This window comes from Pinus tabuliformis, chromosome 3_2 (assembly GCF_031772625.1).
Source record: "Pinus tabuliformis cultivar Carrire ecotype Pingquan chromosome 3_2, CPIR1, whole genome shotgun sequence".
Taxonomy (NCBI): Eukaryota; Viridiplantae; Streptophyta; class Pinopsida; order Pinales; family Pinaceae; genus Pinus; species Pinus tabuliformis.
This window is the reverse complement of record NC_142302.1, coordinates 336,259,527-336,331,615: the sequence shown is the minus strand read 5'-3', so window position 1 is coordinate 336,331,615 and position 72,089 is coordinate 336,259,527. Positions and strand designations below refer to the sequence as shown.

Genomic DNA, 72,089 nt, shown 5'->3' with positions numbered 1-72,089 from the left:
TCTTCACATATCCGAAAATCCGTAATTCTTGAAATCATTCGAATCCCGCTCAACATACCCCGGTGATGGAGTTGTGCAATCATAGCCAGGCACAGTTACTGTCACAAGTGACTGTTCGCCTTCACCTCATCAAAAAGCTCTAGCACCTCAGAGTGATGTGGGAGAACATGCACACGTATCTGTTGAACTATCACATCCTCCCACCCCACCTGCTCTTGATATCTGCGCAGATTTGGCTTGTAAGCCTGTTGGTTTTCACATGGATTTGTTCCCTCAACCTCTGTCCCTGTGTTCTGTTGATCCTTCGGATTGTATTGTCATGTGTTCTTCCATTCCGAACTCCTCACCTGCTATGAATGAGGATCAAGTTGTCGACGAAGTTGGTACTATGCAGCCAACCTACGCCATCATTCATGATGAGTGTTTGTGGGAATCTAAAGAAGAACCTATGGTGAAGGATGACTCCCTTCTAGCCGTGCCTCACCCACTCTATCCTGACATCCCTTGTGATTCTGCCACTGTTGATTTCCCATATGAAAACTCATTTCTGGATGTTTCTACTTCTGATCATTCACAGGACACATCGAATGTCAGTCTGTCATTACATTGCGGAGAGGACACATATTCCTCTGAAAATCCATCCAATCTGTCATCTGTCATTTATGAAAACACAGAGGGTGAACATCCTTGCTTCTCATCTACCCCTCTGCACGATTCGTCAAACAATGAGGATGCCGACAAACATCCTAAATTTTCTGATCTTGGTTGTCGTGATCTCTCTACTTCTTCATCTCATCACGATGTTGATTCATTCGTTGTTAATCTGTCTAAGGCACTGGTCTACGATGATCTATCTCTCGACAAACTCGAAACCCCCCAAAATGTCGAGGCACTTCAGCTCGGGTTGATGGTTATGTCAAGTCCTCATTGTCCTGAGGTTGCTTTCAATTTTGATCAGCAACTTGTTGAAACATGCAAGGTTCCTCATCACTCTTTGCTTTGCATTGAAGATCAACCAAACACCCAGATTTCGCTTCCTCCACTCGAACTAAATGATCCCATCGCTTATATATTGGAGGAATCTTACACAACAAACACACTTGCACAACGTAAGTGGTCCACCTTTCTCACGTTTTCTTGCAAGTCACAGTCAAGAGAATGCATACACTCAACATCTGTACGTAGTGTATCACTACAACATGGCAAGTCCACAGAGTGCATGACATGCTTTTCACTCATTTTTGTTATGTGGATGCTTGTAAGCTTGGAGTGTGTACGTCTTCATCGTTATATCTTTCATGCTTGTTAGTTTGCGCAACTACGATGATTGCAACCATACCTTCACCAACATGGGTCGACCAATGCACTAGTGGCTGCATTGGAAGTATCACTTCATGTGAGATGAACCATGCACTGTTAGCTTAGTAGTAGGATTAATATTTGCTTTGAGTTGTTTTCTTGCATGCATGTTTGCTTCTTTCTTTGTGTGTTTGCTTGCTTGCTTGTTTATTTTCTTACTCACTTTGCATACGCATTTGCTTTATGCTTCTTGCTTTGCTTTTTGGTTTGTTTACTTGTTTATGTTGGGTTGTGTTATATTCTTTCGATGACTAGCCACCTTAGTTAACCAGGGGGTTGGGGGGGGCAGAGCCTCCCCCCTTCGTTACGTTGATTGTGCAGCAGGGGGGTCACAGGGGGGGCGACAACCCCCTCTATCTAGGGGGTTTGAGGGGGGCAGGTAGCCCCCCTTTACGGGGTTCGGGGCAGTGCCTCGGGATTTTTTTTTTGGGACCCTATATTAGGTGGGTGGACCTACCTATGGTTTTTGCACATAGTTTTGGGCGTGATGTTTTTCAGTCCATGGTATTGGATGCTTCGGCATGTACAAATATGTATTGTAACATTGAAAGGAATATAATGAAAAATCAAGCTGGTAGTCCCGATTTTTGGATCCAGGGGAAAATCTTTGTGTATATGTGTTTTATGTGTTATGCTCTCACTATTGTTTATTTTTTGTGTTTTAGAATTCGTATGCAGGTAATTTATGTACGGGGTTAAAACCTACATTTGGTATCAGAGCTGTTTTGGCTCCCAAGGGGATAACTTTGTTGCTGAGGGGTTTCACTCGGGCCTGTGGTAGACCCTGTTCAATGGGAGATCTGCAGGATCGATTCCGGTGCTGAAAGAAGATGGCGGACAGTGGAAAGATAGAGATTGATAAATTTAATGGTCAGAGTTTTGAGTTGTGGAAACTCAAGATGGAGGATCTGTTGGTGGATAAAGATCAGTGGATCGCAATAGATCCGAGTACTAAACCAACGAGAGTGTCCGATGAAGAATGGAAGAAGTTGGATCGGAAGGAAAAGAGCACAATGCGATTGTGTGTCTCAGATTCAGTATTGTTGAATGTATCAGGGGAAGCTACAACTAAGGCTTTGTGGGACAAGTTAGGGACTTTGTACCAATCTAAGTCTCTGGTGAATAAACTGTTCCTATGGAAAAAGTTGTGTAACTTGAGGATGAAAGACGGAGACTTGGTGACAGAGCATCTAAACGAATTTAATACTATGGTAAGTCGGTTATTATATCTTGATATTAAAATTTCAGATGAAGATAAGTGCATCAGTTTGTTGTGTTCTCTACCAGATTCATGAGATAGTCTGGTTATTGCAATAGGTAGCAATGCAACTGCCTTGCAGTTTGATGAAATAGTCTCATCCTTGATGAGAGAGGAGATGAGACGTAAAAATATGGAGAGCCAGAATGGTGATGCCTTGTCTGTATGAGGACGGTCCCCGAATAGAAACAAAAATAAGTCATCAAGTGGGAGATCTAAATCTAGAGGGAGATCTAAATCTCCAGGAAAACCTGTAAAGGTGGTGTGCTGGAAATGCGAAAAGGAAGGGCACTACAAAAGGGATTGTAAATCTAAAGCTCCTGACAAAGGAAAGAGATCTGATGACACTCCTTCTACAGAAGCGAAACCCACCTCAGATGAAGGTGGGGATGTGTACTTGGCTTCTTCAAGTACACATGTAGATCATGAGACGTGTTTGATTGACTCAGGTGCATCCTTTCACTTCACTCCCCATAGAGAGTGGTTCTGCGAGTATGAGAAATATGATGGTGGTGATGTCTTCTTGGGGGATGACAAGAAGGCTAGAATTTTTGGTCGCGGAAAAGTCAAGCTGAAGTTGTAAGGTGGAAGGGTTAAAACACTTTCGGGTGTTCTTCATATTCCTGCATTAGCCAGAAATTTGATTTTTGTAAGCAAGTTGGATGATGCAAGTGTAAAAACATTGTTTGAGAAAGATACTTGCAAGATGGTTCGGGGAGCACTGGTATTGATGCGGGGAGTTTGGATTGGAACTCTGTACAAGCTGCAAGGTAGAAGTGTTATTGATGGGTGCAATAGTTCTGTGGTTCCTGAAAGGGAGCAGAAAATCCAGTGGTCTCTGGAGAAAATACCATGCTATGGCATCAAATGCTTGGACATATTGGAGAGAAGGGCCTTTAAATATTTCATGGTAAAGGTATGTTAGAAAGTATGACTAATAGCTCTCTGGATTTTGATTTCTATGAAAATTGTGTCTATGGGAAGCAGAATCGGATGAGTTTCCCCTCTGGTGGTAAGAGGGCGAATAGATATTAGAGCTTGTGCACAGTGATGTGTTTGGACCTATCAAGGTTCCATCACTGGGTAAGTCTGTGTACTATGTATCATTTATAGATGACTTCTCAAGGAATACATGGATATATTTCCTCAAGAAGAAATTTGAAATTTTTGACAGGTTTAAAGAATTTAAGACTCTGGTGGAAAACCAAACAGAGAAAAAGATAAAGGTGCTGAGGATAAACAACGATGGAGAGTTTTGTAGCAAGGAATTTGAAAAATTATGTAAGAAGTGTGGTATATCATGACAAAAGACTACTCCATACACACTTGAGCAAAATGGAGTTGAATAAAAAATGAACAAGACGTTTATGGAAAATTCAAGAAGCATGCTCAGTGGTGCCGGGTTAGGACAAGAATTCTGGGTAGAGGCAGTAGAGACAACATGTTACCTGGTCAACAAATCACCTTCATCAACGTTGGAGGATAAGACTCCACAAGAGGTATGGACTGGTAAGAAACCCTCTCTTTCACATCTAAGGGTATTTGGATGTGATGCATATGTACATGTTCCAAAGGAGAAAAGAACAAAGTTGGATAGTAAATCTGAAAAGTGCATCTTTATTGGGTATAAGGATGGTTTAAAGGGTTATAAGCTTTGGAACCCAGTAACAAGGAAGGTTGTGTACATCTGAGATGTGGTGTTCAGAGAGGTGAAAAATATTATTAAACATGAAGTCCCATCAAAGGAACCTGAGAATATAGAGTTTGAGCTAAAGGAGGAAGAATCAGACTCTACAGCAGAAGAGGAATCAGAAGATGAAGAGCTACAAACTTCAGTTGTGAGAAGATCGGTTCGAGAAAGAAAGCAACCATAAAGGTATAGCCCATTTGCTTTATGTTCAAATTTTTATTTATCTATTACTGATGACGATCCCAAAACTGTGAAGGAAGCAGTAGATTCAGAGGATGGAAAACTCTAGAAAGAGGCCATGGTTGATGAAATGGCATCTTTGCAAAAAAAATGAGGCTTGGGATCTGGTGGAGTTGTTGGCTAGAAGGAAACCCATTGGCAGCAAATGGGTGTTCAAGAAGAAGACAAATGCAAAAGTAAAGGTGGAGAAATACAAAGCTCAGTTGGTAGCAAAAGGTTATTTCCAGGTGTCGGGAATTGGATTTGGTGATATTTTTTCTCCTGTTGCAAAGGTAGCTTCTATTAGATTACTTTTATCCATTGTTGTTGCTTTTGATTTTGAGGTAGAATAAATGGATGTGAAGACATCATTTATTCACGGGGATCTGGAAGAGGAGATCTACATGAAGCAACCTGAAGGCTTTGTGATGAAGGGTAAGAAAGAATTGATATGCAAGTTAAAGGAGTCTTTGTATGGGATAAAACAGTCACCAAGGATGTGGTATCATAAATTTGATACATTTATATGGGGCCTTGGCTTCACCAGAAGCAAAGCATATCACTGTGTGTATTTTAAATTAATTGGTGACCGTGTTATTTATTTGCTCTTGTATGTGGACGATATGTTGCTGGTTGGAAATGACAAAGAAATCATCTAGGATTTGAAGACCCAATTGTCCTCCAAATTCGACATGAAACATCTTGGTGCTGCAAACTATATTTTGGGCATGGAAATTAAAAGAGATCATGCAAAGAGAAAGCTTTGGTTAAACAAAAGGAAGTATGTCGAGACAATACTACAGAGGTTTAATATGCAGGATAGTAAACCGCTGAAGGTTCCTATTCCTGTAGGTGTAAAATTATCTATTGAACAATGTCCCAAGACACAAAAAGAGGAAGAAGACATGTCACGTGTTCCATATGCAAGTGCAGTCGGTAACCTAATGTATGTGATGGTTTGTACTAGACCAAACATTGCACATGCAGTGGGAGTATTGAGCAAGTTTATGTCAAAACTAGGGAAGGAGCATTGGAAAGCAGTGAAGCAGTTTTTTAGGTATTTGTGTGGCATTAATGATTATGGTTTGTGCTACCAAGGAAGACCAGGATTGGACAAAGTTTTGGATATCCGTGGCTTTGTTGATGCAGATTGGGCTAGAGATATACATCAGAGAAGATCTACAAGTGGGTATGTGTTTAACCTATTTAGAGGTGCAGTCAGTTGGATGAGTAAGAAACAATCTATACTAGCACTATCAACTACAGAGGCAGAATACAGGGAAACCACTCATGCAAGCAAGGAAGTTGTTTGGTTGCAGAGATTGTGTTCAAGTATGGGGTTAGTATAGGGAGTTATAATGATAGACTGTGACAGCCAAAGTGCAATTTTCTTGGCAAATAACCCTGCTTGTCATTCAAAGACAAAGCACATTGATGTTCAGTATCACTTTGTGAGGGATATGATAGAAGACAAAAAGGCGTTGCTTGTAAAGGTGGACACTTTGAAGAATACTGTAGATGCATTGAAAAAATATGTGAGCTTTGAGAAATTCTCTTGGTGTAGAGAAACAATGGGCATTGCAGGGCTGGATAAATGACTAAGCTCTCCTATGGCCCCCTGTGGAAAGAAAACAAGTGGGAGAATGTTGGGTTGTGTTATATTCTTTCCACGACTAGCCGCCCTAGTTAACCGGGGGGTTAGAGGGGGGGCGGAAACCCCCCCTGTTCAGGGGTGTTAAGGGGGGTAAGTAGCCCCCCTCTACAGGGTTCGAGGCAACGCCTCAAGAAATTTTTTTTGGGACCCTATATTAGGTGGGTGGACGTACCTACGATTTTGTGCATGGTTTTTGCACATAGTGTTGGGTGTGGTGGTTTTCGTTCCATGGTATTGGATGCTTTGGCATGTATAAATATGTATTGTAACATTGAAAGGAATATAATGAAAAATCAAGCTAGCAGTCCTGGTTTTGGGATCCAGGGGAAAATCTCTGTGTATATGTGTTTTATGTGTTATGCTCTCGCTATTGTTTATTTCCTTTGTTTTAGAATTCGTATGTAGGTAATTTATGAACGGGATTAAAACCTATAGTTTATGTCCGTAGGTTAGTTTCACATGGATTGTGTGCGACTCTTAAAACAAGCTAGGTGAAGTACATGAGGACTTGTACAACTATCAATACTTGGTTATATGTCATCCTGCCTCTTATGTAAGAACTTGTTGCCTTCAATCCATGATACATCTATGGAAAATACATACATAGTGCAAGAGAAGCTTAACCCACACACGTATCTGTTATAAACATATTTGGGCACTGCAACCCCAATCACATATGTCGATAAACCAAGGGCTCTTAAACCCCTAAAAGTGTTGTTCCACACCCTAAAAGATCAAGGTCAACTGATTACATCATTTCCCAGAAGTTATCCTTGAAAAACCACTCAGAACTAGTCAAAACTAGACCATACAGACTGCTCAGTGCTAAGGGTGCGATGCATACTGACTGTTACACTGGCCAGGTGCGATACATACTGAAAAAACCTTCTAAAGGGTGTGATGGGCGAGAGTAGACAAATGGCAAAGACAGTTTGCTAAGTGGAAACCCAGAGAATCTTCTAGAAACTTCTCATATGACACTTGCCTCTCTGAATTCGCCCAGGGATGAGTAAGAGATCATGAAATCTCCAAGTGGAACCAAGAACTATCAGTGAAATGACACTAATAAAAAACCCAGAAGCTGACTCACCCCTTTGCAAATATCTATAAATGGATCCCTCATCCTAGAGATCTAGGGGTTGGAATTTTGTAATTTGTAAGGAAGTGTTGTTGGTTTCTCTTTGAGCCATTGCATTGTTGGGTGATCTTGCTTTTCATGAGGTGAAGAGGGCTTTCATGCTGGGAGGATGATGCTGGATCGGACAGCTGGGTTGTAATCCTCTCTTCTACTTCTACTATCAATAAAGTTATTTGAGTTTTCCTCCATATACTTGTGTACTTCTAAATCTTGTAATGGTGAAAGCAATTGTATGGTTAATGTACTTCTGATTCTGCATTGTTTATGGTATTATAGATCTCTATGCTTTGATGGTTTTCTGTTGCTTTGTCTCTACAGGTGTTCTTTAAAGCAGGACAAGTGAGAAAGGAGTGGAAAGCTCTATCAAAGGAGAGAGGAAACAAGCAAGGAGCCAAGCAAAAGATTGAGGTTGGTGCTCTCTGTTTCTCTCTTATCTATCATCCATAAAGGAAAACACAAGTTACTTTGAATTGTTTGTTTCTAAGATAGCTACCCGTCTTAGTGGGACTAGCAGATCAAATAGACACTAGTTTTCCCATAAACAAAATGGCGACTCCGCTGGGGAGTGAATAGTTTGTTTGTTTGTTTCTATTGTTTGCTTTATAAACTACAGATGAAGCATGAAGTTAAGCTAGCTAGCCTTCGAACTGCACTTGCTATGCAAGTGCAAAGTAGATCAACGTTGCTTCAGTCAATCTCCGGGTTGGTTTATGAACTGAACATCTAACTTGCAAACATCCTAAGTTCCCTGGTGGTAGCTCAATAACCTCATAAGATCATACCCCTATACTTTGTTGTTACTGTCCATCATAAGCTCAGCCTAAATCATTGAACTTAGCTGCAAATTGTGAGTGAAAACCAAGCTTAGTTTCGTTCCCTGGTCCATCGCACTGTCTCTAACTGGCAATCTAGATGCATTGCACCTCCCATGTGTGCAGGTGAGATGCATCCCTGTTTCCCTTCAGGACAGGTGCGATGATTGAATGAGACTGTTTCCCTCTCTGGAATTTGGTTTTTCCTTCATTGTTTTTAGCTCTATTTAGTAGTTTTGCTGGATATGATCAGTATATCATTGTTGAAGCCTTCTTCCTTTACATTATTCAGCCTCCATTGATAAGGAATTGTGAATGTTTTTTTAATGTATTTTTCATCATTTACAGTCCTCCTTTGCAAATAGTAGCTTAATTGAACTGTCGTCTTTTGATTCAAAAGTGTTGTAAATGTCATTATGAGTCAAAAAGAAAAGTGTCATAAAGTCTTCCTCTTCTAGATAGTCGATTGTACTTTTTCCATTGTATTTGATTTGAATTGTCAATATTTAAAGTGTTGTTTTGAAGAAAAGTAGTTCAGATCTGTACTTAGTTTTCTTGTTGGCATTCTCACATTAAGGAAATGGAAAAACAAATACATGCATGTGCATTTGCATTTAGAATGCATGTGGAAATTGATTTAGGAAAAGTGCATTTAGTGTGTGCTCTCTGCTCTCTGTTGAAAGAATCGTACTCTTCTTTCCTTAGTAGCTAGGGCTTTCATTGCTAAAAGAAAACAAACGACTGTTTATCATTTTATATTGCATATTTAGGAATTTTACATCTACAGCATGCGGTGAACCTTGAAAGGCAAACTTCTTAAAAAAGATCAACTATAAAATAAACCTCAATGAACATAAAAACGCTTTGGAACCTAACGCACAACATCTAGAAGTCTAGGCTAGAGACGTATTCCGGCGTCGTAAAGCCTGGTAACTATCATTTTCATCGAAGGTTGGGTGATTCCTCCTCTTTGATACGACAAGTGCCAGTACAAACTTGTGCTCCCCGTACTGTCGAGTATATATTGGGAGACCACAATAGGCTGATATCCTTTATCCTTAGGAAGCTGTGTCTGCCGCCCTATTGATAGCAATGCACTGAGCACAACATTCGGGAAGATTGACTAGCGTACGTAAAGTCCTTGGTAATTTCTCTTCAATTTACCACCAAGGTGTATATTGCAGTTTTGCGACTGGTTTGGTAATCCCTTTGTCTAGATTTCCAGAGTAGTCGCTTTCGTTCCTTTTCGACTCCTTAAAAAAAAGGTCCATCTGAGCACTTTTCACTTCAAGCTCATTAAAAATTGAAGGCGACTAAAGTCACCTTTAGCTTTTTCTTGACTCTTAAAAATCGAAAAAGAAAGTTGTGTCAAAGCATCATAAAATTTATTTAATTCGGAATAACATCCCTGTTCCCTCGTTGATCTTAGGTTGAGGTAATGGAATCCACCAATCAAGGACTTCCCCTTGGGGGGAATCCTAGTCCTCTCTCTTCTAGGAGAGATATTGGTGCTCCATACATGGCTACATTGTCCCTCCCAGGAATCACAATTGGCCTGCCGGTATGGCTATTCTCAACCTCTGTCGTTCAAAACACCGTAATTCCTCAAAAATCGAGTCAGCAACCAAATGATACTGGAGTTGCTCCCTCACCTTCTACTTCGTTTGTTTCTCCCTCTCCTTCTTCCTCTTCGCTTGGTGAAGCTAGTGATACTAAAAACCAAGTGATTGAGAAGAAGAAGAAAGGGAAGGAGAAGAAGAAGAAGAAGCCAGTCAAGCAAGGGGGCAACCATGCATCGTCCAGTGAAAATCTGCACACTGCACCTTCCAAACCCAAATCTCCATGCATAATTTGCAAAGGAAACCACTTTCATCGAGATTGTCCTTGCATTTTGCGGGTCTTAAGAGACTGGTCTCCCCACTTGCACCAACCAGTGTCATCAACCTTTGTCAATCATGTTGAGAACTCACCATCGACTAGTGGAAGTGAAATCAATGAACAAAAAGGAAGATGTAGATTTCCTTGTAGGTTGTGTGAAGGCAATCATGCCCTCCACCATTGTCCTTTTCTGGACGAAGCTAAAAGTGTCTTGGATAATCATCCTACTTCACCGCAGCGACTTCTGCCTGGATACAAGAAACTCTTGCCAAGTCCATCGCTAGTTGAAAATCCAACTTACACTCCTCAGTTGTCAGTCAAAATGCCTATCATTGAAGATAAACTCTCCGAGTCCATAATGGACCAAAGTCAACAGGTCAAGACGGCAGTCGACCCAGTCTTGCCTTCAGAAGGTCCACCTTCGAATGATACAGTCTCCAAAGAGAATGAGAACAACACCATTCAAATTCTTTTTGTTAACACAGAGTCTGATGAACATGGGGGAAATCTGCTCGTTCCTTTACCACAGGAGGGAAGTTCCCCATTTCAAGAGATTCGTCCAACCGTTTATTTGGTCCCCCCTCCAAGCAATCTAGCCATTTCCTTTGATTGGAATCTACTAGCGGGACCCCGCCTTCCATCTAATGTACCATTCAGAATCATAGTACAAGTTTATAGAATGATCATGTCTGGCACTATCATAGATGAAGGGGCTTCCGTGAGTATCCTTTCCTCAACTGCTTGGAAAGCGCTTGGTTCACTATCGCTTTTGCCTGAGAATCGAAATTTGTCAGGATTCAACAAAGGAACCAGTCGACCGTTAGGGATCCTTCCAAATTTGCCTATAAATTTGAGAAGGAAAACCATTCATTTGAATGTGATGGTAGTCCAAGGGCCACTAGATTACAATCTACTCCTTGGGCGCGACTATGTTTACAGCATGGGAGCTATTGTTTCCTCACTCTTTCAGGTGATGTGTTTCCCGTATGAAGGAAGAATGGTACAGCTTGTCAACCAACTTTCATTTCCCGGTTCGAGCATAGTTACGAGTCAAACGCCATCCCTAAATGGTCTCTTTGCTCAAGGAATGTCTCTTCAACCTCTAGTTCATCCACCAAATCACCGCAAGTAATTCAGTGAATGTAACGAAGCTTAGGGGGCATGCACCCTGGTCTGCTTCGGCAGGCGAACCCAGATGAAAAAACAGGTTTCCTTGTAGGTTATATGATTAGTCTGAAACACCATTTCCATGTAGAATATCGGATCAGTCTGAAACAAGGTCTCCTCGCAAATTATGTGATTGGAAGCTCACACCATTCACCTTTGTCTATTTTGATGGACAAAGCGAAGGAAGTGTTTTGTGTGCTCCACAGACGAAATAATCCCGCTTAAATGCAGGAAATTACAAAAGGTAATTGGAAATTCTCGTTTTCTCAACACCTGGGGGCATGCAAATCTTTTTACGCAAGTGAAAAGCGACCAGCGTAACTCTAACCTCATAGTTTTTTAGCCTAACTTTAGTTCAACTGCTTAGGTTAGGTGAATGGTCTGATCCACCATTCATTTTTGTCGGCGGCCTCGGCAAAGCAAAGGAATTGTTTTTTCTAAACTATCCTACCTAACCTCAGTAGTTCATTAACTCTTAGTTCTATAGTTGGTTGTTTCTAGCTTACATACAAAAGGCAATGAGCAAAGTTTCGCATGGGGCAAGCTCACTAAAAAATGAACCTACTAATAAGAGACATCTTTAAAGACGACTAGCAGGAGCAGTGTGACCACAGGGTTCAAGCTCGTTAAAAAATAAACCCACCACTAAGCATAGTTTCTAAATATTCAAGCTCATTAAAAGATGAATCCACCCTGGGTAAATAACCATTGTGATCGCATTGCTATCAACCTTTTGAGCCTTGGTCGTGTTCTTACTGTCACCTCCACTCTTTTAGCCAATCATACACCTCCACTTGATTGTTTACCCTTTTGAGGAAGAACTGCAACGAGTGATTCTATTAGCCACCCTCATTACACTACCATGTTTGAGAAGTTCCAAACTTAGTTGGAACCAATTGCTACCCGAATACATCACTCGTTCCTAAAAAACGAGTCTCTTTTAAGCTCTTTTTAGAATCATAAAATATGAAAATATTGCCGAGCTACTGGCCTTTCCAGCTCGTTAAAGTAAAGGGAAGCACCATCCCTCCTCTATATTTTAATATTTTTGGAATTGAGGGATCATTACACAAAAAGATCGAGCGCTTGTCTGTTTCGGCTCGCTAAAACTATTGAAAAGTCATCCCTTTCGTATTATTTTATACTTTTTCGGACTTAAGGGATTATGCCACGAAAAAGGACTACTGGTGTTTCCTTTTCATCTCTTTTCAAACTCTCTAAACATGAAAAGGATCGAGTTATCTTTGTCGTTAAACTCGTTAAAACAATAGCGAAAAACTTGTCCATCCAGACAAGAGTGAGTTTCACTGTCGCTAGGATCGCTAAAACATAGCGACAGGTTTGCCTAAAAGGCAAATTATAGAACAAGCATATGTTATCCTCCTCAAGCTTGACAAAAATAAAGAGGTACTGGTCAGCAATGACTGGGGAAAAAGGGAAGAAAACTTGAAGAACTTCATTGGTAGCAGGTCGTTGTTGAACATGACACTTTCACTCCATCACCATGATTGAGTCGGGTTGGGTTATTCCATTCACCATCACCATTGGTCCTCCATACCATCCATGGGGTTAACGCTACCAATCCATCTTAGTGTCGCCGATATGTTCAAGAGAAGTCATTTAGAGAATTCACCAACTCAACTAACGCCTCATCCACTGCAATGCCTTCACTCTCCATTTTTCATGACCACCATTCCTGAACCTTGTATCATTAGATCGTTTTCACCTCCAAAAAATCATTTGCTTTGTTTCATGTCGTAGATGTGGGATTCATTAAGGCCCTCCTACGACGGGTCACTTCTTGTTGACATCAGCTCATTATCCAAGAAGCTAACTTAGGAACAACCCTTTCAGTACTTTGAAGCTTGCATGCCTCAATGGCAAGTTTCTCACTTCCAGTGACAGGTTTACATCAATGGCCTTCGACCGAAAGATTTTGTGTGGTGTTTGACATCAGATCCTATATTCACAGCACGTGAATTGTATTGTAGTACCTTGAGGGTCATTATCATTATCGATGATTCCTCTCGCGCTTGTTAACAACTTACATCATTGGCTGGTAATCAGGCAATGTCTTTCCATGTTCGACTTCAGAACATCTTTTCACATGGATCGATTTGTACATCGGGCGAAGATTGAACGAGTTTGAAGACCCCGGATCTAGTTTCATCCATCTGGGCTGCGATATATTCAGGAAAATAAAGTCATCAAATGTACACCATAGCTACACAGATGATCATCCGAGCTAAGGGATGATGGCTCTACAAGAATCACCAGTCTGCAACACAGACAGTTGTCTGTCCTATGTACATGAAAATGAATTTATAAAGCTGAGCATGGGAATGCCTGCCTCAGCTAGATCATGAAAATAATGTGAAGATAATGTATTGTATTGTATTTTATACAGGTCACCTTCCAGTTCAAAAAACCTCGGATGCTCATGATAAAGCATTTCACCCGACATTAGAAGATTTACGACCTCATGCTTTAGGGGGCAACTGTTATAGACATATTTGGGCACTGCAACCCCAATCACATATGTCGATAAACCAAGGGCTCTTAAACCCCTAAAAGTGTTGTTCCACACCCTAAAAGATCGAGGTCAACTGATTACATCATTTCCCAGATGTTCTCCTTGAAAAACCACTCAAAACTGGTCAAAACTGGACCATACAGACTACTCAGTGCTAAGGGTGTGATGCATACTGATTGTTACACTGGCCAGGTGTGATGCATACTGAAAGAGCCTTCTGTAGGGTGCGATGGGCGAGAGTAGACAAATGGCTGAGATAGTTTGCTAAGTGGAAACCCAGAGAATCTTCTAGAAACTTCTCATATGACACTTGCATCTTTGAATTCTCCCAGAGATGAGTAAGAGATCATGAAATCTCCAAGTGGATCCAAGAACTATCAGTGAAATGAAACTAATAAAAAACCCAGAAGCTGACTCACCCCTTTGCAAATATCTATAAATGGATCCCTCATCCTAGAGATCCAGGGGCTGGAATTTTGTAATTTGTAAGGAAGTGTTGTTGGTTTCTCTTTGAGACATTGCATTGTTGGGTGATCTTGCTTTTCATGAGGTGAAGAGGACTTTCATGCTGGGAGGATGATGCTGGATCAGACAGCTGGGTTGTAATCCTCTCTTCTACTTCTACTATCAATAAAGTTATTTGAGTTTTCCTCCATATACTTGTGTACTTGTAAATCTTGTAATGGTGAATGCAATTGTATAGTTAATGTACTTCTGATTCTGCATTGTTTATGGTATTATAGATCTCCATGCTTTGATGGTTTTCTATTGCTTTGTCTCTATAGGTGTTCTTTAGAGCGGGACAAGTGAGAAAGGAATGGAAAGCTCTACCAAAGGAGAGAGGAAACAAGCAAGGAGCCAAGCAAAAGATTGAGGTTGGTGCTCTCTGCTTCTCTCTTATCTATCTTCCATAAACGAAAACACAAGTTACTTTGAATTGTTTGTTTCTAAGATAGCTACCCGTCTTAGTGGGATTAGCAGATCAAATAGACACTAGTTTGCCCGTAAACAGTATCGGCTACAATCACTTGACGAGAGGGTTGACAACCTTCCTGTCAATGGCCAAGATCTCAAGAATTATTTACAGTAGGTCGAATCGTGCTTGTGCCATGTACATAGTCTGCTTGCTGCTAGTTGTTTTCATTCTGGTTTGTTCTGCTTACTATTTTTGTTTACGTTTGTTTTGTTTGCTTGATACCTTACTATTTTTATTTTCGGAAATAATTGCTGCCAACTACTGTGTTCTGGATTTTGAATAGTGTATGTGGTTGAGATTTGAAGAAACTTGTGACACTGCAACACTTGGCCAGTCTTGTGTCCGTCTTCTCTGTGCTTAGTTATAACCTTCGGCCGATGAAGTCTTGATGGAAAATACAAGCCATCTGCGAGGGAAGTTTTGGTCTAACCATGAACCTACGTCCACACTGGGAAGCCCCATGTGTGCACTCATCCTTTTTCTCTGTGTTCAAGCTCATCCAACTAGTAGAAATGGAGAAGGGGAAAATCTAAATGAGCAAACCTATGTCAGAGGCCTTACATGTTTCTCTAAAGGAACAATATCTTCTGGTCTCAATAAGTCGGGATCCCTCTTTTGCCCCAAAAATAAATAAGTGCCTATACACAATCCTCTTGAAAAATACAAAGGCGAAAGAAGAGAAAGGATTCCTGCGTAGAGAGGTGAAGCATGCAACTCCACTTGGATACTGACTAGGCTCGCTGGAAATGGAGCAATGTGTGTGTTCCTTCGTGACTCTGCTAGGGTACTGTCCATGCTTGCTGGCAGTGGAGCAACACTGGAGATGAAAAATTATACTCTGAAAATCTTCAACTCGCAAGCTAAACTACCCTTCCCAAATTCGAAACATCGTGATCAAGTTGAACTTTTGATTGTGTTTGACTGAGTTGGCAAAAGGTGAACCATGTATGTCCATGAGGTAAGTGGGGAAGCCGGAGTAACTCGCACAACAATTCAATACTTCCCGAGAGACCAAGGCCGTGTGCTATCAATGAACCAAAACAGAGAAGTTGGAGTTCCCCCAATGTGGTGCCAAGTGTTGTGGCGGCTACAAGCACCCGCCAAAATTTTGGCCTGCACCCAATTTCAGAGCCTCCCTTGAGAGTTTCACTTGATGGCTGCACACACTCAGGTTCACTCCATGAGCTCGTGTGAGTCTTCGCACCCACCTTGCTTGATCATTTCACCCAAGTTTTTGCATGTTGATGTCAAAGTCATGCTTGCGACCATGTTCTAGTTATACTCAAAGTCTTCGCTTCATGTGTACTTGTTGTGTTCGCTATGAAAACATTTGTCGCACTCACACACAGAGTCACATTCACTGTTGCGCAAGCATCGTCACGGTCGACCAATGATCAATCACAAGTGTCACTTACATTGTCGGTCAGCCATGTTGAGCATGTCTGTCTGGATGGTTTGAGTTGTCTCGTCATCAAGTCGTGTAAGTGTGTGTTTGCAAGATCACGTATGAATCTTTCGCTCGTTCACACACTTAGTCACTTTGTTGAAGTTTTGATGACCAGATTCCCCTTTGATAGCCTTACCATCACCGCGCCATTGACTCGATTGATTGTCACCTAGAACAACACAGAAGCACCAAACAAGCCATTTCAAGTTGCATTGTCCACTAGCAAATCAATCAATCTTCATGCTGGTCAACTGGAGAGTTTGACTCGACAGCCAACCCGAGACTGACTCCCCTGAAAAATTGTGCAGAGGGTGTAGACCATGCCCGCTTTGCTGACTGAGAAAATTGCGTAGATAGGCTAGACAGAAACCTAGTGCCCGTCCCTGTCTCCCTAAAAAAATTGTTTAGTTTTTCAAGCCAACCCTCCTGACACTCGACCAATTGCTCACCCAGAAAATTGCGCAGTTTTCATGAGAAAGTCCTGTGTTATCCAGCAGTCTACTCAGCTTAGAAACTGCGTAAAGGTGGCCAACAGGGAAACCTCCTAGCATCAACGCAGTTTTTCCCACCAGCATCTCCCGACAGTCGACTAACAGTTCCCTCCAAGAATTGTGCAGTTTTTGCTGCCAACTTTAGCAGCTGACTATCAGATCCCTCCAGGAATTGCGCAGTTTTTGCTACCACGCTCCCGGCAACTGATTGTTAGTTTCAGGAATTGCACACTTTTTGCTACCAGTGACTCAGCAGCTGACTACCAATTCCCCTAAGGAATTGCATAGTTTTTGCTGCCAATCTCTCACTTCCCGCTCATTCCAGAAATTGCACAGATTTTTCCTGCCCATCCTTTTCACAGCCCAGACTGTTCCTCTAAAAAATTGCGCCATTTTGTCCTCCAGTTGAGCTAGACCCCACGGACAATCACCATCGATCTAGATTTCCCATATTCATCACCTAGTGACTCTTGCACAATTTTCATTAGTAGTGCCCGGAGCCTCCATCCCACTCGCAACCTTGTCACCTCTCCCAGTCACCTGCATCCAAAATGATCATGCATCATGGTAGACTAGGAGGTTTATGGATTTGGTGTCGTCTCATCATGAGTGACTGCAGACATAGGTACACAAACAAACATGGCACAACGACAGATGGGATGAACAAAGGGAGCACATGCAGAAGGACAGGTTCACCAATGGACGAATAGACGATGCATGCAAAGAGATGTGCTCGCGAATGGATGATCATGCAAAGATGTGCTCGCGGATGAGCAAACATGAAAGATGTGTTCACGAACGGACAAATGGACGAACATGCACCTTTCGCGAACAGACAAACTTGTCAAGCTTAACAACATACAAGCAAGGAGCAATGTGTGAATGCAACATCAAGCAAATCAATGACCATCGAAGACTCTACGCATTTTGTCATGTAGAGGTGAAGCTGTGACACACCATGAGGACATCCATCACCCAGCAGCACTGTAGCGTGACATGCACACCAACAACAGCACGGATGTACCAGCACTGTCATGTTGAGTCATGTCGTCCACATCTCTACTGTGGGCCATACTGTCAATCAATGTAATGTAACATGGAAGTCCAAGAGACCCACTTGTTGTACAAAGTGTCATGTAAAGTCAAAAAGTCGTGAAAGTCAAATAGTCATGAGGGTAGTCAAACAGCCACAAGGGTCAGTTTCACCCTTCGCTATAAATACCCCCTCATTTGTATACGCAAGGAACTTTTTCACCTCAGCTCCTCACACATAGCCTTGAGAGTCTGTAATATTTTCTTTGAGGAGTAAGTAGTGGATCCAGCGCCCCACTCACGGGGTAGTGATGTATGGTGTAACGATGTGTCTTGGAACTTTCGCTTAATTCAGAAGCTTGCTATCAGGCCAACACATTTTCACACATGTATTGCAATTGTTGTAAGACTAATCTTAAACACTTGTAATGCATGTTGCTTTAACTATGTTTAACACTTGAATTAATTCACTTGTTGTAATACATATATGTTAATGAAAATGTGTTGTATATGTTGTTAACGATGTCTTGCCCGTGTTGAATACTCTCCCGGACATTAGATGGACCTTTCACAGAAAACTTGCTATAACAACCATTGCACTTGCGCAGACTAATCCGTTGAGTGTTATACGTGTTATCTTACCTTGTGTGTTGTGGCTGCCGCATTTGTGGATTGTTCCGCCGGAAGCTGTGCATGTCATGTTCTGTTGTGTGCTCCTATCAGAGTTGGGACTACTCCCAACTGACTTGGGACTCACTGGCACACTCTCCCTCTACAGTGAAAGAACCATTGACACAAATGACACTTACAATCACCAGGCACATGAACCTCACTTCTCAAAAGACAAAGCATACCACTCTCATGTGTTGACAAGTAAGAGTTGAGGCAAATATTTAAGATAACGACATCTGGGCCATCGTACCAGATGGGACTCCCACACCAAACGTAGTGAGGTCTAGTTGGGACTTCATAACGGGGTGATCCCCTGAATGTTGGCGGGTCCAGCACCGTCAACAAGAGGATAAAAATCATTCCTTATAATTACTCAAACTAGGCCTAATTGAAAACTATGTAAATCTATTTAACCATGGAAATATTAAACATTAAGAGGGGCCAACGCCATTGAGGTATGGATTTTCATCTAATTTATTAATTTGATGGTGTAAAAACATTAAAGTTTGTATCTCAATTTTTCTTTATCTTTCTCTATATTTGATACATCCAAAGTTCAAAAAATTATTCATTGATAATAAGTTATATAATGCCAATTTTCAAACATTTGGTGTGAGACTCTTCTTAACCTAATATGATTTTTATTTCATGTCCTCCCTTCAAGCTAATTAAGTGGCCATGCATCCTCATATCATGTTACTAGTATAGATTCATTTTCATCATGGATCTAGTAAGCCTTAGGAAGAATCAAATCTCTTGAAGTGTAAATTTCTTTTATGATGCAAATCTTGCAAAAGGTTTGCATGCGCACATTTGTTATTTAAATTGTATTTTTAAATGCATAAATGGATTCAACTCCTTGAAAATCCCCTTGGAAATTTGGAGTGTGTAGATTAAACAGTTTAAATTTGTAATTTACTTTTTGAATTACTTTATTTTATTTTGTTTGTCAATTTGTATGCGATCCTCTAGGCTTGACCTCTGGCTTGAGGAACCTCGACCTAGGGGCATCTAATCCGTCAAAGTCACTAGGGGATCACACCCAACCTAGGCCACACTAGCCTTAAGATGACTGGATTTTTTAGCATGTCTCCTCCTCCTAGCACAGGGAATAACCACCCCCCATGAGGTTTGATCCTCGGCCGCCTTGCTGACGAGGCCCATCTTCAACTGGTTGTGCTAGTGAGACTTAATTACTTAATTTAATTATTTAAACTTGCAATTTACTTTTTGAGTTACTTTATATAATTTCTTAAACGATGGGAAAACCTAACATAACTTAGTTGTCAAACCAGTAGTAGGGACAACAATTAATGGTTGTTATCTCTCAATGTAGGCTGACTCATCACTGTTATTCAAAGTAAAACCATGCCACCTAGAATTACCTGTTGGTGGTCCTATTATTCAAGGAAAACCAAGTCACGTGGAATTACCCATTGGTGGTCCATGACGATGAAGGCTTTCACTCCTGCCAAATGTCTCTAGCTCTTGGGTCATTAACTTGTTGTTGAGAAATGACAACAAGTAATTTCAGTTTAATTTGTCCTTGAATTAAACTGAGAATTAAAATTTAATTCTATTCTCATAGCAACTTTTAAATAGTTAATTAAGTTTAATTGACTTAATTAGCTTAGGAATTTCGAGTTGGAAGTATTTTTGTAGTCATGTATATGGTCTCCCTAAGTTTTAGGGGTCCAGTATGAGTTTAAATTGAGTTGGAAATTCGATTACTCATTTTACTGAGTTAAGTATTGAGTTGGAAATTCGATCACTCATTTTACTGAGTTAAGTTCAGTTAAATTAGTTCCAAACTGTTTGTGGAACTAAGAGAGAGTTAACAATCACTTGGTGCACTAGTGCATCCACAAGTGTCACTCTAGTTAATTGAAGATTCCCTCACTAGAAACTCATGCATGTTGATTCTGAGAAAGACCCAGTTGAGACTAGAGTGCAGGGACAATGTACTATCAATTGTATTATTCACTGGAGTGTAAATATCATGCATGCATCAGAGATTGATCCTATGTTTGGATTGCAAAGTTTGGAAGCATGAATTCCCTTTAAATACGGGCTATTCATCCTAGGAATTATGCAAGAGATTAGGGGCTTGGAGGGTTGTTGAATAAGCTAAGGATTTGGCTTGAGCTAGCTTGTGAGCTAAGAGAGTTGAGCATACTTGTGCGAAATTGTTCTAGTGAGAACAAGCTTTGTATATTCACTCATATTTCTGATATATGCAATACAGATAGCGGGGTTTTAAGCAGTGCCTTTCCCTAGATACATTTTGTGTTATGTGTCATTGATTTATTTTGTTCTTGTTCATATTGTTTTCATCGATCTATTGGCTTTCATTGGTTGAAAGTAGAAGTAGATTCTTGTCCTGTGCTTTAGTAAATTGCATGAGCTTGTGAATCTACAAGATTTTCTACACTTGTTTCCTTAGGTCCTAGGAAGACGAGCTCTTAGCCAAGGAGAAGCAGTTTTAGGGAATACTCCAAGGCAAACATAGTATTGTTTTTAACCATAGATAATATGCAATATACATTTTTGACATAGAAATATTTTACCTAAAATGTTTATTGAAGTATTCTATTTATGGTCACATTGAATTTTTTAGTGTTCAATTTAATTTTTGCTCTTTAGACATTAAATCATTTTAGAATTGAAATAATTTATTTAATTTCTATTAATTGAAATATTTTTAAAGATATATGAAATATACATTTGCAGATAAAAATATCGTATTTATGGTTGAGGGTTCACCTCTCTTTCATACTTGTTGTATAACAAAACATTGTAAAAGTAGAAGTATTGATATTTTATAATGTTTATAATTAAAATTAACTATATCTATATCTATATATATATATATATATATATATATATATATATATTATTTTTTTTTTTTAACTAACTTTATTTTTATTTAAAAAACACATTTTTTGTTTTTGTTTTTTTTTTATTAAATTTGAGAATAAACCTCTTTACACAACACTAACTAAACCATACACATTCTTTAAACTTTATGCTTATAAACTACTTGATATTGTCGATATCCACCTTCTATCACAATGAAAGTATTTATTGTTCAGATCTTTCGGAAAAGACACATTGAGAACAAAAGGTCAATGTGTTTGGAACCTAAATCTAAGTTCATCATCAAGACCAAAATGAAGGGAAAGATTAACTGACAGAAATTTATAAATCTTAGAGATGAAATGGTAAATTCAACACTTAAATAAAACATGTAAACGTTACAAGCTCAAAATCAAATCAAATCAAATCAAATAATTTTGATTTTATTTTAAATTTAAAAATAAATTCTAACCAATTTTATATTATAATTGATATAATATTAATAAATTCATTAATTAATATCTTAAATTAATTAATATTGAAGCACCTAGATACCTACATTTATATTTATGTTTTAAACTCAATAAAAAAAATTAAATTATTGAATGATGTGTGTCTCTTTGTAAAGATAAACTATTCTCGCAATTATGTGAGAGACACTAATACATCAATATATACACAACGCATAATGCGTTAGAATAAACACATTGCATTGAGGTGCTTAAGCTAATAAGACATCATTTTCCATTATTCGGTGGTATTGAACCAGTATTGGTTTTAATTTCATGTATGACTTTGTTTTTGAGATGGAATGGTGTTTCACGCTCTAGATTATGATTATATTTTTTTTCCCTTTTAAAATAAAATTTTAGATGCATTGTATCATTTTATTTTTAAAGATGAATAAGGTAAAAGATGCATAGTATCATTTTCTTTTTAAAGATGAATAAGGTAAAAGAAGTAAAGTGGAGATCTCCCGTGAGGATTTACAATGTTTTTGTTTAAAATGGTGCAATGGTTGTTGTGTTTTTTTTATTAAGTGAGGATGACATAATTATAATGATAACATAAACACATAAAAAAACCAAAATCACATTAATAATGAAGAAGCACATATTTTCAACTCACGAGGCTTTGGATTGACGGTGAATGGGTACACTGTTAAGGCACTCCGTGCGATAGGTCACTGTTTAAATCCCCCGTGGGTGCTTACCTACCAAAAAAAAAAAGGAAGCACAAACTTTCTTATAAAGAGTTACAAGGTAGTCGAGTAAATTCACTTTGTGAATATATAACACAAATAAAGTATGAAAACATAAAATAACTTAAAAGTCAAAGTGACTTTATTAATATTTGTATTTAATATTATAATTGACTAATTTAATATGATATTTACTTTAACGCTTTTTTTTAATGGTCAATCTACTAAATACACCAAGCTTATTTCATAATTTCATATATTTTTTAAGTTTTGTAGGCTTGGTGAAAATCTCCACAACTTGGTCCTCTATGAGGCAATACTACAACTCAATAGATCCATCCCTAACAAGTTGTTTTATGAAGTGGCATTGTGTCTTAAAATGCTTAGTACACTTGTGAAACACTAGATTCTTGGCTAGTTTGAGCACCCCATAATCATCACAGAGTATTGGTGTTGTCTCTAACTATTGCATCTTCATGTTTGAAAGCATCCTCCTAAGCCAAACTATGTCACACAATCTTTTCACTGCTCCTCAATACTTCGCTTCTGTGAGTGAAAGGACTACTGCATATTGCTTCTTGCTAGACCACTTGGCTACACGTGCTAAGGTTGAATACATATCTAGATATATATTTATATCGTCCGCACAAACCACCCATTCTTGACTTTGTAAATCCAGGGAGCCTAGTGTCTTTGTTTTTATTGTACAAAATTCCATAGTCAAGTGTCCCTTTCACATATCTCAACGCTCTCTTTGCTACAATCCAATGCTTTGCCTTATGTGTTGTCATAAGTATAGAGGTGAAAATCACAATATAATTGAAAATAGGCATAGTAGTTGTAAGATATATCAAGCTCCACACTAGCTGCCTATAGATAAACTCATTAACTACCTTAGTGTTAGTCTTGATTGAAAGCTTTAACCCATTCTCCATAAGTGAAAATGAGATTTTGCAATATGCAATTTTAAACCTTTGAGGAAAACTCTCGACATATATTATTATGAGGCAAGAATGTTGCTACTTGTTTATTAGACTTTTGCACCTAACCATTAATGTAGTAGGCCTAAATTAGTCATGTAAAAAGCTTTACTCATATTACATTCAGTCTATTCAACAAAATTTTCCTCGCTACTTGTAATAATGATGTCATCTAAATAACTGATTAGTAGAATGATATCATTACAAATGATTTTGATGTATAGATTGGAATTTGGAGGACTCCACTAGAACCCTAATCCATCCAAGTACTTGATAATATTAATGTACCATGCCAAAGGTGCTTATTGATGGACCTCCAAAATAGGTAAATTATAAGGCCCATCAATCCACTCCTTAGCACAAAAAAACTATATTGAACCCACCTTTTGCACTTAATGATATATTTTCCTAGTTGAATGGGTTCTTAGAAGAGCCAAAGAGGTTTTTTATATTTTATGTTCCTTAACATGTTTATTGTGTAGAAGTTGAAGAGATATTACATGAATTTCAAGAGATCCAACTTTGGAGATATTATTGGGACTTGTTCCTTGTTGCAAGAGAGCCTCAAGTTGGCTCGCTAAGGGAATTTAATCCCCCTCCCTATTGTTGTGAGGTGGACTAGGAGTAATATCCCCTTTTCTAGGGCTTTTTGGAGGGAAATGTAGTCCTCGTCTCAAGGAGGTTGCTCCCCACTCGTTGTATAAATAAGAAACTCGAGTAACGCAATAGATTATAGAAAAATAGTGTGAAGAATAGGAGGAGAGCCTAGATTTGTATTCCAAACAAGTTTTTCTGTAATGTGAATACAATTTCTCAACTAATGGAAGTGATCTCCTATTTCAACTCTTAGTTTGGTTTTCTCTAAGGACTCTGAGCATCCTTGGGCTAGGCCCACCCCAAGAGCTCCAAAGCTCTCTTGTATTATTTTTGTTAGTGTTATGCTTTTATTTCCTTTTCCAACATTTCTGAAAGTTACCTTTTCATAGCACTTATGCATGGTTAAATAGAAGATTTTATGAACAACTCTTTCTTATAGGTTATTTGTGCATTTGATTGTAGTAGTAGCACTAGTTAATGTCATTTCAAATCTTCCATTCCACTTTATTTATCTTGTTGTTGTAAACGTTATTATTCACTATTTTATTTTATTGTGTAAAACAATGTAAACTTTGAAACAGGAACTGATACTGTTACCCGTTTCGTAGAGATAGCAAAAAAGTGACCCGATTTCGAAAAGAGGTGATGCAGAGATATTTTTTTAGAGCATATTTTTTGGCACTTTAATTTTTTTAATGTACATTACGTTTTAGAATGTTAGTGATTTGCATGCTGATTTAAAAAAGTGGCAATTCTGCATCATGCCCTATTTTTAAAAGACCTATTTTTTGTTTTTAAATTTTTTAATATATGAAATGTAAATAATTATTTTCTAAATTTAACAATTTTTGACACTTTAAATTTGTTAATGTATTAAGTGTGGATATTGTTTTTAAAAGTTTCATTTTTTTACACTTTAAAATTTTTTATGTCAGATTTTTTGACATAAAAAAACAAATATATATATATATATATATATATATATAGACAAAAAAGAAAACATAAAAAACGTAAAAATAAAAAAATATCTGGTAGACAAAAAAAATTTAGGAAAAAATAAAACAAAATTTTAAAAAATATAAAATTAAGTAAGTAAAAATAGAAAAAAAAATATGAAAAACAAACTAGATTTTAATTTTTTTTTAGAAAATTAACAATTTTTTTTTTAAGTACTAAAATTAAAATTAAAAAGATTAAAAAAAACAAAAAATATAGGCAAATAAAAAATAAAAACCAAAAAGCAATTAAAATTTAAAATATATATATATATTCTTTCAAATTTAAAAATAAAAATTAAAAAAAAACATTTAAAATTAAAAAATATATATATATTACTAAAAAAATTATTTAAAAAAAAGTATGAATTCCGAAATATGACTTATTATTTTCACCATTAAATATTTCTCATTATTATTAACAATAACATGTGAAAGCATATGCACATGCTGTAATTTCAATGATTCATTTATTAGGGCTCGTTCATTTATTCTTTACTACCTATATTACTTAAAATAAATTTAAAAATTAATCTAAAAAGACCATAATATTTAGATGGCAAAATAATATTTTTTTGTTTTTAAACAAATAATTTTCAAAAAAACACATCAATCTCTTTAAACAATACAAATTTATAACAATTTAAAAAATCATAATTATTAAATATTTAATACATTTCAAATCTATTATAAAAATATTTTATTTAAAACAATTAATTATAAAATCAAATAAATTACACTCCAAATGGATTTCAAATCAATTAAGCATAAGATGGGCACGATGAACATTCTTGGAGAATTTGAACCATCAAGGGAGGGAAATTCCAGATTTTTGTTTGTCTTCTCGTGCTGGCTTGCAGGTTGCAGGGTTTCTGGTGGTTTTTCCGGCTGTTTTTGGAAGAGTTTGGGGATTACTATGTTTTAATTCATAAGAGAAAATATGATTGTTATACTTATGACATTGTTCAAATGATTGTCCATTGAAGTTCATTGAAATTTTCCATGGCTTTTCTTGGAAGTTCATGAAGTGTTTCATAGAATGTTTTCGAGTGGGTTTTCTTGGAAGTTCAAGAAATGTTTCATTGAATTTGCATAGAATACTAATCACTGGTAAATCGCTGATGTAGTTTCCAGTGGGGAGAATTCATCGTGAAATAAAGACTCGTGCGCATGCAAGTATCAGAGTGGGAGCAACTGCAGTTGTGTACATGGCAGCCGTTATGGAGTATGTTACTGCAGAGGTATTGAAATTGGCAGGGAAAGCTAGCAAAGATCTTAAGTTGAAACGCATTACACCCAGGCATCTGCAGCTTTCCATTAGGGGAGACCAGCAAAGATCTTAAGGTGAAACACATTACACCCAGGAATCTGCAGCTTTCCATTAGGGGATACCAGGATTTGGACACGATGATTAAAGGCACAATTGCAGGTGGCAGTGTCATTCCTTACATTAAAAAAAACATTGTTTCAAAATCTCAAGCTTTCCCAATTAAGGTTTTGGAAGCTGGGCGATTCTGGGAATCGCCCAGCCACCGCCTGGCCACCCGTGGGGGTGCAGCCCAGCGGTGGCTAGGCGATTCTCTGAATCACCCGGATTCTAAAACCTTAATTGAAAAAGAGACCAAGATCTGGACACGCTGATTAAAGGCACAATTGCAGGTGGCCGGTGTCATTCCTTCCATTAATAAACCATTGTTTCAAAATCTCAAGCTTTCCCAACCTTTTTCAATTAAGGTTTTGGAAGGAATCGCCCAGCTTCCAAAACCTTAATTGAAAAAGGTTGGCATGCTTTGGGAAAGCTTCAGATTTTCAAAATAATGCTTATTATACAAATTTATATACTTAAAACGATATATCTTTATGTAATGAATTTTTTTTAGCTTTCAAATATACTTTTTATGTTTTAATTTTCTTACCTTAAATTATAAAAAGGTGTCAAAATATCTTCTTATAGATTTATGAAAAAAATTAATATATTTTTATTTGTTTGGAGTTTTTTTTTATGGGAAAAAAGAAATTACTATATTTTTATTTGTTTTGAGTTTTAGAATGTCTCAATGTAGATTTATTGAAGCCATTTTCTTTTAAATATAGTTTTATTTGATTTGATTTTATTATATTTGATTATAAAACACAAATCTATAAAATAAAAACAAAAATTAAAACTATACTTCTTAATATATATATATATATATATATATATATATATATATATAGGATTATATTAAATTATAAAAAAAAATTAATCTATACAATTTTGTTGCTCTGTTTTATTATTGAAACTCATTTAAATTTAACATTATTACTTTTTCCACTTAAATTTATTTGTTACCACTTGTTAAACTAAGTTACGAATCGATATGAATAATAAAAATTTCATTCCAAGAATTGCTACCTTGGCTTCAAAAGGAAGAAAGGAAGTCATGAAAAAATTAATAAGAAACACAATCGAAATTATATTAAAAAAAATTAAATTTTTTTGAAAATATGTTTTTCTTATTATTTAATTCTTTAATTTTTTTTTAGTTTTTTAATTCTTATCTTTTATAGGTTAATTTGTTTTTACATTTTTGTGATTGATTTTTTTTTTTTTTTTGTCTTTTTTGTTTGTTTGATTTTTTATTTTTTATTTTTAATATTATGTTTTGTTTTTAATATAGACATTTTTATTTACCTTTTGTTATTTTTTTTTTACTTTCTATTTTCATTTTTTTTCACTGTTTTAATTTCTGTTTTATTTTTAATTTTATGTTTTTATTATTTTTTTGAAATTATAATGTTTTTTGAGTCATGATAAAATCTTTTACACCATTATTTCAAAATGTTGTAAATTTACCCTAGGAAAAAAAAAGTGTTATTCCAACATCAACATTTTTCGTTTTGAGGGTGTTTTTTGCACAATTTTTGCACCAAAAATTCATTTTCACTGCCATTTTTAAAACATGTTCAAAATTGACCCTAAAAAAAATCGTCGTTCTAGTATACACACTTTTCGTTTTTAGCACTATTTTTCATGTTTTTTCGCGGTTTTTTGGCTAGAGTTCCCGTTTTGAGTTTATAGTTCCCGTTTCAAAGTTTACATTGTTGTAACTAGTTTTTTTCAACTACATGAAACACACAGAGTTTGGTTGTACTAGGATAAATTTGTACTAGGTTGTCTTAAAGCTTTGATCAGGTTGATATTACCATTTTCTAACATCTCCGTAGTTTGCTTACTTCTCATACTCGCCTTCTCTCTAATTTACATGCTTGTTGGATTGTCTCTTGTAGCAACCTATAACCAACCCTCCATTCTCGCTCAACTTTGCAATAAATGATTGATTTCACTTCTTTATCATATTACAAAACTATTATAACACTAATAATGGAACTTGTAAGCATAGAGACTCTTGGAAAATGTAACTATGTTCAGTCTTCAATAATGTACTTGTCAAAAGAATAAAGAAAAATAATTAATATTATTATTATTGTGGCTTATTAAAGCATGGGTTTCATGCTTGGGCCACCATGTTTTAGGTCAAAGTCCCCATTGAGGACTTCTAGGATTTACTCTGAGTCTATAGAGTTATTGTACATTTAAATAGACCATTCTTAGGCTTTTTAATCATGTAAAAAGGTTAAGTATTCAGTCAAATATGAATTATGTAACCTCCACACCATGTCGGCCTAGAAGAAGATCAAGTCGACCTAAGGACCCTATTCGACCCCACAACAAGCCTATAAAAGGAATCACATCGAATTCATTTGGAGCATCATTCTGTCATCAAGTTCGAATTCTCTTGTAGTTGGGAAGAAGTGCGAAAATCTCTTGTTGCTGCGTAGAAGTGCGAAGTTCTCTTGTAGCTAGGAAAATATGTGTGAAGTCTATTGCTAGGAAGCTGAAGTGAATGCGAGTTTGCAAAAGTATAAGGAGAAAGGAAAAATCAAAATTTTGGTGCCTCTCTCTCTCTTTTTCATGTTCTAGATTAGGAGAATGAAGTCTCCTAAGTTTCATTGTTTCCGGAATCTATCAGTTGCCGTAAGTTGCTGCCCTAGTCAAAGTTGCTAGAAAGAGGTTGAAATTTGGAGAGGCTAACTTGGTTTGGAGGGAAGGTTTTGTCTTGGTCTAGGGTGAAGAGTCTCAAAGAATACTATTGAAATTAAGAATTATCTTGACTGGGTTTTCCCCTCGAGGGGGGTTTTTCCCTGGCATGTGCCTAAATCTGGTGTCTATTATTTTATGTGTTGCTGCTTTTGGTAATTGCTTGATGAACTAAAGAAAGAAGATATAAAGAATCGTAATAATAAGAAACATCACAAGTGATTATCAAGAATAAGAAAATCTTTACTGCCTTTCTGATTTTCTAACATGGTATTAGAGCTTTGGTGAAGGAGGAAGAAAAAGGTAGTTTCAAGCACTTGATCCATTCATAGGTACTATCTCAAGGAAGGGGTCTATTATATTCAAGGAAGATGTATAACTCAATCAAGGGTGAGAAGAAACTTGAAGGAACATCTAACTTCAGATCCTAGAAGAAGAGGATTGACTTAATCCTCAAGAAGAACAAGGTGTTGGATTTGGTAAAAGGAAATGTAAAGAAACCTACAGAAGAAGCTAGTGATGCCAAAAAAACAAAATTTAGGGATTTAGAATTGGTGGCTATGCTCTGATGGTAGAAGGGATAAAATACAGTCTTGTCTCATTCATATCTAACATCGATCATGCCCAGGAGATGTATGAAGCCTTGTTGAAGTTGTTTACTATTAAGAATATTGGGATGACTAAAGAAGATATTGTGGCAACCTTCTTTGTGAAGATAAGTATTTCATGTCTTCTCAGTTTTGGGTTCATGTACTCATTTAGTTTTGATTATATCAAATACTAATCACCTTTCTCCCTCTATTTTCTTGATTAAGGAAAACATCTGCAAGAAGGAGGATCTCTCAAGACAAGGTTAGTCAAGGATCAAAGGTACGATTTAAATACAATGATTAAAAGAATTATTCATTTGATGATCTATTACTAACTTTGTTATGACTAGACGTATTGAATCTTAGTGATTCTTGTTTGGGTGATTCATCTCTTGATAAATCTACCCACCCCACTCATATTCTTGATTGACTATATAGAACCCTAGACAGGGTCTGCTAAAACCCTAACCAAAGGGTATGCCAATATGAATGTATGAAACCCTAAACTACTTAGGGATATTGTGAAATGCTAGTTGAAGCTCTATTGATGATGTCTTGTTTGGGATTTTGGTATGATCGGGAAATCCTAACTTGTTAGGATTGAATGATAAGGTATAAAATCTCGGAACCTTTGAAGTTTTGGTAATGTCGGGTTTGTTATGTTTCTACATTGGAACCCTAACTCATTAGGATTTAGGGGAATGTGTGAGAAAGACCCTTATACTATCTTAGAAATGATTTCCTTGGTATGTGTGTGTTTGTCTGATCAAACCCTAGTGTAATCAAGATGGTTGTGTGTCTAACTCTTATTGATATTTGTGAAGTTCGGTTTGACTAACACATGATATGAAATATATTTACATGATAATGAAATCTAGGCATATATATACATATGTCCTTTTGGTTGGAGTTCTATGTTGGTCTAGGTCAAATGTATTTATGTTATTGGAGACATGACATGCTTATGTATGGTTATGCATAATGTTGACCTAGTCATTGATGGTCATAAGTCTTAGGATTTAATGGAAGTCTGATGTTGGGATACCCCCACACATACCAACAGTATGCATGAATATACATAAATACATCTGTCCCAGGTATTTGACTCACTGTTATAGACATATTTGGGCACTACAACCCCAATCACATACGTCCATAAACCAAGGGCTTCTAAGTCCCTAAAAGTGTTGTTTCATACCCTAAAGGAACAAGGTCAGCTGATTACATCATCTTCCAGAAGTTCTCCCTGAAAAACTAGTTAGAACTGGTCAGAACAGGACCATACAGATTGCTCAGTGCTAAGGGTGTGATGCATCTCACCTGCCACATGCAAAAAGTGCCATGCATACTGGAAAGCCCTTCTGTAGGGTGCGATGAGCAAGAGTAGACAAATGGCAAAGGCAGTTGGCTAGGTGGAAACCCAGAGAATCTTCTAGAAACTGCCCATTTGACACTTGCCTCTCTGAATTCACCCAGGGATAAGTAAGAGATCATGAAATCTCCAAGTGGAATCAAGAACTAGCAAAGAGATGACACTAATCAGAATCCCAGAAGCTGACTCACCCACCTACAAACATCTATATATGGATCCCTCATCTTAGAGATCCAAAGGCTGGAATTTTGTATTTTTGTAAGGAAGTGTTGTTGGTTTCTCTGTGCAACATTGTTGGGTGATCTAAGATTTTCATGACGCGAAGAGGGCTTTCATGCTGGGAGGATGGCGCTGGGTCAGACTAATGGGTTGTAATCCTCTCTTCTACTAATTCTATCAATAAAGCTATTTGAGTTTTCCTCCATATTCTTGTATGTCTTTGAATCTTGAATTGATATATGCATTTGTATGGTCAATATATATCTGATCCTAATGAAGATTCATGTTCCCTTCATGAAACTAAATAGAAAGTACAATATTGTGTTCTTCCGCTCTGCTCCCCGCCTGCTGCAGCTTGCCTCAGCCCTTGCGCTCTGCGCCCTTCAGCCCCCCCGCGTCCCCCTGCCGATCCAATGGAGGGCAGCGGGGATCCTGATCCCCCTCTTACACCTCCAGAGGTGATGGCCTTTCGCGCGATGATTGCCGCTGGAACAAAGCGCCCGCCCTCAGGTACGCAGAAGAAGTTTGTGAAAAAGCTGGACTCGATCCCTTCAGTAGCTTTACCTGAACAAGAAACTTGCAAAGCTGCAATGAACCTTGCGGAGAGAGGCCTCATAGGCCAGTTCACAGGTCTCTGGCCATCACCTAAGTCGGTGGAGGATTGGACTCAAAGGAACTGGAAACCCCTGATCAAAGAAGGAGTTAAGAGCTATTTCGTAGGTAAGGGTTTCTTCGTGTTTGTCTTTGAAAACCCAGAAGATAAAGGCTTGATCTTCAGAAATGGACCGTATTTTATGGGGTCGCAGGGCCTATATTTGAACAAATGGGCACCAGATTTTGACCCCACCCAGGACATCCCTACTGCAGTCCCGGTCTGGGTCAGGCTCCCTCATTTGCCATTGCATTGCTGGAACCAAAAATCCCTTCAAATCATAGGTAACGCCCTGGGAAAATATATAGATCAGGCAGCGAGAAAAGACCAGTATTCATGTGCCCGTATTTGTGTAGAAGTGGACTTAGAGGAGGGGCTACCAGAAGCCATCAATCTCACTGTAGCTGGGTGGTCGTATGTCCAGGAGTTGGACTACGAACAGTTACCCTTTAAATGCAGACATTGCCACAACCATGGTCACTTTGCAAAGAACTGCAAAAAGAGAGCAGAGGAGCAAGCAGAAAAACAGAATGGGGAACAATGGACCCTCGTCCAGAAGAATGCATCCACCAAAAAAAAAGGAAATGGAAAAGGTTCCACGGAAGGAGATCCTAGCAACAGTAAAGCCAACCAGGAAACATAAGCAAATCCTAAAGATACGGACAAGGATCAGGCTAATCAAGCCATCCCAATCCAGGAGAATGAAGAACAAGTGGATATCCCTATTATAAACAAGGAGGCAGGGGAAGCAATACAGAGGGAGGCTAACCAGGGCAGCCCATCGAATCCCACATATGCAGAGATAGCAAAGAAAAAACCAATTGAAAGCTCTAGCTCCTCAGAGGATGAAATCTATGAGCGCCAAACGAAAAAAGCAGGAAGGAAATCCCGTAAAGAAAAAAGGGAGGAGGAGGCAGAGAGACTCAAAACGCAAGGAAGCCAAGCCACCATAGAAATGACTATTGGGTGAAACACCAGACCAAGGCCCTCCAAGGGAGGGCTCAGCACCCCCTCAAGCAAATAATGAATCTCGTCTCTTGGAATTGCAGAGGTCTGGGGAACCCCTCTAAAATAGAGGCAGTCAAGGATCTTATGAAAGCGGAGCCCTCAGATATCCTCATGCTCCAAGAGACCAAAATAGAAGGGCATGCCCTTCTAGAGATCAGCAGATCAAAGTGGAACAAAAAAGCAGGCAAAGCAGTCAGCTCAAGGGGTACATCTGGAGGGCTGGCAACACTCTGGAATGATGACCTTTTTCAACTGGAAAATCACAAGGAAACTCAGCACTGGATCCAAACTGAATTGATGCACAAAACAAGTAAGCTATCTATCTCCCTTTTTAATCTCTACGTACCTGTCTCTTACCATGAAAAGAGAGAATGCTGGAACTCTTTATCAACATTTCTAGAACAGAGTTCCCCCAGCAACATTATCATAGCAGGGGATCTAAACATTATTATGAAAGCAAAAGAAAAGAGGGGAGGGACCCCATGCTAGATGAGGTGGAGGATCTCTTCCAGCGTTGGGACTTGCTGGACTTCAACCCCATCAGAGGCATCTACACATGGTCTAATAATAGAGTGGGAACGGATCACATCTTAGCTCGGTTAGACAGATTCATGGTTCAAAGCTCCATAATGATGAACAAAAAAATAATAACCACTAAAATTTTGCCCAAACTGGCCTCGGACCATAAACCCATCCAGCTCCTCCTGGAAGATGAAGAAGACCTAGGACCCATACCTTTCCGATTCAGCCCCCTATGGATTGAGAAGAAAGGCTTTGAAGAGACAGTAAAGGCAGCCTGGGACAAATCATTTATGGGATCTCCTAGTTATGTCTGGGAGAAAAAGCTAAAGGCAACTAAACATGCGTTGAAGAATTGGATAAAGAAGCCAGAATACACTCCTACTGAGCAAAGAAAGGAGTCAGTCCAGGCATTGCAAAATTTGCAAACAGAGATGGAAAACAAATATATAACTACAGATCTGTTGGAGAAAGAAACGAAAGCTCAATGTTCTACACACCAAACCTTCAAAAAGGAGGAAGAATACTGGCAATTAAAATCCAGGAGCTTGTGGTTGAAGGCTGGAGACAGAAACACCTCCTACTTCAACCGTCAATATAGAGCAAGATTGACCAGGAATCACATAGCAGAGATCAAAACTCCAGAGGGCAGTGTATGCAAAAGTTATAATCAGATCAAGGAAGCTGCAGAAAACTACTTCAGGAACCTCTATAGGAAAGAAAACCACAGCAATGATGAAGAAATTGCTGAATTCACGACTAATATTCCCACTCTGATTAGCCCTGAAGAAAATGTAGTCCTCTGCAGGCCAGCCACGGAGGAGGAAATTATTAAAGTCATCTGGTCCAAGGATGCAGATAAGGCTCCCGGGCCTGATGGATTTACAGTACATTTCTACAAGGCGTGTTGGCACATCATAAAAGTCGACCTATGTAAAATGATAAGCGGATTCATGAGAAAGGCTAAGGTAGGCGGAGGAATAAATTCTACATATGTCGCTCTAATCCCCAAAGAGATCAATCCGGAGACATTCACAAGGTTCAAGCCGATATCGTTGTGTAACGCCTCATACAAAATCCTGGCAAAATTGATCGTTAACAGGATTAAGCCGCTGCTAAAAAAATTGATCTCACCTTCTCAAGGCGGATTCGTGGAAGGCAGAAATATTATAGACAATGTAATACAGGTCCAAGAGATCATACATTCCAGCAAGCAGCGGAATGAAAAAGGCATGTTGGTCAAGTTAGATATGGCAAGCGCCTTTGACAGAGTGGACCGTTCATTCCTCTGCAAGGTCCTGCTAGCTTTTGGTTTTTCGCATCAATTCATAAATCTAATTAAAGCCTGCATAGGAAATCCCTGGATCGCCCCGTTAGTCAATGGCCGCCCCACGAACTTCTTTCAAACTCGGAGGGGCATCAGACAGGGATGCCCCCTCTCCCCGTCCCTGTACATCTTAATGGCAGAATCACTCAGTCGAAAACTTGCTGAGGAAAAATCAAGAGGCACCATCCCGCGCCTTAAGCCATTCCATGGAGCTGAAGCCCAGAATCATGTGTTATTTTCTGACGATACAATTCTTTTAGGCGGAGCTACCACAAGAATCGCCAGAGCCATAAACGCAACCCTCAAAAAATATTGCAGAGTCTCAGGGGCGTTAATAAATGAAAATAAAACTGAAGTGTATAGCTGGAATATAGAGCAGAGGGAGCTATCAGATATAACCACGCTTCTGGGATTCAAAGGACAGGTAAACTGGGACAAATTCAGGTATCTGGGCCTCCCCATCACATCAAGAACGAATAAAAGATCGCTCTGGAGCGAAATAATTTCGAAAATCAAAGCTAAAATTGCAGCGTGGGGAGGTCACTGGCTGACGAAGGGAGGAAAGGTAATTTTAATCAAAGCAGTACTCTTAGCACTACCAATCTACCAAGCAACGTTCCTCCTAGCTCCAAGAAATGTGACAGAGCAAATTTCCAAATTTCTCAGAGACTTCCTGTGGCAGGGAGGAAAGGGAAATGAAAATAAAATTCATTTGGTGAAATGGGACGTGGTTAAAAAAACAAAGGCAGATGGAGGGCTGCAAATCAGAGAACCACTATTTTCTTTGACGGGGCATCTAAAGGTAACCCAGGAAGTGCAGGTGCAGGGGGAGTCATATACTCTACAGATGGGATTGCAAAAGACTGCTTCAGCTGGGGACTCGGCCAGAAATCTAACAACCAAGCAGAGATTCTTGGGCTACTGAAAGCATGCAACATTGCAAGAGACAAAGGAGTTAAGGATCTCCAAGTGTTTGGAGATTCAGAGCTAATCAAGGATAATTTTAGGGGCGAATGTTCACCCTTTGGCGAAATTAAGGGGTTTTAAATTTTTAGTGGGCGAATATTTTGTATCATAGTACATTTTTACAAATCACCTCAAATAGCCCACCTTATTTTAAGGGAGAGGGTAAAAAAGGTAAATTTAGCCCTTGAAATTAGGACTTACAACCTTCCATTCGCCCATTTTCAAGAATAGGTTTTATTTAAGTGAATCCATTCGCCCATTTTCAAGAATAGGTTTTATTTAAGTGAATCCTATGGGCCAAATACCATATTTATAAAAGAGGTATGGTAAATTAATAAAAATAAAAATAAATGAGAGGTATGGTAAATAAATAAAACATTTTTTATATTTACTCCATAAGTCACCTTATATACATGTAAGGGTGTAAACAAATAAAAATATAAGTAAAGTGGAGGTATGGTAAATAAATAAAACGTCTTTTTATACTTACTCAAAAGGTATGGTAAATAAATAAAAATATAAATAAACTAGACCTATCATAAATAAATAAAACCTCTTTTTATATTTAGTCCATAACCCTCGTTCTATTTATGAAGGCTCAAGAAAGAGGTTTTATTTAAGTGAATCCTATGGGCCAAATACCATATTTGTAAAAGAGGTATGGTAAATTAATAAAAATATAAATAAACGAGAGGTATGGTAAACAAATAAAACATTTTTTTATATTTAATCCATAAGTCACCTTATATTTACGAACACTCAAAAAATGGGTTATATTTAGGTGAAACCTATGGCCAAAATACTATGGGACAAATACCATGGACTAGATTGTTATTAATACCATGCAAAAAACCATTATTAACCCTAATATTAGAATTAATAAAAATAAAAATGGCACATGGTATTGACCCATGGTATTCACCAAAATGGCACATGGTATTGACCCATGGTATTCACCTGGAATGTAGCCTATTTAAATGGGGGAATTAAACGAGCATGTAGCCTATGCTAAGATTCACTAGGACTTTACAAAGTTTTATTATTTAGTGAAAGACTCGCCAAGATCTTACAAGATCTTATAATTGAGTAAAATATTCGCCATGCGTGGTGAGAGATTCGCCCAAAAATTATATATGCATATTATATTATTGATAAAATCGCCTTTCATTTTTCCTATATACCATGGAGATTCGCCCATTTATTATATTTATAAATTTAGGGGGGGTTCTTAAAATTTTCCCTGGAGCTAATAATAAAGAGCCTGAAGATGGGAAACCCCTTTAGAAATGCCAGCCAAAACAAAATTCTGGACAGGTTGAAGAGAGTTCTTTTAGACTTTGATACATGTAAGTTTTATCATATCCTTAGAAAGTCAAACGGGGAAGCGGATCAGCTGGCAAACAAAGGCAGCTCTTTGATGAAAGGACTCCTTATTGTAAACAGCGAAAGCACTATAAATATGCCTTGAAAATCAAGCAGATTTAAAACAGCAATAGGGAGAAGTGTGTAATGTAATTGGAGCCGCTTGGGATTGGATCCAAGAATTTTCAAATCAATAATATCATAACCGTTTTAGTTAAAATATATATATATATATATCTGATCCTATATTGTTTATGATTACAGATCTCTATGCTTTGATGGTATTGTGCTGCTTTGACTCTACAAGTGTTCTTTGAAGCGGGACAAGTGAGGAAGGAGTGGTAAAGATCTGTCAAAGGGGAGAGGAAACAAGCAAGGAGCCAAGCGGAAGACTAAGGTTGGTACTCTCTGCTTCTCTCTCATCTATTTCTCATAAAGGAAAGCGCAAGTAACTTTAGTTTGTTTGTTTCTAAGATAGCTACTCGTCTTAGTGGGACTAGCAGCTCTGAATGGACACTAGTTTTCCTGATAACAAAATGGTGACTCCATTGGGGAAAAATTGGGAAGAAAACTTGAAGAAACTTTATTGGTAGCAGGTCACTCTTGAACATGACACTTTCACTCCATCACCATGATTGAGTCGGGTTGGGTTATTCCGTTCACCAGTCATATCCCCATTGGTCCTCCGTACCATCCATATTTGGGGTTAATGCTACCAATCCATTTCAGTGTCGCCGATATGTTCAAGAGAAGTCATTCAGAGAATTCACCAACCCAGCTTGTGTCTCATCCATTGCAATACCTTCACCCTTCATTCTTTCATGACCGCCACCCTGAACCTTGTATCATCAGATCGTTTTCACCTCCACAAAATCATTTTCTCCGTTTCGTGTCGTAGATGTGGGATTCATTAAGGCCCTCCTACGACAGGTCGCTTCTTGTTGACATCAGCTCATTATCCAAGAAGTCGACTTAGGAACAACCCTTTCAGTACTTTGAAGCTTGCATGCCTCAATGGCAAGTTTCTCACTTCCGGTGATAGGTTTACATCAATGGCCTTCGACTGAAAGATTTTGCATCTTCGCTGGGGAACGAATAGCTTGTTTGCTTGTTTCTAGTTTGTTTACTTTATAAACTACAAACGGAGCTTGAAGTTATGCTAGCTAGCCTTCGAACTGCTTTTTCTATGCAACTGCAAAGTAGATAAACACTGCTTCAGTCAATCTTCGGGTTAGTTTATGAATTAAACATATGACTTGCAAACATCCTAAGTGCCCTGGTGGTGGCTCAAGTAACCTCATTAGATCAGCCCCTATGCTTTGTATTTATTGATTATCATTAGCTCAACCTAAATCCCTGAACGTAGATGCAAACTGTGAGAAAAAACCAAGCCCAGTCTCATCCCTGGACCATCTCACTGTCTCCTTTTGACAGTCTGGATGCATCACACCTCTTGTGTGTTGTCGGTGAGATGCATCCCTATTTCCCTGTGTTACAGGTGCGATGATCAGATAAGACTGTTTCTGCCTCTAGATTTTGGTTTTTCTTCATTGTCTTCAACTTTATTTAGGAGTTTTGATGTCTGTGATCAGTATACCACTGTTGAAACTCCCTTCCTTTACATTATTCAACCTCCATTGTACAAAGAATTGTGAATTTTTTAAATGTATTTTTCGCCATTTACAGTTCTTCTTTGCAAACAGTAGCTTAATCGAACTGTTGTCTTTTGATTTGAAAGTGTCGCAAGTGTCGTTTTCAGTCAAAGAAAAGAATCCTTCTCTTTTGATAGTCAATTACACTGTTACTCTTGTATTTGATTTGAATTAATAGTATTTCAAGTGTCGAAAGCAGTTTTCAATTCAAAATCGCAAAGTGTCGTCCTTGTCTTCCTTTCGTCTTTTGAAAGAAAATTGTTAGTACTGTCGCTTTGAAAGAAAAGATAGTTTATATTTGTACTTAGTGTTCTTTTTGTCATTCACACATTAAGAAAGTGGAAAACAAATACATGCATGTGCATTTGCATTTAGACTGCTTGTGGAGATTGATTTAGTATAGTGCATCTTAGTGTGTGCTCTTTGCTCTTTGTTGAAAGAATTTCACTTCTCTTTCCTTAGTAGCTAGGATTTTCATTGCAAAAAAAAGAAGAGTAAACTATTGTTTATCATCTTAGATTGCATATTTAGGAATTGTATATATACATCACGCGGTGAACCTTAAATGCAAACTTCTTAAGAAAGATCAACTGTAAAATAAATTTCAATGAACATAAAAATGCTTTGGAACCTGATGCACAACATTTAGAAGTCTAGGCTAGAGATGTATTCCGACATCGTAAAGCCTGGTAACTATTGCTTTCATCGTAGGTTGGGTGATTCCTCCTCTTTGAGACGACAAGTGCCAGTACGGACTTGTGCTCCCACGTACCATTGAGTATATATTGGGAGACCACAATAGGTTATATCCTTTATCCTTAGGAAGCCGTGTCTGCCTCCCTATCGATTGCAATGCACTGAACACAGTATTTGAGAAGATTGACTGCCCTACCGTAAAAAGTATTCTGCAGTTTTGTGATTGGTTTGGTAATCCCTCTATCTAGATTTCCAGAGTAATCACTTTCGTTCCTTTTCAGACTCCTTAAAAGAAAAGGTCCATCTGAGCACTTCTCACTTTAGGCTCATTAAAAATCGAAGGCGACTAGAGTCATCTTTAGCTTTTTCTCGACTCTTAAAAATTGAAAAAGCAAGTTGTGTCAAAGCACCATAAAATTTATTTTAATCGGAATAACGTCACTGTTCCCTCGTTGGTCTTAGATTGAGAAAATGGAGTCCACCAATCAAGAATTTCCCCTTGGGGGGAATCCTAGTCCCTTCTCCTCTTGGGGAGATGTTTATGCAGCTCATATGGCCACATTGTCCCTTCCAGGACTAACAATTGGCCTGCCAGTATGGCTCTTCTCGACCTTTGTCGTTCAAAGCACCGTGATTCCTGAGCAATCAAATCAACAACCGAATGATATTAGAGTTACCCCCCAACCTTCTACTTCATTTGTTTCTCCCTCTCCTTCTTCCTCTTCGCTTGGTGAAGCTAGTAAAACTAAAAACCAAGTAACTGAGAAGAAGAAGAAAGGGAAGGAGAAGAAGAAGAAGAAGCCAATGACAAAAGGGGGCAACCATGCATCGTCTGGCGAAAATCCACACACTGCACCATCCAAACCTAAATCTCCATGTGTCATTTGCAAGGGAGACCACTATCACCGAGATTGTCCTTGCATCCCATGGATCTTAAGGGACTGGTCTCCCTGCTTGCACAATTCGGTGTCATCAACCTTTGGCGATCATGTTGAGAGTACACCTTCAATTAGTGAAAATGAAGTCAATGGGTAGAAAGGAAGATCTAAATTTCCTTGTAGGCTGTGTGAAGGCGATCATGCCATCCACCATTGTCCCTTCTTAGACGAAGCTAAGAGAGTCTTGGACAATTGTCCCGCTTCACCGCCGTGACTTCCTCCTGGATACAAGAAACTCTTACCGAGTCCATCGCTAGTTGAAAATCTGACTGACACACCTTTGTTGTCGGTCGAAGCACCTATCATTGAAGATAAACCCTCTGAGTCCACACCGGACCAAAGTCAACAGGTTGAGACGACAGTCGACCCAATCTTGCCTTCAGAGGATCCACCTTTAGATGATACCATCACCAAAGAGAATGAGAACGACACCATTCAAATTCTTTTTGTAAACACCGAATCCGATGGACATGGGGGAAATCTTCCCGTTCCTTTACCGCAGGAAGGAAGTTCGTCAGAGATTTACCCGACCATTTATTCGGCCCCTCCTCCAAGAAATCTAGTCGTTTCCTTCGATTGGAATCTACTAGTCAGACCTCGCCTACCATCTAATGTACCATTCCGAATCATAGTACAAGCTTATAGAATGATCATGGTTGGTACTATCATAGATGAAGGGGCTTCTGTGAATATCCTTTCCTCAACTGCTTGGAAAGCGATTGGTTTGCCATTGCTTCTGCCTGAGATTCGAAATTTGACAGGCTTCAACAAAGGAACCAGTCGACTGTTAGGGATCCTGCCAAATTTTCCTATAACTTTGAGAAGGAAAACCGTTCATCTAAATGTGATGGTATTCCAAAGACCTTTAGATTACAATCTACTCCTTGGGCGTGACTACATTTATAGCATGGGAGCTATTGTTTCCTCACTCTTTCGAGTGATGTGTTTTCCGCATGAAGGCAAAGTGGTCCAGCTCATAGACCAGCTTTCATTCCCCGGCTCACACATAGCTACTAGTCAAATGCCATCCCTAACTGGTCTTTTTACGCAAGGAACGTCTCATCAATCTCCAGTCCATCCACCTGATGAGCGTGAGTGATTCTGTGATTGTGACTAAAACCCAGGAGGCATGCGCCCTGGTCTGCTTCGGCAAGAAAACCCCAGATGTAAGGTAGGTTTCCGTGTAGGAATATGACTAGTCTGACTATCCTGTCCGTTTAGGAAAATGGATCAGACTGGAAAAGGATTCCTCCGTCAAAAGTGATATTCCCGACAGAGCCAAGGAAGTGTTTTGTCTGCAAATGAATAGTAACCTGGAAACTCTACTTTGTTATACTTGGGGGCATGCAAACCTTTTTGGCATGCAAGTGAAAAGCAACCATTTATTTTCTTAGTTTGTAGTTTCTTAACCCTTTAGACTCGTAGGATTGGTCGTTCCTATCTTGCATAATGAAAGGATCTAGAGCAAAGTTGTGAATGGGGCAAGCTCCCTAAAAAATGAACCTACTGATGAGAAATCCTTATTATACGACTGGCATGAGCAGTGTTACGCAAAGTTCAAGCTCGTTAAAAAATAAACCTAGCAATGAGCATATGTTCCACCAGAGTTAAGCTCATTAAAAAATGAACCCACTTTCGGTAAATAACCATTGCGATCACATAATTATCAGCTTTTGAGCCTTGGTCATGTTCTTACCATCACCTCCACTCTTTTTTAGCAGATCATACGCCTCCATTTGATTGTTTACCCCTTTTGAGGAACAACTGCAACAAGTGATTCTATTAGCCATCTTCTTTACACTGCTATGATTGAAAAGTTCCAAACCTTACTTGGAACAAGATGCTACCCAAAAATATCACTCATTCCTGAAAAAACAAGTCTCCTTTAAGCTCTTTTCATCTGACTCGTAAAATATGAAAAGATTGCTAAGCAATTGGCCTCTCCAGCTCGTTAGAGTGATTGGAAGTGCCATCCCTCCTCTAGATTTTAATCTTTTTGGACCTGAGGGATCATTACACAAAAAGATTGAGCGCTTGTCTTGTTCGGCTCGTGAAAACTATCGAAAAGTCATCCCTTTCATATTATTTTATACTTTTTCGGACTTAAGGGATTATATTACGAAAAAGGAATACTGGAGTTTCCTTTCCATCTCTTTTCAGACCCTCTAAAATTGAAAAGAACCAATTTATCTTTGTCGTTAAACTCGTTATAACAATAGTGACAAACTTGTCCATGCAGACAAGAGCAAGTTTCACTGTTGCTAGTCTCGTTAAAACATAGCGACGGGTTTGCCCGAAGGGCAAATCATAGAACAAGCATATGTTATCCTCCTCAAGCTTGACAAAAATAAAGAGGTACTGGTCAGCAATGACTGGGGAAAAATTGGGAAGAAAACTTGAAGAAAATTTATTGGTAGCAGGTCACTCTTAAACATGACACTTTCACTCCATCACCATGATTGAGTCGGGTTGGGTTATTCCGTTCACCGGTCATATCACCATTGGTCCTCTGTACCATCCATCTTTGGGGTTAACGCTACCAATCCATTTTAGTGTCGCCGATATGTTCAAGAGAAGTCGCTCAGAGAATTCACCAACCTAGCTTGTGTCTCATCCGCTACAATACCTTCACCCTTCATTCTTTCATGGCCGCCACCCTGAACCTTGTATCATCAGATCGTTTTCACCTCCAAAAAATCATTTCCTCTGTTTCACGTCGTAGATGTGGGATTCATTAAGGCCCTCCTACAACGGGTCACTTCTTGTCGACATCAGCTCATTATCCAAGAAGTTGACTTAGGAACAACCCTTTCAGTACTTTGAAGCTTGCATGCCTCAATGGTAAGTTTCTCACTTCCAGCGACATGTTTACATCAATGGCCTTCGACCGAAAGATTTTGCGTGGTGTTCAACATCGACTCATGTATTCACACCACGTGAATTGTACTACAGTACCTTGAGGGTCATTATCATTATCGATGATTCCTCTCGCACCTATTAACAACTTACATCATTGGCTGGTAATCAGGCGATGTCTTTCCATGTTCGACGTCAGAAAATCTTTTCACATGGATTGACTTGTACTTTGGGCGAAGATTGAACGAGTTTTGAAGACCCCGGATCTAGTTTCATCCATCAGGGCTGCGGTATATTCAAGAAAATAAAGACATCAAATGTACATCATTGCTGCACAGATAATCATCCAAGCTAAGGGATGATGGCTCTACTAGAATCATCAGTCTGCCATACAGACGGTTGTCTGTCCTATGTACATGAAAATGAATTTATAAAGCTGAGCATGGGAATGCCTGCCTCATAATGTATTGTATTGTATTGTATCTTATTACAGGTCACCTTCCAGTTTGAAAAACCTCGGATCCTCATGATAAAGCATTTCACCCTACATCAGAAGATTTATGACCTCATGCTTTAGGGGGCAATTGTTATAGACATATTTGGGCACTGCAACCCCAATCACATATGTCCATAAACCAAGGGCTTCTAAGTCCCTAAAAGTGTTGTTTCATACCCTAAAGGAACAAAGTCAGCTGATTACATCATCTCCTGGAAGTTCTCCTTGAAAAACTACTCAGAACTGGTCAGAACAGGACCATACAGACTACTCAGTGCTAAGGGTGCGATGCATCTCACCTACCACATGCAAAAAGTGCGATGCATACTGGAAGGCCCTTCTATAGGGTGCGATGAGCGAGAGCAAACAAATGGCAAAGGCAGTTGGCTAGGTGGAAACCCAGAGAATCTTCTAGAAACTGCCCATTTGACACTTGCCTCTCTGAATTCGCCCAGGGATGAGTAAGAGATCATGAAATCTCCAAGTGGAATCAAGAACTATCAGAGAGATGACACTAATCAAAATCCCAGAAGCTAACTCACCCACCTGCAAACATATATATATGGATCCCTCATCCTATAGATCCAGAGGCTGGAATTTTGTATTTTTGTAAGGAAGTGCTATTGGTTTCTCTGTGAAACATTGTTGGGTGATCTAAGCTTTTCATGAGGTGAAGAGGGCTTTCATGCTGGAAGGATGGCGCTGGGTCAGACCAATGGGTTGTAATCCTCTCTTCTACTACTTCTATCGATAAAGCTATTTGAGTTTTCCTCCATATTCTTTCATGTCTTTGAATCTTGAATTGATATATGCATTTGTATGGTCAATATATATCTGATCCTATATTGTTTATGATTATAGATCTCTATGCTTTGATGGTATTATGCTGCTTTGACTCTATAGGTGTTCTTTGAAGTGGGACAAGTGAGGAAGGAATGGCAAAGATCTGTCAAAGGGGAGAGGAAACAAGCAAGGAGCCAAGCGGAAGACTGAGGTTGGTACTCTCTACTTCTCTCTCATCTATTTCTCATAAAGGAAAGCGCAAGTAACTTTAGTTTGTTTGTTTCTAAGAGATCTACCCATCTTAGTGGCACTAACAACTCTGAATGGACACTAGTTTTCCCGTTAACACTCACAAAAGAGTCAAATCTTCAACCATACATGGTTAAGGCCCTTTTAGCCACAGTTCCTTTTATATCGGAACCAATCACCCTGCCTAAACCTCCTATCAGAACTTTATCAACCCTCGAGCCTTTAGCTTAGACTTTGATTAAAGCCTAGCTTTACAATCCTTCCTATCGTGACATTATAACTCATCATAACCTTTATACAACCCTCTCAGCCAAATATATAAAACCTTTCCCTTATTGAACCATTGGTTATATATAATTAACACATGAAAACCCTTATCATGCGATTTACCTTTATAAACCATTTACAAAGGAAAACATACGCAAATCATACTTTTTTCCCTTTCTGTACAGCCTCTACACACTTTCCGAGGATTTACTTTATCGTTATTGGCTATCAGCTCCTCTGCGGGTTTTACATGCATATATGCCTCACCACCTTCCGATTCCGATATGCCTTAAAAGACTCGGCCAAGCACTTTATAGAATACAAAAGGATTACAATAAAACTCCACTCTGAACCCTTTTTTTCGGATTTCAAATCTTATAGACCCGACACTATAGACTTCATCGGGTCCGTATCTTCCTCTTTCCTTCGACACATATTCCTCCCGAACTTCGACTCAATCTCTGCTGTCCATTTCATTTGCTGATCCAACGGCTATCGACGCATTGCTGATCGGCCTATCAACGTTCCATCACACTGTTCCTTGACCTCTACTATATGCGATTAACGATTAAATCGCGACCATCCATCTCTTCTCTGATCCAATGGTCTTTAATTCTTCCGATCTCCAAAGCTACTCCGACGGTTCTCTACCATTGATCTACGCTTAGCAGATCCAACGGACCACACCGATTTCGAAAAGACAACAAACATGGGGTTTAACCACCCGATAAAGCGATTTCTCTTCTTGCCTCCGCTGCCACGCATCATTTGATGAGTGGAATCGGCACTCGTTCTTCAAAACCTCTTACGGTTTTGAGGCCGCCCGAAATCCGCCTTCACTGTTACAAAACTGCCTTCCTTCATTTAAAATTCGTCGATGCAATATTTTTTCGCCTCCTCTGTGATTGGATCCTGGACATTGATCTTCAAGATCCAACGGTCGCTACTCCTCATTTCTTTACTTCTACATTTGGCCCTTTACTTAGCTTTTATACTATTTCTCAGTGTTTCTCTGCGATTTTGGGGATTTCTTCAGGGTTTCTAGTTTCCACTCTTCCGCTTCCTCAGAGCTCCACTCTGTGAATTCTCCCTTCACTTCCTCTCCAGGGCTTCCTCTAATTCTTCAGTTGGATTCTAAGATCCATTTATGATTCCTCTAAATCATTTCGCTCCCTCTCTATGTCCTTCAGAATTCTGCCTGCAACCCTGTTACAGAATCTACGAATTCATAAGCCATTTATTCATGAAAACTCATTCACATACACTAACACAGTCAGGAATAACTCTCTCTATATATAAATATAAATACACGATTACATTCGAGACTCTGTGTCTCACACAGGCGTGATCCTCAACTATTCGTGGCCTCCCCTTTGACTCTGCCCGTAGGATTACATATATGCCAATGAGTTCTGTTGAACTCATCCTGGTTCAATTCCTAAATCTACTGAACTGACTCCTAAATCCTCTATCCTCTATGTCCACTTCTAACTTCAATTAATTCCTAAAAGCTCTCTCTCATCCCTCGAATCATGAAACTGCTTAAGAGTCCTAATTGACCTCTATCTCTTGTCATTTATTCACCACTCATGTTCTCCTTTAATTTGAGAGCATTTACAACTTCCTCCCATTATCTAATTAAATCACTTAAAGGCCTAATATTACAATAACTTGAGACTTAGGAAACTACTTCTCTAAAGATACATGACCCCCTATGTCTACTTAATTACAATGATTTTCTCTTGGGTTGAATGTTCCTGCATCAGACTCCCAAAGTAGAAAATATTCATGATCTCCTAATCATGTGTCTTTTGATCATTGTCTTCCTGGATCCCATATTTTGTTTTGTAATTGCCCAAATGTCTTGTTCCCTTGCTTCTGCTGCACTTTTACTGTCTTTTGCTCCATCTTCTTCTTCCTGTCAATCAAGTTCATGCTCTGATTGATCACCCTTCTTTCTGCTATCATTTTCCTCCATTTGGACTGCTTCATCATCAGCTACCACAATTCTTCAATTTCTCTTTCCAACACATCTTTGGGCTGGTCCATACTCTGCCACTTACTTCTTCCTCTTTCTCTTTGCTTTAGGTTGTTGTTACTGTCCACTAGTTCTTCAATTTGTTGTTCTTATTCTTGTTCTGTTATTCTTGCTCCAACTTTTGCTTTGCTTGCTATGCTGACTTCTATGTTGACTCTTATGTTGACTGTCTTGATATCATCCTTACCCTCTTTCACGATTGAATCATGACTGTCTAGCACTCTCTCCAGCAATTTAACATTTTTGCTCCATGGATTAAATACTTCCACAAAACCTTCTTCTTTCATCTTTATTTGGCTGCTCATTTGTGCCAAATTTCCTCCAGCATCTGCAACTAAACCTGCACTCACAAAACACTTGTTAAAATAAAAAACATAAGACTTCTCTGCCTTATCTTCCTTTGGTAACAATTTAGTTTGCTACTCTGTTTCTTTCTCCTCTGTAAGCACATCAGTATGCTGTTTTGAATTCTGAAAAGAATTTATGAGACTGTCCACTAGTCTCTCTTCCAAATCATTTGCTCTAATGATGTCTTCCTTCTCTTGTTCACTGTAGTGAACTTCTTCTTCTGCAATCACACTGTCATACTCTGAATTTTCTAGCAAATATTCCAGCAATGCAATTTCTTTGTGACATTTCACAAGTATTTCATTATCACTTATGTTTCATGCATTTATACACAAATTATTAGTTTTAAAAACATAATAACCTGTGGTCTCATTGGATGCTTCAGCCATCATATCTCCTTGTTGTTCCAAGTTATCTTTATGACTCATAAATTCTTCAGTGGTCTCCTCTTCAATCCCTTCAAGCCCTTCGCTTGGTTGTTTGATATCTTTCTCCAACTGTATATGAGACCTATCTATCTCATTTTCTTCCAGAACATAATTTAGATTCTACTTGTTTTCTTCCCCCATTATAATAATATCAGCAAATTGTCCTTCACATGTTTCACTTGCAAACATACACAATTTTTCAAATTTAAAATCATTAGACCTTTTGGTCTCACTTGAAGTTTCAGTCTTCAAGTCTTCATCTTCAGTCAACATCTCCTCATGCTGTTTTGAACTATCCCAATAGTCCATGAGATCTTCACTTGATCTCCCTTCTTTATCTTCAGTGTAGTCTTTACTTTCTCCTAGAATTTCTCCTTGTTCTAGATCACAAATGTACTCTTCTATTTCCAACTCAGCTTCCTTGAGTTTTCCCCTCAGCCACTTTACTTGCTTTTGTTGTAGCCTTTTCTGTATCTCATGCCATTTTACTGACTTCTTCCTCAAGACCCAACCTAGTCTCTGGCTTTCCTATAGTATTCTCCTTAATGCATCGAGTTGTTCTTTTAACCATGCAATCTCCTTGTCAATTTCCTCTTTACTCATCCTCTTTCCATTTGCCTTGGAATCCTCTTTCTTTATCTTTCTTCTGCTATGGCTTCTCTCTGAACCTCTGCTATGACTATCAGTAGTCATCTTCTTCTCCTCTTTCTTTATGAGCTCCTCACTCATGTGCAACATGCCTCTGCAATAGCTAGTCCTCCTTGTTGCAATCATACCTCACTAAGCTCTCCTCACTCAGTCTTTTGGTAAGCATGGTCCTCTGTCTGGAACCTCCTCTTGAGCAACACCTTTGCTCCTTCTAGGCTTCTGCAATCTCTTGAGAACACTTCTCTCTCTGTCTGTCCAAACTCTTGTTGGATTCTTCATGTTCATTGCCACTTCTTCTTCAGAGTGTTTTCCTTACTCTGTCTTCAAGAACACATCTGGTTTTCCTCTCATAGCTTCTCTTGCTGTCACCTACATATCAATGTATAAACACACCTTCTCAAATCAAAATAGAACATATCACCTCACCTTCAAGATCTTAGCATGATCTTGTTTCGCCATTCCACCTGTACTTTGAATGAATTTCCTCTGTCTCTTGCATCTGTAGTTCTTCTACACATCACCTCTGTGTGCCTTCCTTCTGTTAGATTAGAATCTGATCCTTCCTCTTTCCTGCATAAATGCCTTAATACATATTCTTTTCTCAATTCTTTCTCATAGAATTTCTTTGTTCTGTTTTAACCAATTGTTTCAACTTCAATTATGCTCTGATACCACTAATGATGCTAGGATACCCCCGCACATACCCACAGTATGCATGGATATGCATAAATACATTTGTCCCAGGTATTTGACTCACAAAGGAGTCAAATATTCAAACATACATGGTTAAGGCCCTTTTAACCACAGTTACTTTTATATCGGAACCAATCACCCCGCCTAAACCTCCTATCGAAACTTTATCAACCCTCGAGCCTTTAGCTAAGACTTTGATTAAAGCCTAGCTTTACAATCCTTCCTATCAGGACATTATAACTCATCACAACCTTTATACAACCCTCTCAGCCACATATATATAACCTTTTCCTTCTTGAACCATTGGTTATATATAATTAACACATGAAAACCCTTATCATGCTATTTACCTTTATAAACCATTTAAAAAAGAAAACATATGCAAATCATACCTTTTTCCCTTTCCGTACAACCTCTGCACACTTTTCGAGGATTGCCTTTATCGCAATCGACTTTCAGCTCCTTCGCGGGTTTTACATGCATATATGCCTCACCACCTTCTGACTCTGATATTCCTTAAAAGACTCGACCAAGCACTTTATAGAATACAAAAGGATTACAATAAAACTCTGCTCCTAACTCTTTTTTTTTTCTTCGGATTTCAAATCTTATAGACCTGACACTATAGACTTCGTCGGGTCCATATCTTCCACTTTCCTTCGGCACATATTCCTCCCGAACTCTAACTCAATCTCCGCTGTCCATTTCATTTGTCGATCCAACGGCTATTAGCGCATTGCTGATCAGCCTATCAGCATTCCATCGCACTGTTCCTTGATCGCTTCTATATGTGATTAGCGATTAGATCATGACCGTCCATCTCTTCTCTGATCCAACGATATTTAATTCTCCCGATCTCCAAAGTTGCTCCAACAGTTCTCTACCATTGATTTGCGCTTAGCAGATCCAACAGACCACATTGATTTCAGAAAGACAACAAACACAGGGTTTAACCGCCCAATAAAGCGGTTTCTCGTCTCACCTCTGTTGCCACGCGTCGTTTGATGGGTGGAATTGAGGCCACCCGAAATCCACCTTCACTGTTACAAAACCACCTTCCTTCATTTAAAGTTCGCTAATGCGATATTTCTCCACGTCCTCTGTGATTGGATCCTATCCGTTGATCTTCAAGATCCAACGGTCACTACTACTCGTTTCTTTACTTCTACGTTCGGCTCTTTACTTAGCTTTTATACTATTTCTCAGTGTTTCTCTGTGATTTTGGGGATTTCTTCAAGGTTTCGAGTTTCCACTCTTCCGCTTCCTCAGAGCTCTACTCCGCGAATTCTCCCTTCGCTTCCTCTCCAGGGCTTCCTTTGATTCTTCAGTTGGATTCTAAGGTCCATTTATGATTCCTCTGAATCATTCCACTCCCTCTCTGTGTCCTTTAGAATTCTGCCTGCAACCCTGTTATAGAACCTACGGATTCATAAGCCATTTATTCATGAAAACTCATTCACATACACTGACACAGTCAGGAATAACTCTTTGTATATATAAATATAAATACATGATTACATTCGAGACTCTGTGCCTCGCACATCCCTGATCCTCAACTATTCGTGGCCTCCCCTTTGACTCTGCCTATAGGCTTACATATATGCTAGTGAGTTCTGTTGAACTCATCCTGGTTCAACTCATAAATCTACTAAACTGACTCCTAAATCCTCTATCCTCTATGTCCACTTCTAACTTCAATTAATTCCTAAAATCTCTCTCTCGTCCCTCGAATCATGAAACTACTTAAGAGTCCTAATTGACCTCTATGTCTTGTCATTTATTCACCACTCATGTTCTCCTTTAATTCGAGAGCATTTACAACTTCCTCCCACTATCTAATTAAATCACTTAAAGGCCTAATATTACATTAACTTGAGACTTAGGAAACTAATTCTCTAAAGATACATGACCCTCTATGTCTACTTAATTACAATGTTTTTCTCTTGGGTTGAATGCTCCTGCATCAAAGTCCTTGTCTAAAATTCTAGGATGATGATATTTGGAAATCTAGGGTTTTGTAGCTAAACCATAGTGAAGTTAAATTGTCTAGTATGTGTGATATAACAATTTGAAATATATTTAGATGATTGTTGGAAAAATGAAAATCTAGGGTTTGGTAGTTAAATCCTAGTAGTAACATTGTCTAATGCGTGTAATGTAACAATTTGAGATCTATGTATTTGATGATTGTTGAGATTATGAATTATAAGGTTTGGGAGTTAAGCCTTAGTCAAAGTAAAATCTTTGAAATATGATGATTTGAGATCTATGTAAGATTGTTGAATTTATGGAAATGGAATTCTAGTGTTTTGGAGTTGAACTTTAGTTGAAGTAGAAGTATCTAATAGATGTTGAATATATTATAATTTGAGATTTGTGAAAGATCGTTGAAATTTGAATTTTGGTTGAGATTGATGATTGATTTTAAATATAGGGTTTGCAACTAACCCTAGTGGTAGTTGGGAATATTAGTGATTGTTTGATCGTTGATTTAAAAATCTAAGGGTTGGAGCTAACCCTAGCGGAAGTTGGTCAGGTTATTGACTAAGCTATGATTGAATTTGATTGATTCTTTTGTATGAAATCTAGGATTTGTATGAATCCCTAGTGAGAAGTCTAACATATGTATTTTGAAAGGTTGTTGGATGCTTTGTAGATATATGTTTGTGTGAATTATTTCTAGGGTTTGCTATATGTTGAAGGAAGGTATATCATACCTTTGGAAGAAACATTGAAACCCTAGATGGAATGAAAGTTATTATGAAGTAGTCTAGGGTGTATGACAAATTCCTTAGCAAGATGTTGAAGAGTATATGTCTCTTATTTGTAATTGAGTTTGGGTATCTGATATGTATATAGATGAAATGCTTCCTTGATTTTGATATGACTAACATCATGCTTCTATTGTTTTGGTTGTACTTGTCACTTAATTTATGTAGGTACATAATCTTCAACTTGGTGAAGATGCTCATTGATAAGCATGATGAGGTTGATGATAACTTTGATTAAATGATTGGAAGCCACAAAAGATTCCCCGATGACAAAAAGAAGAAACTGATCTCCCAGAGGAAGCCTACATAGAAGAGATCTCCCTAAGATTAAGAGGGGGTCTGGATGAAGAGGTGCTTCCTGGTTAAGAGGGAGCCTGAATGAATGAAATCTCCCTAGAATAAGAGGATGATGGAGAATATTCCTTGTATAGGAATAATTAGATCCTATCTGGTTAAGAGGGAGTGACAAATATGGTTCTCTACTTCATGTGTCATGCACTAGACTAGGACTAAGAGTCGTAAGTTTTAGTGAAGGCCATGAGTAGGAGAAAGAATTTGGAGAATGCATTGTGAGGTGCTACTGAAAGAAGGAAAGAAGGATCTGATTGAAGAATATGTTGCTACATGGAAAGTAGGAAAGGAAAAATGTATGATTGAGGTATCTTCGATCAAATATTCGGTTGATAGTTTTACTATGGAAAGTTGAGAAGTAACATCAAGTTGTCTGAAATACCCCTAAGGTTTGTATTTGATTATGTACATGTGAAAGTATATTATTGATTGGGGTTGTGTTTGTACAGGTGAATCTCTCGAAGGCTTTGATATCATGATGGTTACCAATCAGGTTGATTGGAAGAGATTGGTCATTCTTGATTTGTTGGATCAAGGAGTGTTGAGGCTTTGTGAGTGAAGCATTACCTCAGAGGACATATGGTCAACACATTGTGTTGATGTCTAGAAGTTGGAAAGGTGGTGTTAATCAAAGAGCTATATTTTGGATACACACTTGGATTTTTGGGTAGATGGTTAGCAAGTAAGCTTGAGGGTGCCTAAAGGCGCTGAAAGCTTGAGTCCATCTTAGTCCCACCTAGATAGATTGCCTTAGTCATGAATCTAGTTCTTGGCATTGTGGTGCCTAAACTGTTGAGTGACTGTTTGGATAGATTGCCCTAGTCAGGAATCTAGTCCTTGGCATTGTAGTGCCTAAAGTTCTGCATGGTTCATATAGTTTGAGATCTTCCATTGTATTTGTACATTATGAATACCTCCCTAGTTAAGAGGGAGTGTTGGAAATGTAACTATGTTTGGTATTCAATAATTTACTTGAGTCATTATGTAATGTATTTGTCAAAGGAATAAAGAAAATAATAATTATTATTATTATTGTGACTTATTAAAGCACGGGTTTCATGCTTGGGTCACCATGTTTTAGGTCAAATTCCCCACTGAGGACTTTTAGGGTTTATTATGAGTCTATAGAGTTATTATACATTTAAAGAGACCCTTCTTGGGATTTTTGATCATGTAAAAAGGTTAAGTATCGAGTCAAATATGAATTATGTAATCTCCACACCATGTCGGCCTAAGGACCCTATTTGACCCCACAAGAAGCATATAAGAGGAAGTACATCAAATTCATTTTGGGCATCATTCTCTCAGCAAGTTCAAATTCTCTTGTAGCTGGGAAGAAGTGTGAAAATATCTTGTTGTTGGGCAGAAGTGTGAAGTTCTCTTGTAGCTGGGAAAAGATGTGCGAAGTCTGTTGTCGGGAAGCCGAAGTGAATGCGAGTTTGGGGAAGTATAAGGAGAAAGGAAAAATAAAAAATTTGGTGCCTCTCTCTCTGTGTTTCATGTTCTGGATTCAGACAATTAAGTCTCCTAAGTTTTGTTATTGTTGGAAGCTGCTAGTTGCCATAAGCTGCTGCCCCAGTTGAAGTTGCTGGAAAGAGGTCAAAATTCTAGGAGGCTAACTTGGTGTGTAGGGAAGGTCTTTCCTTGGTCTAAAGTGAAGAGTATCAAAGTATACTATTGAAAGGAAGAATTATCTTGATTGGGTTTTCCCCTCGAGGGGGTTTTTCCCTGGCATGTGCCTACATCTGGTGTCTAGTGTTTTATGTGATGTTGCTTTTGGTAATTGCTTGATGAACTAAAGAAAGAAGATATAACGAATCATAATAATAAGAAACATCACGATTAATTATCAAGAACAAGAAAATATTTACTGCCTTTCTGATTTTCTAACATAGACCTCATAGATGTTTTTGTCAAATTTGCTTAAGAAAACTGTTTTTTCCTGCAAATTAGGGTTTTTAATTCACAACCTTTCATTTAAGTAGTTTGTTTTTCTATTCCTTGCATATAAAAAAGGAATGTGAAAACATGTCTTTCCATTCATTTCAAGTAATATAGAAGTGTGCAAGTGTGCTTTTATTCATTTCAAGTAGCTTAGATTTGTGTGCCATTTTCCTTTCAACAAGTCATTTTTTGCAATTGTGTTTTTCTCGTAGCATAGATTAGTTAATTCGATCTTTGTACATATAGACTTCATTTCAATGCTTCTACCTACATAAAAATAAACAAGATAAAGAGATAGTGCATGTAGCACATATAATGTCACCCCCTCTTAAGTTTGTATAAACCTCGGGTTGATAATTAAAGCTTAGACCCTTGGAGTTGCAATATAGTTGTTGTAATACTGAGGGCCATCACTTAATTCAGTCGATATAGAGCCTTCTTAATTCTACAGACAATATGCTCCTTCATTGGAACCTAAAACCCCTATTGTTTATCCATGTAGAGCTTGATTCGAACGGAAAATGGCATCCACCCATGGAATTTACCCATGATATTCATCCATCAATGGTATTTATCCACCCATGGAATTTACCCATGGTATTCATCCACCTATGCTATTTATCCACTGATGAAATTTATCCATGGTATTGTAAGTGGCATCCACCCATGGTATTTATCCATGGTATTGTAAGTGGTATTCATCCTCCCATGGCATTTATCCACCCATGGTATTCATTCACCCATGGTATTTACCCACTCATGGAATTTACCTATGGTATTGTGACAAAAAAAAGGCTATATGTAACAAGTCACATTTTGTAAAAGGACAAATCGTCCACCACAATGTAGCTTTTACAATTATTCTCTATTTTAATAATAACAATAAAAGGTTTCTTTGTGGTTTTGTTTACTGTTTGTTCTCCTCTTTTATTCTGGCATTTCAATCTTTTCTTAGATCTTGGGGGCCTTCCCCAAGATCTGGATTAGTGGTATGAGATTCAGGTTATGACTCCATGGGAATGATGGTTTGAAGCATATTTCAATTTCAAAGTTTTGCAACAGTCTTCAAAAAAATTAATGCAAGTGCTAAAACCTCCATATATCTTTATAGAAGGTTCAAAATATCTCATTTGAAATTATTTTTCTGTTATCTTAAATGGTTTTTTTTACGGAATTTCATTTTGTTTCCCAGTTTGAGAGATATGAGCAATTGAAGTTACACATGTCTAGAACATTGCTTGGTTGTGGGTACCATGAGTTTCTAAAATTGTTTTCTCACTCCATAGGTCATGAAAGTTAAATTGTCTTATATCAATTGAAATATCTCCTCAATACCTCAAATGGGTCTTTGACGGAATTTTATTTCATCACCTATAACATAAGTTATCAGTAAAATTGTAGCAGAAGGTCTATAATGTGAAAGAAGCCTTTACAACATCTCATTGGATAAGAGAATCTACAGCAACCATGGCCACTTTTGTTACAAGTCTGCAACACATTTATAGTTTAGGTACATCTTTGGTGTGTCCTGGTTCTGTACCCCACCCAAAATCCATGAGTTTTTATATATGGAGTAGCATTCAGAGCAGGTTCCCTTTGGAGACATGCCCTCCCACCCCGCTTTAATAGGCACCTACTTTACATTCATCAGTTTCAGCATAACAACATCCATCTTAGGTTCTTCAGAGATGTTCCCTCCCACCCTAGGCTATGTAGGCCCCTGCTACTTCATCAACAATCAACATCACGATTATCAGTCAACCGCACAAAATCCTTGTCATCGTAGTCCATTTGCTACATTGCACATTGTTAGTATCACAATTGATCACAAGCATTATAGGGTATCTCTATCTTCGGATCCCCATTTTTCATGGTTATGGGTCATCCACATACCCACACTTCATCGAAGTCCACTTTCTAGGCCGCACACTGTTAGTATCATAGTTGGTCACAAGCATTACGGGGTATCTTTATCCTCGGATCTTCATTCATCATGGTTATGGGTTAACCACACAAAACTCTTCTCTTTAGTGACTCTTCATATTCAACAAAGGCTTCTCAGGAGGGAACTTCACACAATGGGGATCATTACTTCTTAAGGAGGGAGGAATGATCCGAATGGAAAATGGCATCCAACTGTGGAATTTACCCATGGTATTCATCCACCCATGGTATTTATCGACCCATGGAATTTATCCATGGTGTTGTAAGTGGAATCCACCCATGGTATTCATTCACCCATGGTATTTATCCATGGTATTGTAAGTGGCATCTACCCATTGTATTCATCCTCCCATGGTATTGTAAGTGGCATCTACCCATGGTATTCATCCTCCCATGGTATTGTAAGTGGCATCTACCCATGGTATTCATCCTCCCATGGTATTTATCCACCCATGGAATTTACCCATGGTATTGTAAGTTACATCCACCTATGGTATTTACCCAGCCATGGAATTTACCTGTGGTATTGTAGCAAAAAAAGGGATATAAGTAATAAGTCACATTTTGTAAAAGGACAAATAGTTCACCACAATGTAGCTTTTACAATTATTCCTTGTTTTAATAATAAATAAATAAAATTACAATTATTCCCTGTTTTAATAATAAATAAATAAAATTATTTGTGGTTTTCTTTACTGTGTGTTCTCATCTTTTCTTTGGGCATTTCAATTTTTTATATCTTGGGGGCCTCCCCCAAGATCTGGATCAAATGTCTTCTTTCAAATCTATGTCAAGGAAGGCACTCTTTATGTCAATATAATGGAGCTTCTAGTGAAACTATATTGCCATGGCTAAAACTGATGAAATGGTGCTCGTGTTTGTTGTAAGAGCAAAGGTTTCCTCATAGTTAACATCCTCATTGAGAGAAGCCTTTTGAAACCAATCATGCCTTGTAATTGTCAATGCACTAGCTACCTTGTACTTGACCTTATACGCCTATATGTTGAAAATGGGATCCTTCTGTGGTGGAAGAATTGTGATATGCCGAGTCTAATATTTCATCAATCTCTTATGTTCGACCACCATGGCCTTCTCCCATTCAGGTTTCCTTTTTTCCTTCTCAAACACTCGTGGCTCATATATTTAATGGACATGGACCATTGGATTAAAGTTGATCATATTAGGTTTCTTAGTCTAGTTTGTCAATAATCACCCCTTGATCATTTCACATGATTGAACATCTCTAGTGGTGTTGTGCTACCACTTCGGTATTTTCTTGGGATCCTCCCTATCAAAGTTGTCACCATGTTATGGGATACTTTTACTAGATCTCAAAAACTCCCCATGCTTAGAATCCTCCCCCGTTTAAGTGGAGATATCCAAAGTTTGATACTTGAACCCTTAGCTACAATAGGTTGTTGTTCTAAGATTTGTTAAATTATAGCAAGAAAAGGCTTCATTTGACTTGTGCCTTAGCCAAATGGATAAATTTGATTTTCCACATCAGCAGGATGACTTGAGTTACAATTAGTTGTAGTGACATGGCTAAGTCACTTAGTTAAGTCAGTCAATTTGAGTTTGTTGGCAAGAAGTAGAGTTGTGCATGGGTTGATTGCTAAGATCTAGCAATCTAGTGGAGTTGTAATTAGTAAAACTCAGTTATCTAAGCTCTAGTCATGAATAGGATCAATATGAGTTTAGTTGAGTAGTTGTAATTGTTGTTAACTCAATGATCTCTCAGCTAACTAGTCAATTTACTAAAAATAACCCTAGTCATGCATGCAATTCGATTTGCCTAGTTGAGTGGAGGGAAAAGGCATAATTGTATTTATTGTTGTATACTAGAGAGTGTGCAAAGTTTGCATTGATCAAGTGAGTTAATTCTCTTGGGATTTGCACAAGGAAATAGGAGCTTCCATATTTTTTAGGAGTGAGAATTGAGAAAGGAAATAAGAGAAAGCAGAGGCCTATTTTGCCTAAGCATTGCAAAGAGCAGACTCAAGAGAAGGAGATCAGTATTGCAGTGTAGGTTGAGCTTCAAGGTTTGAAGTTGTCATTGTAATAGATCATTGTTCTCATCTGATATAATACAAACAAAGGAGGGGTTTTTTCCATTTGGGTTCCATAGTAAAAAAAAATTGTGTTCATTTTGATTGAATGATTGCATGTGTTTCTATTGTAAGTTTTCCTTCTGCGGAATTTAGTAGAAGAAATTTGTGGTTATTGATTTCAATCTCAATTCATTAGCTGCTTAAAATTTTGAGTTATTTCTACATGGTATCAAAGCTATTAATAACTACATAGAAACCAAGTTTTAGATCTTCTCTAAGAGAAGTTTTGAATATCAGATTTGTGGTGCATGATTTTTATTTAGTATAGGAACAATGTCTTTCTATGGGTTGATGCTTGAGCATGCATTGGAGGGAAATTCAAATTTCATTGCTTGGAAGGACAAAATGGAAGTTGTGATGGATGACAATGGAGTATTGGAGTACACACAAACTGATATTCCAAAACCAACATCATCAGATGCATAACAACTAACCCAATGGAAGAAAGATACAACAAAGTCTAGGAGGATTATCATGGAGAGAGTAAGAGACCACGTGGTTTCAAGTTTGCATGCCAAATAAATTTCTTATGCAATGTGGAAAACCCTCACATAGTTATTCAAAAGCAACAGTAATGCTAGGATATTGGCATTGAAAGATAAGCTTAGGAACATTCGAATGCAAAAAAATGAAACCATTGTTCAGTACCTATCCAAATTCACTTAAGTCATAGATGAAATTGGAGGAGTAGGAGAGATTGTGCAACCATCTGAGCTTGTGAGCTTAGCACTCCTTGATCTTCTAAAGTCTTAGCACAACTATTAGGATTCAGTTAAAGGAAGAGACAAGCTTCTAAATTGGGAAAGACTTTGTTTTGATTTGGTGCAGGAGGAGATTAGAATAAACATTAAAGATGGTGTCACATCCAAAGCTAATGAGGAAGAAGATTATTCTGTAGTTGGAAAAGGAAAGAAGTCCCCAGGGGAGGCATAATCCATCTAGAACCACGAAAAGAAAAAAGAACTCAGTAAAATTAAATGCTTTCACTGCCATGAGTATGGACACTATGCAAACAAGTGTCCACACAAGAAATTCAGTAAGGAGCTTGCAACAGGAGCAGGAGGAGATGATCTCGCATCACAATTCGAGTTGGATTTCACCCTCATTGCTTTCATAGTAAGCACAATAAGAGGCAGTGAGTGGTACCTAGACTTTGGTGCTTCATATCATATGACAGGAAATAAGGAGTTCTTTAGCAGCTTAGAGGAGAAGAACCTACAATTACATATAGAGCTTGGATATGATGGAAGGTATAGGACCACAAGGATTGGCACTATCACATTTAAGAGGGAGTGAGGCTCCCATCTTCACCTAAAGAATGTAATGTATGTGCCTGGCCTGAAGAAAAATCTAGTTTATGTAGTTGTACTTAAGGACAAATGGTATGCTGTGGTGTTCAGTAAGGGGTAAGTGTTTGGTAATTTAATTGACGTTAAATTACTTACATGAATTATCAATGAGGGTTAGTAAACTAATGAAAAGTGTATGTGCACTGTATGTGCTAAGAGTCTTTGTCACTCATTTAATTCCTAAGTTAATATGAGTTATCAAAATGCACATGTTTTTCTATAGCTATGTAACTTATACAAAATGAAATCAATTCTACTTTACTTGCTTGAATAATGATCACACTCACACTTGCTTTAAAATAAAATCACTCTTGGTCTTAAAATCACACTTGCTTAAATATGAAACATCACTCTTGAAAACCATAACTGCTTAAATGTAAATTACTCTCAAAACCACACTTTCTTAAATATGAATCACACTTGCTTGAATGAAAATTAGAAAACCACAATTGCTTAAATGTAAATCATACTTGCTTGAATGAAAATCAGAAAACCATAATTGCTTAAATGTAAATCATACTTGCTTGAATGAAAATCAGAAAACCACACTTGCTTAAATGTAAATCACACTTGTACTCAAATCAAATCACTCTCTGCAATAAAATCACACTTACAAATGAATTTGTTCTAACTTAAAGAAGGATTAGTTATGTAATTGAAAATCACTACAATGTAAATCTTATACTTCTATTGCTATGTTAAATTATACTCTATCCATGTGCATTTGAAATCTCTCTTCACCTGAACAATAAAATGATTAGTACAAACATCAAACTTATATCTAAGAATCAAAACTCAATTACTCAAATGAATTGACAAAAACCTACAAGAAATATAAACTGAAATATTAACTGTTAATGAACGAAGACCTTACTATCTCGAGGGGGGCATCGTGTGAGAAGCTGGTAGCACTATCAAGCTTTCGTAAGTTAACTATCCACGCTTTGAGATTGCACAATAGAATGGAATTGAGACAAAGTTTTTATATATCAAAAACATAGTGATTACAAATAAAATTCAAGTCTGTTTTAGCCATGCTGAGAGGCATATTTATAAGACCCTTACACAATAAATGTTTTCAGAACTCTACGCCTATGCTAATTGACATTGGCTATAATTAATTGAAGAGATAAGATATCGTAATATTGCTCATGATTTGTTATCAATGCAACAAATCACGAGGCGGAAAATCTTCATCTTGCTCGCTTGATTCACCTTTCACAATGGTTGACGTATCCTTTGACTGAACTGATAGAGTGCCTTCTTCATCGATCCAACTTCTGCAAAGAGGAACAAATAATTATCATAGTTAATTGTCAACTACCCATGTGCCCTATTTCTTGGCCGAGGCTCTGCAACCTATCGAACCTCGGACTTAGCTGAAAAATCGTTGTAATTCGGTAGCTCAAGTAGATATTAAGTTAAGTAATAAATACAAATGACATTTATGAAATATAAGATGATTATGTACCTACTATGCTTTCAACCTTGTAAATTGATACCCAAATTGTAGTTATGAAAGTCAAAAAGGAAGGATTAGAGTGAAAAAGGGTTATAAACAAAAAACAATTTTGGGGTTCAAAATAAATCTTATTTGAAGCATATTGCTACTGGACAAGTAAAACAAATTGGTGTCCGAGTTAAAACTCTCTACAAGCTAGAGGTAGATTTCACCATGCATGCAGTTATACCTCTAGGAGTGACGTGGTGCAATGTAGAGCCTTAGTCCCAGAGTTGCTAAGATTTGGGCAGGGTCCATAAGAGAGCAACAACAGTTGCAGTATAATATTCTCATGGATCATTACCCTTGCTACAAGGGCCCACAATATTCAGTAGTAGAAGGATCAATGTCAGTTGATGCAATAAGCTCTTGAGCGAGAGTGCAGAGGCTAGTAGTAGGCAGAGACTTAAGAGACAATTGTAGCTCAGAGACATAATTGATTCAGTATTTTGGATGCTTCTCAATTGTAGTTGTTGTAGTAGCAACAACAACAATGAGAGGGAGGATTGTTATGTTGCAGTAAATTCCTACAGAGGAGCAGGATGCAGAAATCTTGACAAAGGCTCTGTCAAGAGGCAAGTTTGAGTTCCACTTGAGCAGAATTGGGGTTGTGGATAACCATTTTCTTGCTAAGAGGGAGTGTTAAATTGTAGCAAGAAAAGGATTCATTTGACTTGTGCATTAGACAAATAGAGAAATTAAAATTTCCACATCAGTAGGATGACTTGAGTTGTAGTTAGTTGGAGTGGAATGGCCAAGTCACATAGTTAAGTTAGTCATTTTGAGTTTGTGGGTAAGAACTAGAGTTGTCCATGGATTAATTGTTAAGATCCAGAAATCTAGTGGAGTTATAGTTAGTGAAACTAAGATATCCAAGCTCTAGTCATGAATAGAGTCAATATGACTTCAATTGAGTAGCTGTAACTATTGTTAACTCATTGATGTCTTAGTTAATTAGTCGATTTACTAAAAATAACCCTAGTCACACATGCAATTTGAATTTCCTAGTTGAGTGGAGGGAAAAGGCATAATTGTATTTATTGTTGTACACCAAAGAGTGTACACAATTTGCATTGAGAAGGTGAGCTAATTATCTTGGGATTTTCACAAGGAAATAGGAGCTTCCCTATTTTTTAGTAGCAGGAATTGCATAAGGAAATAGGAGGAAGCAGGAAACCTATTTTGCCTAAGTATTGGGCAGAGAAAACTCAAGATGAGGAGATCAATATTCCAGTGCAGGTTGAGCTTCAAGGATTGAAGATGTCATTGCAATAGATGATTGTTCTCATCTGATATAATACAAATAGAGGAGGGGTTTTACCCAGTTGGGTTCTCAAGTAAAAAAAATCAGTGTTCATTGTGATTGAATGGTTGCATGTGTTTCTATTGTCAAATTTTGTAACGCCTCCTCCCACATTTACCCACTTTCATTGGCTTTCCTGGGGTAAACATGAGTTTAGGGTCACAATGATATTATTCAACCTCCTATGTGACCTTAAGAAAATGGAGTCAACAATTGAAGACCTTACTGGCTTCCCTCAGATGCCACATGACCTCTAGAAGTAACCCAACCCTTCTAGGTGTCCAACCCCTTAGACAACTCACTTTTTCCCTCACCTTGAGCACCAGTTGCTCCCTTTACAAGGCCTCCATGTGACTATGGGTTCCCAATTTCTCTCATGGGCTTGCATCAGTGCGATTGTGGTCTTTTAGTGCCAGTGTTGTGCCAGTGACTGCAAAAATTAAGGTTACTTTCTAGGGTTGGGGCTAAACCTCTACCCATAAAACCATGAAAATTTCAGAACTCATAGAATACATGAAGGCAATGCTTACAAACCAAAACTGGAATTAGGACTTGACCTGACCATCCCCAATTGGATCGACATTTTTGTCAAACGCTTGGTAGATTTGCAACCTACAGGTCATGAATGCAAGTCTGAACATAAGGGACTGAAAACTTAACAGAGGTTTAACAAGAAGGGTCTCTACCTTCTCACATTAGCTGTCATATCATCAATTAGGTTTTGCATTCATTATTTATTTAGTTACAAGTATAAACATGAATAGAGCCATGACCGAGAACTTTCATATAACCATGATTATAACCAAAATACAACTAGATAAATAACCATTAAAGCCATGTAATAAGCAATACATTTATTTACCAAAAAATAGTGAAACTTAGATTTTATTAACCACAGCTGATTACCAACCGGGTTTGGGACTTCCATGTTCCACCTGACCATAGATTCGCTGGAACATATCTTTCTTTTAGCCAATCACCCTCATGCCATATTCCAAGCATGAATGTGGGATCACATGGGATAACCAACCCAAAGACAACCAAGGGAATCCAAAGTTTAAACCATCTCCACCATCTCCATACTGTGATCACACCTAAACCGATGCCAAGATCACAAAACCGAATTGAGCTTGGATGCCTAAGAATTTCGTCACCATCCTTGAAGAATTTTCTTGTCTCCACCCTTAGGCATTACCATGTATCCCACCATTACCGATCAAGGGATTCCTAGGTCTTTGAGAATTTTCCTGAGACCACCTCACCCCAGATTCCAAAACCATCTGACAATCCAAAGCTCAAACCGAGAACAATCCCATCACACCATGGATATCTGAAAATGTCAAGGCTAGGCTAAAATCCACTGTCAATCCCAGAAAAATCCATGCCAATGACATAAAAATAACCATATACCAACATGCACATACCATGCATGTCAAAACCAGCTAGGAAATCACACATGAAATCTGTTACCTGAAAGTACTCCTGCTAAAGCTGCTTGCTCCTTGCCTTCCTTTACTTTCCTTGTCCTTCTTTGCTTTTCCTTTCGTTTACTTTCTTTTCCTTTCATTTCCTTACTTGCTTACTTTCCTTCTCCTCTTGGTGCTCTTCTCCTCTTTGAAGCTAATTCCAAAACTAAACTAAGAAAAGATACCAACTAATCCTCAAAATCCTTTTTATTATTGAGGCCTCTATTTTTTCCATTTTTCGATTATTTTCCTTCATTTTCCTCACCACATGCAACCTGCGACCTTTCACCTTCCTTTTCTCATAATTTCCTTTATTTTCATAAATAAAATGCTAAATAATGCTTCTTTTCCTTTCCAAATCCTTAGCCATTACCTTTGCCAATTTCCCTTAGCCATAAAACACAACAAGTGATGCCCACTAAGATATTTTGCCCAATTTTTAGCTTGGAATAAGTGTCCCTTGCATGTGGCCTTATTTTACCTTTATCGACTTTTATTACATAAACCTTTAACCCGGGCCAATTACAATTTTCCTTTCGCATACTTTAGTAGAAGAAATTTGTATCTATTGATTTTCGTATGAATTCATTAGCAGTTGCAAATGTCAACTTGTTTCTACAATATTTTTATCTCTAAAGAAGAAAGGTCCAAATTCCTCATCAATTATGACATCTATACCAAAGCTCAATTTTTTGGTGTTAACATAAACTACTATGTAGGATTTATCACTCTCACTATACCATGTGTTCATTAATTTCTTGATGTTCGAGTCTAACTTAGTTCTCTTCTCGTTTAGAATCCAAGCATAAATAGGAGAACTAGAGACCTTAAGATGAGTGAATCTAGGATCCACCCCAAACCATGCTTCCTACAAAGTCTTCTACCCCATCACCAACACTATAGATCTCTTTGATCAGATATTGATCAAGGACCTTAACTGCTTTTAAGAATAACGTTGAAAACAATGTACATGCGGTTGCAGTTCACATGACTGCCAAAAGATTAATATTGGCTTTTAACGTGAATTAGCGTTAAAGGTTTATATTCGCTTTAAGCGCTAAAACCTTTATTAAGCGCCTTTTTATTAAAATATGAATTAAGCACATGGGTGGTCTTGTAAAGACAATAAATGGTTTCTCACGCGGGCAAAAGGCTGGAAGCGGTATTCTACCAAAAGCACGTGATTCCACTCAACGGTTGACACGTATCAGGGAAAAACTACTTTTCTTGCGCGTCCTCGATTTGATATCGGTCGTGTAGAAATCTGCGCGAGATTGCGCGATGTTCGTTGGATCGAGCGGGGTCATGTCAACGGCGGAGATCATCTAGGCTAGCTGGCCAATGGATGATGTGACAACTATTGGATGGATGGGATAGATTTGACGGTTGAAAGTTAACCCGATTGCAAGCTCTATGGAGGATTATCCTTAACCCTCAGGATTATACCGCACATATGTGTGCCAGGAAGTTAATGTAATGGCGACCTCCGACAGCCAGCCTGGTGAAGTGGCTAAAGTTTAGCGGATATGCTAAGTTTAGTTGGAGTCAGGTGCAGTCGCCAATATTGGTGGAGATATCGCATAAAAGCAGTCAAAGAGAAGTTTTAAAACAGAGAGTCCAGAGAAAACAGAGGCAGAGCCTGAGAGATAGAGGTAGAGCCCGAGATACAGAGAAACTCAGAGAGAGTGGAACAAGAGGCTCGCTAAGATAATTAGAGCCTTCTAAAGCCCATGGAATAATCCAAAGAAGCTGAAGAAGTCATATTCATGGTGAATTTCATTAAGGAATATTGATTTGGAGCTCAGAAGCCACCAGAGGTTGGAGGCAATTGTAGGAGCTACCAATACTCATTCTCAGTGATCCAATAGTAAATTCTGATTGTAAAGGACCTTATGAATCCATTGCAGGGATTTGCAGAAGTATTTAGGGGATTCTAAGGGCCAAGATGCTAAATAGAAGTTTCAGACAACAAATGATCAAATGATCACTCTGTTGTAGGTGTTTGATATGTGCTGGAGACAAAAGAAGAAGTGTCAGAGATAGTTGAAGAATTCTAAGGGAGTTAGTGCCATCAAGAAGCTCAAGACAACTCAGAGCATTGATTGAAGGAATCAAGTCCAAGGAAGCTTAGATCTATTTGCAAAGTGAGGACAACCAGGGATATAGATGGTATTCTAAGCCCATTGGTTCAGTTCAGTAACCTTTGGAGTTAAGTGTGGAACTTGTAAAAGAAGCTTTACCATAATCCCAAAGAGCCAAGTCAAGTTGACAAGAGCTCAAGGAGATGTAGCCCATGATATTAGGGTGAAATCCTAGATTAAATTTGTTGTTATGTGTGTGTTGCTATTTGCTGCATTATATTATTGTTATATGTGTTTTATAGCAGCAGAAACACTTAATGCACTAAAATAGTTAGAAACAAACAAAGACATGCACCTATTTCAAGTACTTAATTCCGCAATTGTCAACATAAGCTAGATCACATATTTGTTAAGCTTTGGAGTGGGAGGTTATTGTAAGTATAACAAGATATTAAACCCTCATTTCAGATCAGGTGGTATCAGAACTAGCTGCTTGATTGACAAAGCATAGTTGCTTGATAGACAGAGCAATAGATTGCTTGTTTGACTTGATAGGTGTTTAAATAGTACAAAGGATTTGACTATTTGATTGTTTGTAAATTGACTATTTCTTGAGTTTGCAAAGGTGAAGGGAAAGCTACAAATAGCTAAGTCCAGGAGAGGAGAAGAAGGAAGAAGGGATGAAGGCATTCTCCTTACCCCAAGGACCTCAAGGCAATCTTGAAACACAAAAAGGTTTGTTAGCAAATGGCTGCTTGAATAAGCTCTTTGTGAATTTTGTTGAAGTTCTTTTGTTCATTTCTATAATGACAACTTCTACAAGTGAGTTCTCAAAATCTTCCTCCTTCACAAGATTCTTCGATGAAGACATGAAGCAAGACTTGTTCATCATGATGGATATGGTGAGAGAAATGTATGAGGATGAAAGGAAGAGCACCAAACTTCGAGAGAAGTTGAATTCCATGAAGGAAGAGAGGCAATTACTTTTTGACAAATTGTAGGAAATGGAGAGTCAACTTCATATTGCAAATATGAACCTGGAAAGGATGCATGAGTTGGAGACACAACTCCTTGTTGCCAAAGAAGCCTTAGTCAAGTATCAACTTGAAGAAGAGGTAAACAATCCTAGTTTGTCTTCAATTTCCTCTAAGAATGTTTATGTTGGTTCTTTTGAAAAACATACAAGAGGCATAGGGTCCAAGTTGATGTCAAAAATGGGCTATGAAGGAAAAGGATTGGGCAAACATGCACAGGGCATTGTTGAGCCAATAATGGTTGAGGAAAGGCCTAAGTATTTGGGTCTTGGCTATGGACAATCTTATGGAGAAAGTTCCAAAGCAACCATGAAGGCAAGTGAAACAGTTCCTAGAAGGAGTTTCATTTCAGGTTCTCTACCTCAAGTTTGTAAAGATTGTATTCTTGGGGAATGCAATAGTTTGAAACATACTTTGCAAGAAGAAGGTGTTCATAAACATGCATTTGAACAAGAGAGTTGTGAAAGCTCTAAAAGCATTGAAGAGATTGATGGTGTTCCAAAGGGAGCCACTTCTTCATTCGATTCACCTCCTCATGAAGGTAACAAAGGTGAAAGAGAAAGGTATAAATCTGATTTCAATCATATTTCTTTTGATTATGTAAAGCATGATAAATTTCCACATAAGCATTGGAAAAGAAATGCATGTTCCTTTTGTGGTTTTGATAACCATAGTGTTTCTAGATGTTGGAAGAGAATGGCCACATACAGGAAACTTTTGAAGAAAAAGAGGCAAGAAGCCAAAGGTCCATTGGACAGGGAAAATCATGTTGTCAAGAAGATGCACATGTGTTGCACTTATTGCCATAAGCAAGGACATATTGCTGCAAAGTGTTGGACTCTGAATCCAACAATGCTTCCACAAAAATTGAAGAAGGCGGGAAGAGAAAATGGCAAGAATGAAAAGGAAGTTTCCATAATTGATGTGCTGTAGGATGATTCACATGTTGATGTCAATGTGAAGACAAAGGAAGCACCTTTGATATGGATTGGTAATAAATGATTAGAGTTCTTTTCCAATTAAGGTTGCATGTCTTTTGGAATGCAAGTTGTAGGGTTTTACCAAAAAGGTGAATGGAAAAATTTGAGTATGAGACTCACTTTATTGCAGCAAAATTATATTTATTTAAGCTTTGTAAGTACATGTACATATGATTGAGGATCTTGTACTATTGATTGTGCTTTAGAGAAAGTTGAAGAATGGAATACACACATGAGAATGATATGTATGAACAAAGGGATGTTGATGATTTCCTTTGTATTTGAACATGTATGTGTAATTGACTTGATGGTCGATTGCTTTGTTTAAACATGCATGCAATGTCATGCCGACTTTGAAAATTTGATTTTGTGTCCAAGATTGAAAAGGGATATAATTATGAAGTGTTTCAAAGGAGGCGGAATTCTTTCTACTTTGAAAAAGAATCATTAAGTTCTTTTTGTACATGCTTGACTTGAAGAGTCAGTTGTATGAAAAGGCATGTTTTCTGTCGGCTTGTTATTCAATCGATCAGTTGTATACAAGATGTAAAGACATGATGATGATTCAAATGATGTGAAATTTGTTTCTTTTGATGAAGCAAGAGTTTAAGCCATCAAGTTGTTTTATTGTATTATGTTGTTTTGGACAAGATGCCAGAAGAAGTTCGTTTGAGCTACCTTGGATCAATGATCAAGGAAGCGATGTTCTACTACCTTATGTAAAATTCTTAACAGAAATTCTGAAGGAAAACCATTCTTAACAGGAGGATAAGGGAATTTAGAAAGGAAAGTGTTGACTACCTTCGAATTTTGGTTCAGAGGCACTAGCCATATAAGGCAAGTGTATAGAGGCTGAAAGAAGAGGGTGTTGGTACTCTCATATACTGTACAGATCAATATATCAGTATTTTGGGGTCCAAAAGATTCTCAATGGGGAGGAGTGATCAGATATTGATCAAGGACCTTAACCGCAGTTAAGAATAATGTTGCAAATAATGTACATGCGATCGCAGTTCACATGACCGCCAAAAGGTTAATATTGGATTTTAACGTGAATTAGCATTAAAAGGTTAATATTCGCTTTAAGCGCTACAACCTTTATTAAGCGCCTTTTTATTAAAATATGAATTAAGCACATGGGTGGTCTTGGAAAGACAATAAACGATTTCTAGCACAGGCGAAAGGCTGGAAGCGGTATTCTACTAAAAGCACACGATTCCACTCAACGGTTGACATGTAGTAGGGAAAAACTACTTTTCTCGTGTGCCCTCAATTTGATACCAGTCGTGCTGCAATCTGCGTGAGATTGCACGATGTTCGTTAGATCGAGCGGGGTCACATCAACGACAAAGATCGTCTAGGCTAGTTGGCCAGTGGACGACGCGACAACCGTTGGATGGACGAGATAGATCGACGGTTGAAATTTAACCAAATCACAAGCTCTATGGAGGATTATCCCTAACCGCCGGGATTATACCGCACATATGTGCGCCAGGAAGTTAATGTAATGGCGGCCTCCGACGGTTAGCTTGGAGGAGTGGCTAAAGTTTAGTGGATATGGTAATTTTAGTTGGAGTCAGGTGCAGTGGCCAATATTGGTGGAGATATCACATAAAAGCACTCAAAGAGGAGTTTTAAAACAAAGAGTCCAAAGAAAATAGAGGCAAAGCCTAAGAGACGGAGAAACTCATAGAGAGTGGAACAAGAGGATCACTAGGCTAATTAGAGCCTTCCGAAGCCAATGGAATAATCCAGAGAAGCTGAAGAAGTCATCTTCATGGTGAATTTCATTCAGGAAGATTGATTTGGAGCTCAGAAGCCATCGGAGGTTGGAGGTAGTTGTAGGAGCTACCATTTCTCATTCTCAGTGATCCAATAGTCAATTCTGATTGTAAAGGACCTTCTGAATCCATTGCAGGGATTTGCAGAATATTTGGGGACTTCTAAGGGCCAAGATGCTACAAAGAAGTTTCAGACAACAAATGATCAAATGATCAGTTTGTTGTAGGTGTCTGATATGTGCTGGAGATAGAAGAAGAAGTTCCAGAGACAGTTGAAGAATTCTGAGGGAGTTAGTGCCATCAAGAAGCTCAAGACAACTCAGAGCACTGATTGAAGGAATCAAGTCCAAGGAAGCTTAGATATGTTTGCAGAGTGAGGAAAACCAGGGATATAGATGGTATTCTAAGCCCATTGGTTCAGTTTAGTAACCTTTGGAGTTAAGTGTGGAACTTGTAAAAGAAGCTTTACCATAATCCCAAAGAGCCAAGTCAAGTTGACAAGAGCTCAAGGAGACGTAGCCCATGATATTAGGGTGAACTCCTAGATTAAATTTGTTGTTATGTGTGTGTTTCTATTTGATGCATTATATTACTATTGTATGTGTTTTATAGCAGCAGAAACACTTAAAGCACTAAAACAGTTAAAAACAAACAAAGACATACACTTGTTTCAAGTACTTAATTCCACAATTGTCAACATAAGCTAGATCATATATTTGTTAAGCTTTGGAGTGGGAGGTTCTTGTAAGTATAACAAGATATTAAACCCTCATTTCAGATCACTCTTCAACATGTATATTACTGTGAGCGTTTCCTTAACCCAAAGCCTATTTGCAACACCCATGTTCCGCAACATACACTTAGCCATCTTTGTGATTGTGTGGTTCTACCTCTCAACACTCCATTTTAATGTGTAGTGCAGGGTGTGGTGAAATGTATCTTAATCCCATGTTCAACACAAAATTTATTGAATTATTTAGAATATAATTCCTTGCCATTATTAAACCTTAAAGTGGTTATGTGACAACCATAATGTTTTTTCTACGAAGGTTTTCGACTTTTCAAACTCATTAAATGCATCACATTTTAGTTTCAACAAATACACCCACATATTCCTATTATTTATGTTTATAAGTTGGGAAGGTACTTCTACATAGGCCTTAGTATCTAGGCATGAAACAGTCACCCAAGATCTCCTTAAAACACTTACTCAAGTGTGAGAGGGTTGCTAATGTAACTTAGCCCAAGTCTAAATTAGGAAAAACAAATAATTATTAGGTTGGCTTATTGAGCTTAAGTAAATCTAGGAAAAGTAAATTAATTTCTCTAGTGATTATGTGTTAATCTTAACCTTTGATCTCAATTGAGGTGAGACCTAATCTCGGTCGTCAATCACTTTTGAGATAGGGTTAGGGATTTAGCTCAATGTAAAGTTATAAGAGCAAGTGTAAGGAGAGGGAGAAGAAACACCATACAACAACAGAAGATTTAGAGATGCATCTGAGTGAGGAGTGTGATACTCTAGTGTGTTGGGTCCAAGGGACTAGTGTAGAAGAAGAGCTTAGTGATCCAGATCATCCAAGGGGATTGAGAATTGATGTAGGGCTTGATCTGTCGGATTAGATGCAAGGAATTTTTATAATATGCCATCTTTCTCTATTAGGCCATTTTTTTAGTACAAGAATCCAAGTAAGTTTTGAAAGTTAATGAAGAACTGTGATTGGGTAGAATATGTTGTGTCATCATGATTGAGATTGGTAAATTTTTCTTCTGTTGAATGTATTATGTTAATGAAATGGGCTATGCAATTCATTAGTAGATTTATGATTTGCTAGGAATTAAGTGCCAGGTGCTAGTTTTAAGGAAATTATGACATGGTATTAGATTGTAAACTTCAAGAAAACCAATCTTTGAATCACAGGCAACCAACTTCATACACGATTATCAGGGTCAGGTTCAACTATAATCCTACGAGGTGGGATATATATTTTTTTTAATATTTTTTTTAAAGGGGACCAGAAATCATATTTTTTTTGGTTAAGTTGAAGAAAAATGAATAAATAAATAGAGTGAGGGATGATTAATGGTTGACATCTTCCCAACCACCAACATAATTAGTCATGAGTTGAGTGGTCAAAAACATAGCGCAACGACAACAATTAAGTCAAGTAGCAGGGGTTAAGGAGACTCGTTGGCAGGGTGAAGGAAAATCATAGTTGTAAGGATATGGACAAAGGCAACAAAAGTCGAGGCAAACTAGAGAGTTATGGAAGCATAAAGATTCCAAGAGAGGAGTCATTATATCCAAAACATAAAGAAAAAACATGGAT

At 38.1% G+C, this 72,089-nt stretch overlaps 1 protein-coding gene across 1 annotated transcript; it reads left to right on the top strand.

Moving 5' to 3' along the window:
- Positions 1 to 31,630: 31,630 nt before the first annotated feature.
- LOC149180861 (uncharacterized) lies at positions 31,631 to 32,512 on the top strand. Its single transcript, XM_089414014.1, has one exon. The coding sequence runs from the start codon at positions 31,631 to 31,633 to the stop codon at positions 32,510 to 32,512; it is 882 nt and encodes a 293-aa protein (XP_089270140.1).
- Positions 32,513 to 72,089: the final 39,577 nt, after the last annotated feature.

Bases quoted from the DNA above. Each gene is read 5' to 3' on its own strand.
- LOC149180861 (XM_089414014.1), top strand. From the start codon at position 31,631: ATGGAGGGCAGCGGGGATCCTGATCCCCCTCTTACACCTCCAGAGGTG.